At 38.3% G+C, this 50,996-nt stretch overlaps 1 protein-coding gene across 8 annotated transcripts; it reads right to left on the bottom strand.

Annotated features, from left to right (window-relative positions):
• Positions 1 to 9,962: 9,962 nt before the first annotated feature.
• On the bottom strand, positions 9,963 to 50,358 carry TTC33 (tetratricopeptide repeat domain 33). Of its 8 annotated transcripts, none has more exons than XM_030330721.1 (7): positions 50,011 to 50,232; positions 48,192 to 48,261; positions 45,323 to 45,544; positions 24,038 to 24,136; positions 18,113 to 18,194; positions 16,530 to 16,661; positions 9,963 to 11,970 (listed from the first exon to the last, which is right to left on the bottom strand). In XM_030330721.1, the coding sequence occupies exons 3-7, from the start codon at positions 45,541 to 45,543 to the stop codon at positions 11,617 to 11,619; spliced, it is 888 nt and encodes a 295-aa protein (XP_030186581.1). In that variant the 5' UTR covers position 45,544; positions 48,192 to 48,261; positions 50,011 to 50,232; the 3' UTR covers positions 9,963 to 11,616. The 8 variants fall into 8 exon arrangements, with proteins under 8 accessions (XP_030186581.1, XP_030186583.1, XP_030186585.1 ...); XM_030330723.1 differs by lacking the exon at positions 50,011 to 50,232 and adding an exon at positions 49,718 to 49,859; XM_030330725.1 differs by lacking the exons at positions 48,192 to 48,261; positions 50,011 to 50,232 and adding an exon at positions 50,239 to 50,358.
• Between the last annotated feature and the right edge of the window lie 638 nt (positions 50,359 to 50,996).

The raw sequence follows: 50,996 nt of genomic DNA, 5'->3' as shown, positions 1-50,996 counted from the left end.
AACTCCACCTCATAATCTTTAAGACAATCTAGCCAACCAGGTCACGTGTATTAGGAAAGACTATGAGATTCATACAGCTATTAAAATGGCACTTTGATGAGAAGACATGGAATACATAAGGACAAAAGTCCTTTCCCAAAGTACGCTCACCCTCTCCATGAGTTTCTTTCTTATTGGGGTCATACACACAAAGGTCCATGGGAAAACCAAGACATAGTACTATTTACTGTTAGCTATGCCTTTGGCCTTAAACCTTAAGACAGAAATAGCTGCATTATTTCTGTAATAATACAGAATTTCTGTAATAATGTAATAGTAAACTCCAACCATCCCCTACTTTCCCAAAGTTTGCATTACATCACTCCCCTTTTACAAAAGGTCTACGTTTCACCAACCAAAAAACTCTGAAGAAGATTTTTGCTTTTACCAAAAAAGGTGAAAAGCAAAAATAGCATTCAATGTTGGCTTTGGATCGAGCCATTCCAGAAGCAGCACAGCCCTGAGCAGCAACAGAGGCCCCGCCACGCTCCTGCCCCAGAACTACACTCAGCATCTCAGCATCAAGCTGCCAGAGCTTGAACTGTGTCTGTGAGTATCTGTGCTTTATCTGGATTTATTTTGTGCATTTTTTTTTTTTTTTTTTGGCAAAATGTGTCCTAAGGTATCAAAAAAGTCTAAGAGAGGTTTTTGGGGTTTGAGAAAGCTCAAATTTTTTTCCTTATAAATTAATGGTAGTTGCTACTTCACTTTACACCGTTTCAACCAATGAAAGGTCCAAAAGGAAAGCTCTACTTTTGGCTAGCAGTGAACCTGTACCAGTAATAGTTTCAGAAGAAAACAAACCATGAAATGTGCTTTCTTCCACTGCTCTCCCCACCACATGCCCTTCCTACCACCACCAGATCCGAGTCTGAGATGCTGCAAGTATAATCCCAAGATTGCTCTCCAGATACACAAGAACTGGAACCAGAGAAAAAGAGACTCCTAGCCAAGAATATGTCACCCTATTGTTTAGCATGGAGCTGTCCTGGGCCACACCTGGGGCTTTAGCTGCGGGCTGGAAGCACTTTGGGAAAAAAGAAAAGAGAAAGATAGTTGGGCCTCTTATCCTCACATTAATATCAGTGTCTCTACCGTTCATTCATTACCCTATCTTCACCTGTCCAGATCATCCACCGCGTTCCACACCATAGAACAGAAGAGTACACCAAACATTCAAGTCCTAAAAACTTTTAACCATGGCAAGCCCACCCGCTAAAATCTGAACAATTAGGTCAATATTTCTTTTTGGAAAGGGATGAAACAAGATTCAGTGCAAAGGAGAAGCAAAGAGAACTCCAAGAACAATAATGAAAGAGCTCAAGACAACAGCTCTGTAGCAGGCTAACAGGATGTGCAACCAGACTGAGGCAGGAAAGGGGGCTGTAGAATGTCTCTAAGGTTTAAAAAAATTTTTTGACAGATTATTTCACATTTGGCAATATTGAGAGTAGTATTATATTTCTATTAGACGTCAAGGGAAAAATTAGTAATACATACACGGAAAACTAAAGAATAGCAATAAAAAAGCAATTATTGACTTCATGAGAAACAAAGAGAAGTACAAAAAAGGTAAAATAATAATATACTAGGTGAGATCAACTATGTGTAATAATTACACAGTCCTATTAAATAATAAATATAGACTGAAGCCAAAATTATAGTCAATTTTATTGGGAATGGAGTCAGAAGTAGTAAATAAATATACTGGGGAAATGCAGGAGAGCTAAACCATATTCATCTATAGTAAGAAATCAAGTTCATGTCATAGATGTCTAAAAATGAACAAGCGGTGAAATCACAACTGAAGAGGCTGCTTTTAGGCAACATGCTTGAGCAATGGAAACCTGAGCAAGGCAAAAGGGCCCACAGGGACCACCGACCTGACAGAGGCTCATTAAGCCCCTAATTGATAAAAGGGCTACTTACAACCAGGCATAGTTCTTGAGATTACCAAAAAAGGGAAAATTCCATATGTCCCCCATACTTCCTCATTCCACCATGTAACTATGGCCCCTCACCACCACCACCACCATGTGGCAGTCTCTCCTTTGCTGTGCCGCCCACTACTCCCTTGTAGTGTATTCAACAAACTTCTCTTTTGTTCTGCCACAGGTGAATTATTCCCCCCCCCCATGCCAAAAGCCTCCACCCAGTCAGGATGCTCCACAACAATGATATACAGCAATCATATTTGTAAAAACTTTATAGTCTGAAAACACCAAGTATGCTTTTGAAATTCTCATACTGTTGGTGGGATATAAAATTGATATAACCATCTTGAAAAAATAAATTTGGCATTATCTTCTGAAGTTTAGATGTACACACTACCAACATAAATAATACTGTAGGAATTGAAATATGTCAAATATGTCTCAATGCATGACTTCATAATGATACCAAAACAAGATGAAATATCTCACTAGTCACCTTTGAAGGATGCTAAGGGAACCAACCTCTTATTTGAGAAGTGCTAAATAAATGGAAAGAACAAAGCCTCCACTAAAAGAAACTGTCTTTATTACATAAATTGTTTTCCTGGCCACAAAATAAGGGTAATTTTTTTTTAATTTTTTTTTAACGTTTATTTTTGAGAGAGGGAGAGACAGAGCATGAACGGGGGAGGGTCAGAGAGAGGGAGACACAGAATCTGAAGCAGGCTCCAGGCACTGAGCTGTCAGCACAGAGCCCGACACGGGGCTAGAACTCACGGACCGCAAGATCATGACCTGAGCCGAAGTCAGCCACTTAACCGACTGAGCCACCCAGGCGCCCCAATTGTTTTTTTTTTAAGAGTTTTTTTTTGTTGTTGTTGTTGTTTTTTAGCACAAAAAGACTAACAATATTTTGTAGATGCTAATAAAATAATAGATCTAGGCAATGATAGTCAATGGCTACTGATACTACAAAAAGAGACAGCCAGAAATATTTTATTTCTGGGCTAAGCACTGAAAGCCACCTAAGCTGTATTCTTGCTAAAGAGTTCAATGAACCTGATCAATTAATAAGAAAAGTAAATATAAAAGAACATTAATGACATTAGGTGGGATGCAATAAACAAAACATAAAATCTGAGAAATTCTAAAGGACATTCAGTTCCTTGAAAATAAATTGCAAGGAAAAATAGAAGGGAACCTATATTATAAAAGATTAAGAGGAGCATCTGGGTGGCTCAGTCGGTTAAGTGTCCAAGTCTTGATTTCAGCTCGGGTCATGATCTCACAGTTCATGGGATTGAGCCCCTCATTGAGCTCTGCACTACTTGGGACAGCCTACTTGGGATTCTCTCTCTCCTCACTCGTTGTCTCTGCCCCTCCCCTGCAAGTACTTTCTCTGTCTCAAAATAAATAAACATTAAAAAGAAAAAAAGATTAAGAGACATATCAACAGATGCAATGAATGGACTTTTCTTGGATCCTAATTTAATCAGACCATGCTATCACTCAATGTGACATAACTGACAAGACTACAGTGTGCTATTTTAAAACCGCACTTATAATTTAAAACCCTTCCTCATAGAAAACACTAAGCCTAGGTGACTTCACTTGTTAGTTCTATTAAACACTATTGAAAGAAATTCCAAATCTACAGAAACATTTTCAGACAAGAGTAGGTGGAAATACTAAACTTTTTAAAAATTGAGGTCAGCATTATCCTGATTAAAGAACTACAAAAAACTACAGACCAATATTCTTCATGAAGATAGATATAAAAATCCTTAATATTACCAAATTGAATGAAGAAAGATCTAAAATGGATAATCCAGCATGAATAAGTAGGGTTTATCCCAGAAATGCTGTTGATTTGCCATTTGAAAAATAAATACAATTCATCATATTAACAGGCTAAAAAGAAAAATTATAAGATCTTCTGATACATACAGAAAACACATTTAACAAAATTTATTTACCCAGGAACTTCATCAATTGAATAAAGCGCGCGCGCGCGCACACACACACACACACACACACACACACACACACACACATATATATAAAACAAAACTACAGGTGCCATTATACTTGATGGTGAAAGACCAAAAGATTATAACAAGGCAAGAATGTCCTTTCTCACAGCTTCTATTTAATACTATACTGGAGGTTCTAGCCATTGCAATGAGACAGATGGGAATAAAAGGCATATAGTTTGAAAAGGAAGAAGAAAAACTGTCCTTATTCACAAAAACATGATGATATAGGTACAATATTGTAAAAAATGTACAAAAAAGCTAATTCAACTAATAAATGAACTATCAAGGTGGTAGGCCACAAGGTCAACATACAAAAAATCGATTATATGTCTATATAATAGCATCAAATTAGAATATAAAAATTTAAAAACACTCCTTGTAATAGCATCAAAAATATGACATACTTAGGGATAAACAAGGTCAAGACCTATTCACAGAAAACCATAAAACACCATTAAGAGAAATTAAAGATCTAAAAGACAGTAATGCCACAATCATGAATTCAAAGATAGGATATTGTTAAGATGGTAATTCTTCCCAAATTGACTTGTAGATCCAATGCGATTCCAAACAAAATCCTAGCAGACTTATAGATAGACAAGTTGATTTTAAAATGTATTATGAAGACAAAAAGAAAATAAAACTTTAAAAAATTGAAAAAAATATATATGCAAATGGAAAGAAACTAGAACAGCTAAACAATTATGGGGGGGTGAGGAAGGACAAAATTGGAAAAATCACAATGGTTTTTAAGACTACAATTTTTAAGCCATAGTAATCAAGACAGTGTGGAATTGGTATAAGAATACACATATGAATCAGTGTAACAGAATACAGAACTCAGACCCACAAAGACATGATGAATGGATTTTCAAGATGCCAAGGTATTTCAAAGGGAAAGAACAGTTTTTCAACAGTGTTTGAGTAAGGGGACATCAAAAAATGAACCTCAACCTTAATTATAAAAGCTAAAACTATAAAACTTCTAGCAGAAAACACAGAACATCTTCCTGATCTTGGAGTAAGTACAGATTTCTCAGCACACAAAAAGCAAAACCATAAATATAAATATAAATATAGTGTGTGTATATATAAATTGGACTTCATCAAAAATTTAAAATTCTGCTCTTTGAAAAATATCATTAAGAAAACAAAAGGGCAGAGCACCTCGTGCCTCAGATGGGTTAAGTGTCCAACAGTTGATCTCAGCTCAGGTCATGATCTCACAGTTCATGAGACTGAGCCTTGCATGGAGCCCAGCTAACAGCTGAACCATCAGTGCAGAGCCTGCTTGGGATTCTCTCTCTCCCTCTCTCTCTGCCCCTCTCCCACTCACATTCTCTCTCAAAATAAACTTAAAAAAAAAAAAAAAAAGAAAAAAGAAAACCAAAGGCAAACCACAGATAGGGACAAATTATTCACAATACAAATATCTCATAGTTTTTATCCAGAATATAGAAGAAATCCTTACAAGTCAATAATTAGATAACCCAAAGGAAAAACTGGCAAAATACTTGAACAGGCCCTTCCCAGAAGAAGATACACAAATGTCAAATAAGCATATGAAGAAACATTTAACATTACCAAAGAAATGCATATTAAAACTACAATGAGGGGAGCCTGGGTGGCTCAGACTGTTCATTTCAGCTCAGGTCATGATGCCAGGGTTGTGGGATTGAACCCTGTGTTGGGCTCTGCGCTGAGTGTGGAGCTTGCTTAAGATTCTCTTTCCTTCTGCCCATCTCTGCCACTCATGCTCTCTCTCTAAAACAAAAAAATGTTTAAAAATGAGAAATACTATATATACATCCACTAGTTAAAAAACAATGACAATATCAAGCTTTGACAAGGATATAGAGCAACTGAAACCTTTAAATACACTGCTTGTCAGAATGCAAAATGGCACAGATACCATGGGAAAGTTTTAGTTTCCTGTAAAGTTACACATAACTTACCATAAGACGCAACAATCCTACCTTCAGGTATTTAACCAAGAGAAATGAAAACACATATCTACACACAGACCTGCAACATATGTACACAGCAGCTTTATTCATAAGAGACCACAACTTAGATGTTTATCAACAACCTAGATGTCCATCAACATATATGAATAGCTACAAATTGTGGTGTATCCATACAACAGAATAATACTCAGCAATAAAAATAAAACATATTGCCAATATACAAAATAGCATAGATGAATCCCAACATGGGTGGATTTCAAAAGTATGCTGAACAAAAAGTGTCAGACACAGAGTAAATATTGTATGGTTTATTTGAAATTCTACAAAAATCAAATCTAATTTACAGTCACAGGAAGTATAGTAGTTGAACAGTACTGGTTGTTGCAGTGGAGAAGAACTACTGCAAATGAGCATTAGAGAACTTTTTGGGTGATGTAAATATTCTATCTCTTGATGGTATTGGGGATTCTGTGGTTGTTCACATTTGTTAAAACTCTATAAACTGTAGGGGCACCTGAGTGGCTCAGGTGGTTCAGTGACTAACTCTTGATTTCAGTTCAGGTCATGAACTCATGGTTTGTGGGATCGAGCCCCACATCAGGTTCCACACCAGCAATGTGGAGCCTGCTTGGGATTTTCTCTCTCTCAAAAAATAAATATTAAAAAAAAACCAAAAAACTCTAACTGTAGACTTATAACATAGGGTGCATTTTATTATATGTATATTACACTTTTAAGAAAGTTGACAGGGTAGGCAGAGAATTTGATTTATTTTACATTCTTTCATTCTAATTAAAGTGAGTCAATGGGGCACCTGGATGGCTCAGTCATTTAAGTGTCCGACTTCGGCTCAGGTCACGATCTCACGGTTTGCGAGTTCAAGCCCCGTGCTAGGCTCTGTGCTGACAGCTCAGAATGCTTCAAATTCTGTGTGTGTGTGTGTGTCTCTCTCTGCCCTTCCCTGCTCGCACTCTCTCTCAAAAATAAACATTAAAATTTTTTTTAATTTTTAAAAAATATTTTATTTTTGAGAGAGAGAAAGAGTGTGAGTAGGGGAGGGGCAGAGAGAGAGGGAGACTCAGAATCTGAAGCAGGCTCCAGGCTCCGAGCTGTTGGCACAGAGCCTGACATGGGGCTCGAACTCATGAACTGTAAGATCATGACCTGAGCTAAAGTCAGACACTTAGACCCACTGAGTCACCCAGGTGCCACCCCCCACTTTTTTTTTTAAATCAAGTCAATATTGTGGTCTATGACAATTCCAAGCGATTAGATCTTTTAAATATTCTGAAAATGTTTACATATTACCTTGCAATTAACATTACCTTAAAATTAACATTCCAATAACATAGAATTACCATGATAAAAAAAAAATAAAATTAGAAAAAAATTCCCAATTTTAATTTATCTCACGCTTTGAAATGTAATTTTCATAGGGTGCCTGAGTGGCTCAGTTGGTTAAGTGTCCAACTCTTGGTTTTGGCTCAGTTCCATGAGATTAAGCCCCATGTCAGGCTCCTCGAAGATAGCACAGAACCTGCTTTGGATTCTCTCTCTCCCTCTCTCTGCCCCTCCTCTGATTGCTCTCCCTCTCTAAAAATAAATAAACTTAAAAAAAAAGACTAAAATGTATTTCTAAAAAAAATGAAATATAATTTTCACTAATTTTTGTTGGAGTTTGAGGAAATCATAAAATAATACCCTTTGTCCCCTCCTATCTTCTGAGCCACTTGAGAGACCAAGTCAGGCAAATGGAGATTCAGTATGTCAGATTAATTGCTGAAAGATCTAGGTTAAAGGATGTAATTTAGGTTTGTGCCGAAAATGGCCACCTAATAGCTAACCCAGAATTAGACAGACCTGCTCACCAAGGCATGGGCAATCCTACACAACCACAGAGCAGATAGCCTTCACTGCAAAGTTTACATGTCTGGCAAGAGAACACAACATAGGCTCCACAAACATGATAAATCCCAAAAAAGGGGTTTGCGTGTCCAGTTTTTTATCCCAAACGCTCTTTCCCAGGGAGGCGGGAGGGATAAGGGAAGGGAGCAATTGCTTGCTTAATGGATGTCCAAAGAAGCACCGTGAAAGGAGGCTACCTCTGCCCTCTGACTTCCCCACAAAGGGTAGATCAACATTTCTCCACCTTGGCACACACAGCAAGTTCACATACAACACTCACAAAGGCACAATTCATGGTACACCAGCCACAAGGCTATCCAGGGCTACCCCTTCCCTTCCATTCAAGGGGGCATATTTAATTGCAAGTGACTAAAGTGACATATTTCAGGGGTGCCTTGGTGGCTCAGTTGGTTAAGCGTCCGACTTCGGCTCAGGTCATGATCTCATGGTTCATGAGTTTGAGCCCCATGTCGGGCTCTGTGCCGACAGCTCAGAGCCTGGAACCTGCTTCAAATTCTATGTCTCCCTCTCTCTCTGCCCCTTCCCTGTTCACACTCTCTCTCTTTCTCAAAAATAAATAAACATTAAAAAAATTTTTTTAAGTGACATATTTCATTTTAATTTACTTTGATAATGAATAAATCACAAATTTCTGTATTTTATTACTGGTATTAAAAAAAAAAAAAACCCTTACTTTCTCCATCCTAAAATGTCATCAGTTACAAAGTACACACCACAGGCTCGATAAAAATCTCTCAGAAAAAAACACATCTAATATACCCATTGATTTAAAGATAATTATGGAACTATGGTTCTTGTGTCAACTCATAACTCACTTAGATACACATATGTCATGAAATCAGAGCTCAGAATGGCTGGTCCAGAGTCAAATTAGAAAGGTGTGTATATATGTGTGTGTGTGTGTGTGTGTGTGTGTGTGTGTGTGTGTGTGTATTTTCAGGCTTTGTGAAAAAGCCTCTATACACACACATACAAACTTTTCTTACTGCTGGGAACGGTAGTGACAAGCTTTTGATGTCATTACATAAAACATAATTTTCAAACTGAAGAGGCTATCCTGGTCAGTTATAAGCATGAAAACTCTTAGCTTTCTCAGACAAAGCTTCTTTAGTTAAGTCTTCATTATAGTTTTACCAAATAACATCAATTTAAAAGTCTTTATGCTAAGACTACTACCATAAAATTTTGCACCTAGGTCCCAATTACAGATCTGGGTTCTGTGATTTATACCTTGCATGATTTTTCAACGTGTATGTAGTATTTATTAGCACATTTAGGATAAATACTCTATAATCTAAAATCTTGTCATCTACAGAATAATATATGGATTCTCAAATTATCAGGCATGACCTGGATGTGTGGTGTTCTGACTAATGAGTATCTACGCCATACAATTTTCAAACAAGAATAATATAAATTATGTTCAATACAGTGTTTAGTGTTTTTTCAGAAGGTATATTAAACATCTTAAATTACATCACTGTAGCATCAACTATTTTTCCTTCAGACTCAAAAGTATTTGTTAGTGAATTTAACAGGTTTAGCAAATGTCTGTAGATCACTATTCACATCTTTACAAAATGATATATGCATTTTTCTCCTCATGCATAGAAGATACTAGCTGAGAATCTTTTGGAGCATGGATAAATGAGCTGCCTTCCCTCTCCATAATACAGAAAAAACACTAGGTTCTGTTAACAGAATTTAGTGGCTACATGCCTTCCATCCTGGGTCTTGCCTCTTTTGGGGCTGAGGCATAGATTTTATGCCAAGAACAATCCCACCTGTTATGCCAAGAACTGATAACCATCTGTCCTATAATACCAAAAGTAGTGACTTCTCACTTTCTGATAAAGATTACAAAGTTCTCCTACCTTCCTAAAATCAGAAGAAACTGAGGTTAAATATCTCCATACTAATTCAAGTTCTTCATAGAAATAGCTAACATTTACTGAGTACTTCCTATGCAAGATACAAGGTGCCTTACATATTTTATTTTCACATAAGAAAGAAATTAAATAAATCAAATTTTTCAAAAGCTAACAACACAGAGGCAAATCTTTAAAGTGCAGAAAAAACTATTTATTCACAAATTACACGATAAACAAAAACCCACTACTCAAAACCACATACCAAATGGTGAATGCTCACTTCTGTATATACTCAAGTATCTACCCTATGAGAATATCCTTTATTAAACAAAATAAAATGTAACTAACATTTGTGTTTTTCAATTATTCTAAAACTAACCTAACCACAGCTAACCTTCTGATGTAACTTTGAGGGAAAATATAACACTCTGAAAAAAAAAAAAAAAGAGGTAAGCATTCCACTAAAGGAAACATTTTTTAAATCATCTCAGAAAAATGTAGACCATTACTTACATGCTCCAACAGGTTAAGGTAAGATTCTTTAAAACAGCTTACTTTCATCTCTGACAAGGAAAAAATTAATTTTACAGCAAAAATAGCTTCCTGAGTGTCAGAAGTAACAGGACCCAGTAGTTCTATATAATTGTACTATAATATATGTAGTATAAAAATAACTCATATTAGCAATGACAGTATTGATTTGTGAATGCGATCGTGGCCTTTCAACGAAATATTTCTTTAAATATATTCTTCTCTACTCATGGGATTGTACTGTTAAGTCATGTTTCAGTTCCTATGTATGTCATGCCCAAGATATATACATTCACTGACACTCATAAACATCCCTACTTTTTTAGAAAGACATAATTTAGCTATTTAAAATTGTAATTTAATTGAGTAGTTCCAAAAAAGTTATCTAGAAAAAGAATTCCAAACCGTCAGCTGGAACGTTAAAAGCAAAAGGTAAGTTTTTTTCAGAGTTTTTAAGCTTTTAAAAATAAGGAGAAGAAAATACTACTTTTAACTGGGCCAGTGCAGCAGTACAATTTGATATGACACATCGATAAAAGCATTTTTCAAAAATGCACATCTCAAACATGACTCACTTGTGGTAAGGAATACTCTATCTACTTTTACAACTAAAACAATAAAACCATCATTGTGACATTGATCAGTATTTCACATATCTAATACTGAAGAAGGCAACTACCATTGTTGTAATAATTTTGAAGTCAAAATATAAGCACAAATCAGAATGAAGAGAAAGTCCAGAAAATGTTTAGAACGTACACAGTTTGCATGCATTTTCATGCAAACTTTCAAAGATTCCAAAAATAACCAAATGACAACTTTGAATCAAAATAAATGTCAAAAAATATTTGAGCTTTGGGAGACTTCCTCTAATGCAATCAGAAAAACAGAAGAGTGAATAGTAACAGGAGTATTAGGAGGGAAAGAAATCACCAACTTCCTTTATCGTGTAACAAAAGTCAACGAGTCAACATTTTAATAACACTGGCCATCAAGTTATTCACTATTAGAGAATTCACTTTTCAAGTTGTGTCTTTAAAACGCATTCACTTACATTTTTGGATTATTTTTTTAAGTTTATTAATCAAACCCCACTGTACTCACAATTCTAATCTTAAGAAGTTTAAATCGTAACTTAATCAAAGCACAGCCCAAACACTACACGATAATTCTACCATTTAGTTTTTATATGCCTCATCTGCAAAACTCATTTTACAAACAGGAGTTTTATTCTGTCTCTCCACAGTAGATGTCCCTAGGCCTCAAACTTTAAGAGCAATCAAAAAGCCAGATTCAAAGGGTTCCTGCTACTTTATCGGGCTTTGATAAAAACAGAGCCATCTGGTGGTGTAGCACCATCTTCCTTCTCAGTGACCGTCTCTACAGTCCCAGAGGCCGAAACAATAACCATTGTCTTATTTGCTGAAACTGTCTTCTGTTTCTCCGCAATTGCTGCACAAACAGCAACAATCTCATCACTTTCAAAGTCATAGTCGGGGATTGACTTTGGTGAGAAATGTGTCATTTCCGCTGACGCGTCACACTTCTTAATCTTCTGTGCTACCTTCTGCTGCTCCTGGAGTGTTCTTGCCCAAGAAAGGTCTTCTTTCCATATTTCAGGGTTCATTGGATAGATGTGAAGGGCTACCTGAAAACTTCGAATTGCCTAAGGGAGATAAAAAAAACATCAGAGTTTTTCCTTTGCTTTATTTTTTTTTTTTTAATTTTTTTTTTTCAACGTTTATTTATTTTTGGGACAGAGAGAGACAGAGCATGAGCGGGGGAGGGGCAGAGAGAGAGGGAGACACAGAATCGGAAACAGGCTCCAGGCTCCGAGCCATCAGCCCAGAGCCTGACGCAGGGCTCGAACTCACGGACCGCGAGATCGTGACCTGGCTGAAGTCGGACGCTTAACCGACTGCGCCACCCAGGCGCCCCTCCTTTGCTTTATTTTAAAAAATGAGTGGATTTAATAGAATCCACAATATCTCCATCTATATCTTTTTTTTACTATATATGTATATATATGATATAATATATAATATATATTAATATGTATATATATATGTATGTATGTATGTAAGATATATACATATATATATCTGTTTAAAAAACATATTAGAATGCAAGGATAGACATTTAGGCTGTACCCTTAACACTGCATGATGATTATGATGAAAAGAAAAGTTAAAGAAGTGTGAAAGAAAGTGACTGACACATCACTGCTGAGGAGTAAAAGTCCACTGAAGTACAATTAAGGATATGGTTTAAGACAGAGCAAATGCATTGTTCAGCTTCTGCAGACTAGCAAATATAAGAATCTAGGGATTTCTTGACTAAACCACGATCAGGAAGGTACCAAGAATGCCTACCTCTGAAGCCAAGAGCTTAGCTCCGCATAATGTTAACATGTATTGACTGTCACAAGAGACAAAGGATATTAAAGAATGATAAAAGGGTCAATTGGCCCAGAATATATAACAATTATAAATATATATGCATCCCAACATCAGAACACCTAAATATATAAAGTAAACACTGACAGAAGTGAAGGGAGAAATAGCAAATAAAGTAATAGCAGGAGACTGCAATACCCAAATCCCAGTAATGAATACAGACAGCAGCCAGAAGGAAGATCAATACGGGAACAGAGAGCCTGAACAACACTATAGATCAAAGGGACTGAACAGACATATACAAAACATTCCACCCAACAGCACCAGAATACGCACTGTTCTCAAGGACAAACAACATTTTCTAGGAAAGATCACATGATAAGTGGATAGCATCACATGTTAGGTCACAAAACAAGTCTTCTTTTTTTTTTTTTTTTTTTTTTTTAATTTTTTTTAACGTTTATTTATTTTTGAGACAGAGAGACAGAGCATGAACGGGGGAGGGTCAGAGAGAGAGGGAGACACAGAATCTGAAACAGGCTCCAGGCTCCGAGCTGTCAGCACAGAGCTTGACGCGGGGCTCGAACTCACGGACCGTGAGATCATGACCTGAGCCGAAATCGGCCGCTTAACCGACTGAGCCACCCAGGCGCCCCGCAAAACAAGTCTTCTTAACAAATTTAAGGTGACTAAGATCATACCAAGTATGTCATCTTTTCTTCTTTTTGAGAGAGTGAGTGAGTACAGGAGAGTGAGTGGGGGAGGGGCAGAGAGACAGAGGGAGAGAATCTTAAGCAGGCTTCACGCTCAGCTTGGAGCCTGACTTGGGGCTTGATCTTACGACCCTGAGATCATGACCTGAGCTGAAATCAAGAGTCAGACGCTTAACCAACTGAGCCACCCAGGAGCCCCGTTTTCTGACAACAACAGAATAAAACTAGAAATCAACAGAAGAAAAACTAGGAAATTCACAAACAAGTAGAAACTACACAACACAATCTTGAACAACCAATGGGTCAAAGAAATCAAAAGGGAATAACATCTTGAGACCAATGAGAATGAAAATATAACACATTAACATTTATGGGATAGAGCAAAAGTAGAACTAAAAGGGAATTTTATAGAGATAATTGTCTGCATTAAAAAAGAAGAAAGATGGGACACTTTGGTGGTTCAATTGGTTAAGCGTCTGACTTCGGCTCAGGTCATGGTCTCAAGGTTCGTGGGTTTAGGCCCTATATCAGGCTCTGTGCTGAGAGTTCAGAGTCTGCAGCTTGCTTCAGATTCTGTGTCTCCCTCTCTCTCTGCCCCTCCCCTGCTTTCTCTTTCTCTCTCTCTCTCAAAAATAAATAAATAAAAACATTAAAAAAATTTAAAAAAAGGTCTCGATGGGTAAGTTAAATTTACACTTCAATTGGAAAATGAAGAACAAACTAAGTCATAATCATTTTCCAACAGCCAACTTTTGTTTTGTTTTTAATTTTTTTAACATTTATTTATTATTGAGGGACAGAGAGAGACAGAGCATGAGCAGGGGAGGGGCAGAGAGAGAGGGAGACACAGAATCTGAAGCAGGTTCCGGGCTCTGAGCTGTCAGCACAGAGCCCGACGAGGGGCTCGAACTCACAGACCGGGAGACCTGAGCCAAAGTTGGACACTTAACCGACTGAGCCACCCAGGCATGTTTTGTTTTTTAGTTTCAAGTTATTTAAATTCCAGTTAGTTAACATATAGTGTAATATTAGTTTCAGGTGAAGAACTTAGTGACTGATAACTTCCAATACTCAACTCTATGTAAAAACCTAAATAATTACTATTGGGGCTATCCCCAACTATGGACTTTTAACTTACTGCCTGATCTATTTATGTAAGTATTTTCTTGTGTTTTTGTCCAAATATATACATATATAGGAAGAATGGTTAGATGTTACAGTTTTTAGCATGTTTTCAATATATTTCTCATAGTGACCCTTCCTCTATGACATTTTAAGTATGGTCATTTTTTTCTTACCATTCCAGTCTTTCAAAAGAATCTCTTAAATTGACATAAAAATTACACTCCGATTTTTCCAAGTAGAGCTCTAAAAAATTACATTAACTAAGGGAAAAAAAAATAACACTTTTAATCCCTCTAAGAATTTCACAATTTTAATCGGCAGAACCATATCAACAGGAAAAAAAATAAGAGTTGAACAACTGGTTCCCTTATTCAAAACAACTTAAAATATTAAGCAATTTTACTTTTACCGACTGGTGCAAAGTATCTCTACTGTGTCACCTGCAAGAGTTTCTTTCTCTATTGGGCAGTCTTTGCTAAACATTACATCCTAGAGATTTTTTTCCACATTACCATAGACACTTAACAAGCAAAAGTGATAATGCTTTGTAAGTTTTTAAATAAAGGAGAAACGGGGGGAAAGTATTGTGTAATAAGCTCCATTTGTTTTCCTGTTAACCTATAGAAAACAAAATACCATGAATTTCTTTTCTCCAACTCTGGTATGATTTAAGTCTTCAGGTAAAAAAAAAAAAAAAAAGGAAAATGGACTTCGGTTAAACTGGTTTCCATCAGTGCGAACCTCATTTTGGATTATCATATTTAAGTTACTTGAAACCAATTATTCTCTCATCAAAATTCCATATTTATGATTTCTGAGAATTTGACACTTTTTGGTATATAGAAATAATATTTACAAGAGTACCAGAAAAATCTAAGTTATCTATAACTTACTAAAGCCATTGTTAGTAAAGTTAAATTCAGGTTTTACCAGTAATTTCCTTAGCCTTTAAAGAAACCATTTTGAATTTTTTATTTGTTGTTTTACTTCTACCTGTAAAAGGCAAATAAAGCCTTGAAACAATCTTAGTTAATGACAAACAAAATCTGCCAGTACTAGATTAGATTTGCAAACACTCTTCAGGAAGTCAGCTGCCAGGTATATGTAGCCTTGCCAAAACAAAAACAAAAACAGGATAATTGTCTTAACCACCTCTCATCTATTTAGCCTGTGCTTCCTACCAGTTATGGTCCAGACAAGTTGAGAAATGCATTACGTACCAATTAATAACAAAACAACACAATAAGTCTTCCACTTTCATAAGCTTCTATCCTGCCCCGTTTTCCCCTCACTAAGCCTGACAACTTTTCCGTCTAAATATTTATCATCATTACTCTCCCATACTCTACTTTCTTCCTTCCCTTACATAATCTATTAGGGGTTTTGTCTCCATGTGCTACTGGCATCACTTTATAAGTGGAGACCTTAATGTTGCAAAAAACTAACCTAAGAGTTGCTTATTTTATATGTATTTCAGTAAGGTTTACCAAATGCCATTTTAAAAAAATTTTCATGATGTCTAATACCTGAAAAAATATTCTGACTCTAATATAATTGATGCTTAAAATGGAAAAGATGGGGGCGCCTGGGTGGCTCAGTTGGTTAGGCGTCGGACTTCAGCTCAGGTCACAATCTTGCGGTCCGTGAGTTCGAGCCCCGCGTTGGGCTCTGGGCTGATGGCTCAGAGCCTGGAGCCTGCTTTGGATTCTGTGTCTCCCTCTCTCTCTGCCCCTCCCCCGTTCATGCTCTGTCTCTCTCTGTCTCAAAAATAAATAAACGTTAAAAAATAAAAAATAAATAAATAAATAAAATAAAATGGAAAAGATGTTCAGTAATAACTTTTATCTGTGTTTATGGATTAATACCTTTAAGAGGTAATTTGCTATTTACTCTCTGCATAGACATGATAAATAGCTACTTACTTTTTGGTTCAGCTAATCAAAAACACAACAAAACAAAATTTCATCATTATTATAATCTGACTTCATTACCAGGACTATCTCTCCTAATCCAAGCTGAGCACGTCCCAAAGTTTGCCAAGACTCCCATGAATGTGGGTTTCTCTGCACGGCCATTTCAGCTGCATGTACTGCAGGGAACATTTCATGAAGAGACATTAGGACCTATAACCAAAAAGAAGAAATAAAACCTGTCAGCAATTTCCATAAACTAGCAAACTACTAATGAATAACCATATGCAAACAAATCTTTTCATTTAAAAAAAATATTTTTAGTCTGGTAAATATAGTACTTCAGTGGTTTTGACCCACTCCTCTGCCCATCAGGGTCAGGAACAAATATTCTTCTTCCTATTCCTAAAATAACTATGAAAATGTAAAACATCTCCTTTTCAGTCACTGAACCCTGTTGTCCATCTGGTCAAAATAAGGTGGTCACACTCTAGCCATGGTGGCTCAGAGCTATTTGAACTCTTAATTCCACTTCTGATTGTTTCTATTTACGATGTGGTTTTCAGGAGATCCCAGGTCTCATTGTTAAATGAGACAAATTTAAATTTGTTCAACCACCACCCTATAAACATCTTCCTGCTACAAAAATCATTTAAACATTCCACAGGCCTCCCCACAACTGGGTTCTCCAAACCATACAAAGCAGAAAAATAGGGAGTTCTAGAACCTTCCACTTCAATCTATGGGAAAAGGCTAGATTTTATCTATCATTTTGGGGACCATTCACATTTCATAAGATTTGTAACACAACTGTCATTATCAGGTTCCAAGTTAAACAATCTATTTCATACAGTTCACCACAAATACTGCCTTTAATATGTATCTAGTCAAGACTGAAAATTAAAGACTTAACCAAATGAAGGTCCTCGCAGCACTTCATCCAGTGGACATAATTTATTTGGGGTTTTCTTGGCTGATCTAAAATCAAAGTTGATAAAGAATGTGCCCTATGTTTGAAATCATTACCTGAAAGATACCTGTAAGATGTGTAGATCAAGGCTGAAGCGCGACTACTCCCTGCCAAAAACATGTTTGATGCTCTATTAGAGACTTTTTACGTCTTTTGGATAACTTAATCCAGTTGCTCAGAGATTTTCTTTACAGACTTTCCCACAAAATATTAGAAATATATTTTTAAAATTCAAATGTTATTTTTAAAAATAAATTGAGTCTATTCTGACCTTTTGCTAAGGACTAGGCCATTTTTAGAGACATATCATCCGGAGTCCAATCCACCCTCATTCTGAAGAAATGAAGTTATTGGTCAGTCCACTATAATTAATTTCCAAGGAAAGCAAACACATTTCATTTATTTAAGAAATCACCAGTGACTTCCTAAAAGACAGCCATCTGTTCATATCTTACCATAGGCTGAAATAAGTTAACTTCATTGTGAAAAGAAATGAATTTCTAATGTTGTGCAAGAGGCAGAGCAATAAACATGGTGACATGTTTTCTATAAAGGAAATATTGAAAAACATTTAAAAAGACATATTTGAGAAAGAAAATGGAAAGAAATGCTATTTTGGTTCATTTCTATTCACCAAACAAATATAAACATAGTACAATTTCATAATGGAAGTGAAATTCTTCATAACCATTACCTGTGATTTCATCTCGTACAGGGTAGCATCATCTGGGGTTAACTGCAGTGCTTCGTCCCATTTTTGAATCGCCTCTCGATACCTGTGGTCATGAAGTTACATTAGTATCTTATCTTCACTAAATCCTTGAGAGTACATGACCAGATGTTAAAATCAGGTACTAAGGAATAACTGTATATCAAGAAATAGCTCTATTCAAGAACTGATGACAAAAATAACAATGGTACAAAAGCAAGAAAATTAAGAGATAAAGGAAAGGGTGGCAAAAGAAAAAAAGACAAACATAAATTAAATAAAAGGTATCTTAGAAATCTTTTTCCAATTTTATTTTCTGGGCTGAGAAATCACCACCAAAATTTCCCTCTCTTTCATCAACCTCAACGTGCAAATGTTGTCATGCATGTTAGATGTATTGCAAAGGACGTTAATGAGGAATTTATAATCCAGTTGTAATCCTGGGCTTGGCTGAGCAATCTAGGCACAGAACAATTTAAGAAGTTGTCTGGTAATTGCGTAAGGATTCTTCAGATTTAAGCTTCCTTGTCCGTAAATTCCAGGAACTCGGGGACTAGTAACGCACGGCAAGTTTATAACAAAAGGGGTCAAATGAATGATAAACAGTACAGAGATGGTGGTTTCCACCACCACCTTTTCACCGACGTTCTCCTAGTCAGGTTTCTCCTGTGAGCTCCAAAGCTGTGTGGTCAACTCACATCTCCACAAAGATGTGCCACAGACACCTCAGGCTCCCTCTGCCCAAAGCTGGTCTTAGCACGCCACCTGCCAAATCTGTGGAAGCACCGCAGCACTTCCTTTTGTAAATAAAATGAAGGCACTACTGAGTCCTTCGTGTTATCCAAAGCAGTCATTCTCACGGCATCCTTCACAAGTGATTAACTCTTGTATCCTTGAATACTGTAGGAGGAGGAAGTTCTATTTACCAGAATATTTTCCATTATGAGCTGAAACTTTCTATCTTGTACCTTTCCCCCAGTGCTACTAATTCTGCTTTCTAGCACTAAACAGAAAATATATAACCCACTAGTTTTAATTCTTGGCTACATACAGAATGATCTAGGGAGATTCTGGAGGGGAAGAAATACACAACACGACACACACACACACACACACACACACACACACACACACACCACACAGCTGGCCCCTGCCTCAATCAACTAAAACATATATTCTCAGAATAGGACCCAGGCATCTATATTTTTTAAACCAGGTAATGCTAATAAACACCAAGGTTGTGAACCATGGAAAATATCTTTCATAGCGTAGTAAGCCCTATCCATGTGCTGCCTTCTCTTGAATGACTCATTATTACCTGTCTTCCAGACCCTTATTTCCTCTGTATGTGTTCTTCTCCACAATTTCCTACTGGATGTGTGAAGGTCCAAACCAAACATAACGACCAAAATATGGGCTAATATGCACTGATTATTATTTAAACAGAGGGCGGTGAAATAAAGAAATAAAGGCAAAATTTGGTAGAAAATACAAAGGTGAAGAACATAAAAAAGTACGTTCTGTTTTCACCTTGTTATAGAGTTCCTTTACTAGTAGTACAAACGGACAATGTCACATCCAGGGGTCTTACGCCAGCCTGACAAATGACAAATGGGCTACCGACACCTTAAAATAAGTTTGCCACTGGGGCGCCTGGGTGGCACAGTAGGTTAAGCGTCCGACTTCAGCCAGGTCACGATCTCACGGTCCGTGAGTTCGAGCCCTGCGTCGGGCTCTGGGCTGATGGCTCAGAGCCTGGAGCCTGCTTCCGATTCTGTGTCTCCCTCTCTCTCTGTCCCTCCCCCGTTCATGCTCTGTCTCTCTCTGTCCCAAAAATAAATAAACGTTGAAAAAAAAAATAAGTTTGCCACAGAGCCAACTCCATGGCCAGCAGCAGGGGTGAGGGTGGACATGATGGGAGTGTGCTTTACAAAGCTTGCCTTAGCTGCCATGATAGGTTGTAGCAGTGGCTACTGCTATTTTGTAGAAGCCGGCTATATGTAAGCTATATATAAGCTGAAGATTCATCCCACAGGGCACCTGGGTTGCTCAGTCAGTTAAGTGTTCAACTCCTGATACTGGCTCAGGTCACGACCTGTGGTGGTGAGATTGAGCCCCATGTTGGGCTCTGTGCTGAACATGGAGACTGCTTGGGATTCTCTCTCTTCCTCTCTGCCCCTCCCCCACTCAGCTTTCTTTCTCTCACTCAAAATAAATAAATAAACTTTAAAAAATTAAAACAGAAAAAGATTCACCCCGCAAAAGCTGGTAGTCTGTTTCCAAGCAAACCAAATGTGAACATGCAGAGAGGTTATCAAAACTACTGCCTGGACCATGGTTAGTATCTTCTTCAGGGGCTCTTGCTGAGCACTGAAGAAATACTGTTTGAAAACTGTTGAACTCTGGGTGAAAGACTACTGGAAGTTTAGGAACAGTGTGGCCATTATTCACCTCATTTTTATGACCTGCTGCCCCAATGGTCTATGTTTCTCTCTGCCTCTGCCTGCATCGCAATGTTGTGTCACAAATCAAACCTCTGAGAGCTCCGTTAATTGAGAATTATTTCTTTATTAAGGATTTTCCCAAATTCAAGCATGTATCTAGAGCCAGGGTCCCCAAAGTTGAAACAGGCAGTGTCACTGGCTGCTGTTTGTCAATGCTCTTCCTTCATCTCACTCTGAGATCCGTCTGGAGTGCCCATACGTCTCTGCTTCCCACATATTCGGACACTTCTGCACGGTGTCAGGCTATGCCCGTAAGCGTGGCCGGCACAGGTGTTAAATGGCTGCCACATGACTTTCCTATAAACTGTGCTCAGCAGGTGATGGACACGGGTTAGTTAAACAGCAGTGTCCCACTGCTGCCTCCTAGTTACCCTGAATGGGAATCTGAGACTCACAGATATTTTTAGATAATTCATACGTTAATGTTAGCTTAGAAACTGCCCACTGAACTTCAAAGTAAGGCATTTAATGTATCTTTTCAGGTACCATTAAAATTTCTTATTTATGAATTCTCCTCTTACTAAAACACCATCAACTATCAGAATTAATTAACTAGCTGCTTCTGTAGGGTTACCACCTATCAGATCACACTGCTTGGATTCATGTGCTAACCTCTCAAGGATGCCGTTCTTATAGTCCTTCCTTTCCCAGCCCCCCAGATAAAGTAGCCTCCTTTAAGCAAAACATACTTTTAAAAAAGAATGATGGCAGAGAAGAGATGCATGGGCCTCACCTGGTACTCAAGCTAGGAAAGAAGAAGATGAAAAGGGATCTACAAAGAAGAAATGAGAAAGTCTGAACTTCACTGGTGGACTCTTAAGGGGATAAAAACAACAGCTTGTGGATAAGAGAGAAAGGGAAGGAGGAGGAAGGCATGATCCCAGCGGACCTCTTCCTTCTTTGATCCGCACACGCACATCTAGTATGGTGGCCCAGGACTCCAAACCTATGCTGGCAACTAAAACATGTGGTTGGTTCACAAAAAGCATTTGATTTTTTTTTTTTTTAACACAAAATGTTCTTAAATCTGGCCTTCCTTATATTCTATACCTGAGTAAATGACGACAGTTTTGACATAATTGTTTTGACAGAAAAAACTGCTTCCCAAACACACGAGTAGAGAAGAACCAGAAAGGAAACTGCACACGCGTGTGCGCACACACACACGCGCACACACACACAGAAATTAAAGACACTCATAATTCCACCAAAAGATGACAACCATAGTTAACATTTTTATTGTATATTCTTCTAAGTGTTTTAATGTATATCATACATACGAAACATTATTTTGTCTTTAAATTATCAAATGCTTCTCTCTATAGCTTAATGCTTAGTAACTGATTACTACTATTTCAATGCAAAATTCATTCAAATAAATCCTCTACTGTTAGACATTACACTTAAAAAGCTGCTAAGAGTAAATCTTAAATGTTCTTACCACAAAAAAAAAAAAAAGGAATTATATGAGATAACAGATGTGTCAACTAATCTTTTACTATGGTAATTATTTTGCAATATATATGTTCATGAAATAATCACATTCTCCACTTGAAACTTACACAATGTTATACATCAATTATATCTCAATAAAACTGGAAAAAATTACCCTTTGGCCATTACAATGATCTTTTGGAAGGAAGTGGGCCAGGAATAATTATTGAAGAAAATTGTATTTTGGAGATCAAATATAATACACATGTTATGTTTGATGTAAAACTGACTGGAAATGAGATCACCTTAGAAGGAAGGTTAGTCTAACTTAAGATAGCATTCTCATTGATTTCCTTTAATTAACAAAAAAGCCAATGAGGGAAGAAATAAACACTATATTTCCTTGTCTGTACTACTCCCCTTCCAATTTTCTATTGATATGACCCGCCAGCTTTACAGGAAACATAACTTCAGTTCCCAGTTGGTTTGGTTCTTAAAACTAGCTATCTTTATGCTAATCAAAAATTCAAATGGCACTAATACTCTTGATTATGTACACCTAAAATACAAATCATATTTAAGCTGTTCAATCCTCAAAAACTAGCTTACCTGTTTAACAACTAGAATGATACTTTTAAAATATTTACTTTAGGTCTTACAGAAAAGGGGGAAAATCCTTACAATGAAACACAAATAAGCAGCCCTCTCGTGTCCTCTTCTCAATCTAGCCTTCAAAACGCATGCACATAAACGGATACACTTAGAAGCTCCACTTCAAATGAACAATGACTTTCAATTTGCACTGTGTAAACAATAAAAGAACATGTACATGAACACTATTCTCAAAACCTCTGTGAGGGACAAAGACAACTTTTTTCTCTCAAAAACTTACAAATAAAAATAACAAACCTCTAAACAAAGGCCAGTAAGGAAATGTTCTTTACAGTGGGAAAAATCAGCTCATGTGCACATGCCCCCTAAAACCCATCTGTTACTTACTTGGTTAACAATATACTCCAAGAAAAAAGGGGAGGGTTTGGGAGGGAGGAAAAATGCCTTTTTAAATGCACATCCTGTTTGACCCAGCAATTCCATTCCTATAAATCTTTCTTTCGAGCTGACCTGGATGTATGCACACTTCTATCTCTGAAAGGCCAGTCACTATATCATTCATAAAAATTAAAGATGAAAACATCCTTTCTCAAAAAAGAGATGGCAAGATACATTTTAATACATCATGCAATGAAATACAAATACCCCATCATATCCAAATCTTTCTGGTTTGGTTTCTGGTTTTAGATAGAGTCTAGTTTTAGACTCTGGTTTTAGAGTCTGGATGGTTAAGGGATAGTATATGGCCTTTTTTTTTTTTTTTTAAAGGCAGTTCTATAGAAAATAATCTCTAAGATATATTAAGTAAAAAAGGCAAGGGAGAGAATGGTGTATATATTTAGAATATCAACATTTATGATGTTTTAAAAGATATATACATACACATGCTTATAAATCTAAAGATTATCTTTGGCAAGATATCAAAGAACTGGTAACTGGTTTCCTGTGGGAAAGTGAACTAAGAGACCAGAGGACAGGAGTAAGGGCAAGATTTAGTCTTCATTGTATAGCCTTTGTTGCTATTGCATTTGCTTTTTTTTAAATCATGTACATATGTTACTGTCTTTTTCTTTTCATTAAAAATTATACAAATACATTACACAAACCATGGATTGGTTAAGTTCACACAGAGAGAGAGTAAATGAGAAAGAGAAAAGATACCAGGGCTCAAGTTTTCAAAATTCAGAGGTCAAGCAGACAAGGAAGGGCTAGCAAATATGACTGAGAAGTTGAGAAAGAAAGGAAGAAATTCAGGAGTGTGTGTGATTTCAAAGAAACCAAAGAGAAGCCTGTCACAGAGAGAGTGCTGGGTTGTACCTAAGAGAGATGCAGCAACATGTCAATCATTGGTGACACTGACCAAACAGCATTCCTGGAAGGGCAGGAGTGGACGCCAGACCGCTGAGCAAAGTGGGAGTAAGAAGTAGGAACAACGAATGCTGGCAACTCATTGGGAAGTCTGTGAATACCAAAAAGGGAAATGAAAAGATAACTAACTAGGAGTATAAAATCCAGAGAAGGTTGACATAGATCTCTAACACATGTCCAGACTGGACTTATCATCATCTCCCACTCCAGACTTACTCTATGCTTGCAACCATGGCTTAGAGAACAGCACCACCGAGTCACTGAGACAGAATCCTGGAGTCAGCCTTGACTACACTTGCCCTGCCCTAGGTTACATGAGTCGTCAATTCTCTAATTCATCCTTTAACTCACTGTCACTGCTCCTATTTAGTGTAAGTCCTCAGCCTTCCTTGCTGGGATTATCAAAAATTCAAGTAATGATTTTAAAAAATTTTTTTCAATGTTTATTTATTTGTGAGACAGAGCAAGAGCAAGGGAAGGACAGAGAGAGGGAGACACAGAATCCAAAGCAGGCCCAAACTCACAAGCTGTGAGATCATGACCTGAGCCCAAGTCAGTCGGACGCTTAACTGACTGAGCCACCCAGGCGCCCCAAGTAATGACTTTCGTTGGCCTCCTTTCGGCTGGAACACTGTTCGGCCTGTTCTTCAGCTAATTCCAATGTGTCTTTCCTGACTCTGCCCTGATGCCCTCTCCTCCCAAAAATCATCTCAAATACTCTTTAATGCTTCTATTTCCCCATTTAAATGCCCTTCTTTTAGATCATCCAAAGAACTCTCTAAATAGTCCTCTTTACTACATATCGAAACAGTTTCTGTGTATCACCCACAAAAGGTGTTTATTTAATATTTTCTTTGTGGCATCCATGCTTAACAAAAATCACCAAATACATTTTCAGTGAGTAAAAATATATATATATATATATAAGAAATTAATATGCTAGACTAATTTGGGTGAGGAGAGTAGAATATAAAACAACAAATGTCAAATGATGTTGAATATAATTTTATCTTTGCCAAATCAGAAAGACTTTTTAAAAAATTTTTTAGAAAGACTTCCAGACTTTACACAGCTTTAAATTTTAATTTAAAATTTAATTCAATTAGATTTTTGATAAAAAGAAAAGCTGCATACATTAAAATGTAATGTAACTCATTAGCTGTCTTCCAGATATAGTTGATTCTCATTCTTGTAGTTATGTTCTATAAAGCTGCTGTAAAGACTGAATTAGTGAATACTGAATCACGGCTCATAGGGGAATACAGGGTTAAGTTTCTGCAAGCCTATGGTCATATTTGTATCAACTGATTAATATATAGCCTTGTTTTATGTGCTCCTGTTTAAAGACATCTTATTTAATAAATATTGCTGATTCATTAACATTGATCTTACAGCCCACAGCACTGTAACTCATGCCTGGACGAAGCTTACTGGACAAAGCTTACTGAATGAACACATGTAGTTTCTCTGTAAGGCACATCACAGCCTTCTTGTCTTTAGGAACACTAGACAGCACTTCTGAACTATACTTCGGAGGCGTTTTAAACAGCAAAATCACCAACAAAGGGCACAAAAATGTGGAAAATATAACACTAGGCAGACCCCAAAAAGGGACACTTGTTTATACAGTGTGAGAGCTGAAACAAGAAGGCAGAGCACCTGCCGTGTTGGACTCAGCTGGGAATACACACAGGAGGCACTCAGATTCTTCTCAGCTCTGCCGATGTCCACTAACAACTGTGAAAGCACCATGAGCACTGACTTGGGGGTTACCAATATATTTGTGAGTGGGTAAACTCATAAATGAGGAAGCCATGAATGAGGTTTCACTGTATTTAAGAAGAAATGTTATAGCGTTTTTTCTATGTCAAATAAAATATAGCTACAAAGGAGTATCACTTTCACTAATATCATGACAGATTTCTAATTGATTTCTACCAATTTTACATCCTTATGTGGAAACATCAAAATAAATTTAAAAGCTATTTCCATACAGCTACATTTTTATCAAATCCCTAGTGAATATTAAGATTCCTCATTATTATATATTATCATTAAATAATTTTATTTCCTCCTTAAAACCTATGTCATCAAGAACTTTAAAATTTTCACCTTATTTTATATTGTGTTTCTAATAATATTTGCAGTAATTGTGCCCCATGGGCACCTGGGTGAGTCAGTCCAGTTAAGCATGACTTTGGCTCAGGTCATGATCTCATGGTTTGTGAGTTCAAGGCTCCCATGGGGGTGGGGGGGCAGGCAGAACAGACCCACTTTGGATACTCTGTCTCCCATTCTCTCTGGCCCTCCCCCACTCATCTCCCCTTCAAAAATAAATAAACATTTAAAAAATAATAATAATTGTACCCCAAAATGATAGAAATAACTTCTCTGGCTGAATTTATATTTTCATATTGGAAGTGGTTTTCTTTTGTTCAGGATATATTTGAAATTAAAAGTTTAGTTTGCTTCCTTGATTTTATAAACACTTTCATATAGACGTTATAATGATACAGAAAGTAGTTTTAGACAGGTTTAATTTGAGTGAAAGTTGTGTGATTTCCACTGTAGGTAAATCAGGTTCCAACTTTTAGACAATGATAAATTTTCTGAATTAAACAAAAAAAATTCCTCAAGTTATTTTGAGGTTTTTCTGTCTAGAATTTGGAGTAGCATTCTGAAGAAAGCAAGGACAAAATAATGTGTAGCTAATACAACGAACATTCTAATAAGGAACCTAATTTCCATAGCTCAGAAAGAAAGAAAAAAGAATCTGCAAGAGGCAATAAAAGAGAAAAAACATAATTATTGCATATCTTCTCAAGACATACATATTTAGTGAAAGGAGGGCTGGATTGGAAAGAAGTGCTGAGATAATGCTCAGAGTAGAGTTCCTGGGTGGTTTTATTAGGCAAGGGAAAGATATAAATATACTTTAAATTCCAAACTGCTCCAAGTTTTAGTCACTATCACTTATTAAAATTACGTGGACTCAGGATTAGGCTGAATCATAAAGCCCACTTTCAGTAATAATTTAAACTATTTACTTACATAAAAGAACAAACACATCTTAAAAGTTTTTAATTTTTTATTATAGACAAGAACAAACAATTCAGAGCAGATCAACTGCCTCTGGAAACAGTAGGAAGGAGCTCTGAAATTACATAAAGATGTATGCACACTGAATAAAGGTCATTTTCCAAAGCAAATTAAAACAATGATGCCAACTTCTACGTGGTACAGGATGTTCCCTAGTTGTTCCTGTATTGAAAGCAATTGCCCTGGTCTACTCGTTGCCATACTAGACAATGAGTTTTCTGAAACAAGTAAAAAGTCACAATTTTAACCTCCCAATTTCTACTTCAGATATAGAGATCATTTAAAATTATTTTATCACCTAGGGGTGCCTGGGTGGCTCAGTCCATTAAACATCTGGCTCTCAAATTTGGCTCAAGTCAGGATCTTGCAGTTCGTGAGATGTGAGCCCCAGGTCAGGCTCTGCACTGTTGGCGTGGAGCCTGCTTGCGATTCTCTCTCTCTTCCTCTCACTCTGCCCCTCTCTCTCCCTCTCTCTCTCTCTCAAAACAATTAAATAAATTTAAAAAATAAAATAAAATTATTTACCCCCAGATTATTCACTCATTGAGCATACACACAAATGTCATAAAGTAATATTCACTAGAGGGGCACTTGGGTGGCTCAGTCAGTTAAACATCTGACTTCAGCTCAGGTCATGATCTCACAGTTTGAGAGTTTGAGCCCCACATCAGGCTCTGCGCTGACAGCTCAGAACCTGGAGCCTGCTTCGGATTCTGTGTGTGTGTGTGTGTGTGTGTGTGTGTGTGTGTGTGTCTGTCCCTCCCCCTCTTGTGCTCTCTCTCTCTCTCTCTCTAAAAAAAGTAAATAAATAAACAAATAAATTTCACTAGAAATTAATTCCAGTATCATGGAATAATTTGGATCAAATTAAAACATGTAAATAAATGGGCAGGACTATAATAAGTGCCTTATTTTAATGATAAATATATGATAAAATCACGAAGTCTGCAAAAGGCAAAACAATAAATAGGACTCCCTTCCCCTAGCTAAACCAAATCACCCTGCCTTCCTGCTTCCTCAGACAGGCTCACTGTGACCCCCTGTTTACATTTACTTCTGTGTTTGTTTAAAAGCTCTATGCAGGGGCGCTTGGGTGGCTCAGTCAGTTAAGCATCCGACTTCGGCTCAGGTCACGATCTCACGGTTCGTGGGTTCGAGCCCCGCATCAGGCTCTGTGCTGACAGCTCAGAGCCTGGAGCCTGTTTCAGATTCTGTGTCTCCTTCTCTCTCTGCCCCTCCCCCACTCATGCTCTGTCTTCCTCTGTCTCAAAAATAAATAAACATTAAAAAAAGTTTTTTAAAAATAAATAAAAGCTCTATGCAGACCAAGGTAAATGCAGCTAACACAATAGGACCTAACATACATCAATAATTTCTAAAGGAATAAGGCAGACACAAGTGGTCTACAGTCTTTGTGGGGTAAAGGAGGACAATATGGCCTGAACCAGAAAACAGTTGCCACTGCCTAAGCCAAAGCTTAAAATTTTTTTTTTCAACGTTTATTTTTGGGACAGAGAGAGACAGAGCATGAACGGGGGAGGGGCAGAGAGAGAGGGAGACACAGAATCGGAAACAGGGTCCAGGCTCTGAGCCATCAGCCCAGAGCCCGACACGGGGCTCGAACTCACGGACCGTGAGATCGTGACCTGGCTGAAGTCAGACGCTTAACCGACTGCGCCACCCAGGCGCCCCACCAAAGTTTTAAATACCACAGCTAAAGACGTAGTCTTAAGACTCCTAGTGTATTTCAGTATATTTGGATAACCTAGCAATAAAAATAAAGAATGCTTTTGTCCTCAAAAAGATACACTATCTGAAAAAAGAGAATCCTAATCATCACTCCAGACTTTCTAGTCCATAAGATAAAAATCCTAAATAAAGAATTAATAAATTAAATCCAGCAACTTATTAAAAAGTATGAAGTCCACATGACCATGTAGAAAATACCTCAGAGAAGCATTAGAGAAACTTTCATATGTAACTGATAATGGAGGGAAAAAGGTACATGACACTCAACAATACTTAATACCCATTTTGACTATTTATAACTATGTCACCTAAAGAGAAAGTGTACTTCTTTATGGGTGATTTCAAGCCTAATCTCTAAATATTTCCAAATGTTATTATAGACACAACATGAAAAACTTTGGAAATTTGCTATGTTCTTCTGTCTCTGAAAAATTGACTTACTCCTTCATAATAATCCTCCTACTCATAATATTCTAAGAAATGTAGTAGTAGCAAATTCTGTAGGACTTGATACTAGTGAATATATTTCTTCCAGTATTAGCTTATCAGTCCAATCTGTTTTCTATGACGCCCCATCCCCACCTTTGCTCCCTGCTGGCTGCACATTCGCCCATTCCCTACCCACGTATCATGTTCCTGTTCATGTGGGCTGAGCAGTACACAAACATAAGCACATCTAGGATTTCATTCCTCCTCCTCTTCACTTATTCAAAGGCTCTCTCTCTCCAAGACCAAATTAAAATTCTGTTTATCATGAAGACCATGAGTACCACTTACATGATCGCAGAGTAACACTTTTATTCCCATAGTATTTGTTTTACAAAGTACTTTCTGTACAATCACTTAACAAACAACTATTCTCACGAAAAGTTCATTCACTTCGTGCTCATACGATTGGCATTGCTTGTTCTCATTTTACTGATGAGGAAACAAAGGTAGAGAGCAGCTACAGGACAAATGGTATTAACCCTGTAAAAGCCATGATCTGAAGCTAGTTCAATTACAAGACTAATACTTTTCCAACTACCCCATTGTCTTCCATTGAATTTTTCTCTAATTCTTCCATGCATTTTTATCTTCTCTTCACTAATGAGTTCAGGGACCAAAAGGTAGATTCACTTGTATCTACAACACCCAGAACATGGCCAGGCACACAGAAGGTGCTAATATCCCAGATTCTATCTACCTCATTTGTCTTACCTTCTCCAAAAGAAGTCTTGAAAGACAGCAAAGAAAAGCATGAAAGACATGAAAAGAGGAGACAAGAGCTAGTATGATGAAAATACCTCAGAAAAAAAAAATGGAAAGAAATACAAACAAATTTTACCTTACAACAAAAGCAGGAAATAGTTTAATTCTTACTTTGTTCCATCTTACCACTCCAGATACAGAAATCACAAGAAATCCCAAGACAAGGGAAATAGGAATATGGGTGGAAAGAACCAAGAGATTAAAATTCTAGGTAGAGGGGCACCTGGGTGGCTCATTCGATTTAAGTGTCCAACTTTGGCTCAAGTCATGATCTTGCAGTTCATGAGCTCAAGCCCCACATCAGGCTCTGTGTTGACAGATCAGAGCCCAGAGCCTGCTTCATATTCTGTTACCCTCTCTCTCTGCCCCTCCTCTGCTCACGCTGCGCGCCTCTCTCTCTCTCTCTCTCTCTCTCTCTCTCAAAAATAAATAAATATTAAGTTTTTGTTTTTAATTCTAGGTAGAGGACTTTAAAGCCCCGGGATGTGTGAGGTTTCAGGAGTCTTTGTGGCTTTTGAGGAAGCAGCTGGTCCAGAGACCAAGGTCAGCACAGCAAAGGTCCATGAGTATTTTAGGTTTTGTGGACCATACAGTCTCCTTCACAGCTGCTCAATTCTGCTGTAGCACAAAAATCAGCCACAGAACGTCATCATACACATCATCATCTTACACAAATGTGCATGTCTGCATCCAATAAAACTTTATAAAAACAGGCTGTGGTTTGCCAACCCCTGCACTACTTGGTCCAACCACTGTTTCTGTCACATTTATCAAATATCCTTTTTACTTTCAGCCCTATTTTCTGCCTAACTCAACCAGGAACATTTATCACCCCAAGGTAGGCATTTATATCAATTTATGGAGGCCTTTTTGGTTGTCACTGGAGGCCTAGTGACAAGGGTTCAGGGATGTTAACATCTGGCAAGGCAGAGGGCCACCCTGACCGACAAACACCAAACGCCTGTCGTGCCCAAAATGCCAACAGCACTACTGCTGAGAAACAGGGTGGCTTACCCCACCCCTGCCCTCCAACCCCAAAGCTGCTTACATTATCACAAAGTACAAAGTAAACTAAGAAGTTCGAAGTGACATTGACCATCACTAGTTCTGTTTCCTCTTTTCATTAGGCAGCATGTTGACACAGACACACATATAAACATATACATGTGCAAAAACAGGCACACAGATTTGAGGGGGGTAAATGTCCACTGCACCCCCCCAAACCGTGCTGCTTTTATTTTGAAGCCATTGGCATTGGCGGCAGCAGAGGCACAGCTAAGTGAAAAGTGCTTTCTGCCCACAAAACACGCAAAAGTTTAAAGGAACACGTGAGCTGTTTTCCACTGGCTAGAGAGAAGCAGCAACCGGTGGGCACTTACTTCACTATCATAAGCTTACTGAATTCCCTCTCCGCCCTCATTTTTCATTTCTCTCTTTGACAGACTTCCCCTGGCCTACAAATAAAGGGTGGCACCGCCCAGGTCCTCCATTTGGGGATCGCAGGAAGCCTGGCACGTAATAACATCGATGGTCTCTTATGGCTCCTACAGCATATCTCTTAATTCAACTTCAGTTTGGAACGCACCGAACAGACACAGCCCAGCTGCGGCTGTCGGATAGGAAGCATTAAAAGATAAAACCTTGGTTTAAAGTCACTATGGTTAATAAATGACCAGAGTCTGACTTGGCCAGTTTAAAGACAACCTTGACAGTGTGCTGGGGAACCAGCCAAGGCAGGAAGCAACTAGAATGGCTGCAGGGCCTGCGTAGGGGCAGGGTGAGACAATACCCTATGCTGAGGTAAGGAACAGCTGGTGAGCAAGCCAAATAAATTAGCACACTCATTTATCAGACAGAAATGTCAAAGTGTTTAACTACTTTGCTCCCAATTAGATTTCCAATTTATGACAGCTTCAGGTTTAATGAGCTCTATAGTCATCAGCTTATTCATTTAATAAACATTTATTAAACATCTACTCTGGCCCAGGTAGTATTCTGGGTACTGAGGCTGTAGCACTCAACAAGATATAAAATGACCCTACCATTTTTCTAGATCTTACATTCTAGAATGTTCACAGGCAGGAAGAAGGCAGGGAAAAACAACAAGCCTAAGTTAAAATATGGTAAGTGTGATTAAAAAAAAAAAAAAAAAACAAGCAGCGGGGGATGTGAAAGGGAGGTCACTGGATGGCTACTCTGAACATGTGGTCAGAAAAAGTCTCTCTAGGAAGGCATCTGAGCTGCGATCTGACTAACCAAAAGTGGTCAGCTAATTGAAGATCTGGAGAAAGTTCACTCCAGACAAAGGAAGAGCCCAAGCCAAGAGAGGGCCAAACACCCCAAGTTTTGAGGAAATGAAAGGAAACCGGCATGGCTATGGAGGAGGAGGAAGGGGAATGGGAGGTGTAGACCCAAAGCCCCGGCTCTAACTGTACGTGTGATGAGGAATCTGCAGAATTTTTGTGCAACAAACATACAGACTTGTTTTACATCTTGAAAAAATCAGTGAGGCCCAGAGAGAGTGGTCTGTAGGGGTGTAAGAAGGAGCACAGGGAGAGCAGTTAGGAGACTACTTGAATGATGCAGGTAAGAGATGACAGGGGATTAGATTAGGAGGACAGCCACGAAAACAGAGGAGAGGATAAAAAAGATTTAAAATATGTTTAAAAAATAAAGTCACTCTAACTTAGACTGGATATGAAGAGTAAAAAAAAAAGAAAGGAAATCCAGGATGATGTCTTAGCTTGAGTTCCCAGGGAAATAGAGCCCAGGGGCCTAAGCTTGTACTTTGTGGGGGTAGGATCCCAGGGAAGCAAGAGTGAGGGGAAAAAGAAGTGAGGCCGGAAGGAGGGAGAATAAATACAAGGCATCTGCTAGGCTGGCAACAGCTTAAAAAACAAACAGATGACTGCTAATCTTGTAGAACTTTTTCAGAAGCCTGTATAAAACCTGTGTGCCTTGGAAACTGTCCAGTGAGGGGAAGAAGGGAAAAGAATTTATCTGCAGGCTCCCTCCCATACCCTGTTTCCCATCCGTCAAATTCTACCCCACAGAGTCATAACCCGGTCCCGTCTGAGCATCTAGAGGTCCAAGCTGGCCAGTGTCAAGGTGTGATGGATGGTCTTTGATTGTCAGTTAGCACCATGAACGGGGGCTGTTGGTCTGTAACAACAGCAGCCGCCGCCCAGGCTTTATGGCCGTAAGAACAGCATGAAGGGCAGGGAGCTGGAGGTGACTGGGGTTGATTAGCTCTGTAATGGCACATGCACAGCAGAGTTGACCCCTGGCTTTTGGGCATAAGTAACTGGGTAAACAGTGATTCCTTTTACTGACATGGGGAAGACTAAAAAGACCAGATATTTGTGTGTGTGTGTGTGTGTGTGTTTAGCGGGGGGGGGGGGGGGGGGGGGGGAATCAAGACCTCTGCTTAGGACATGTTAAGTTTCAGATACTAATTAGATATCCAAGTGGGTATAAAGTAAGCACTGGAGATTTAAGAGTCTGGAATTCAGGTGGGAAGATAGCACTGCAGACATATTTGGCAGTCATCAGTATAGAGACGGCACACTGAAAGCAGGAGACTATATAAGTTTAAGAAGAGAAAAAATGGACATAGAAAAGAGAAGTACTTTCTAAATACTGTGGCCCACCAATATTTAGAAAATGAAGACAAGAAAACAGGAAGCAAAGAAGATTAAGAAGTGGGCGGTGAAACAAAAGAAAAACCATCAGTGTGGTGTTCTGTAGATGAGAGAGCAGTGTATTTAGGAAGACAGTGGTCTACTATGCTGAACGACGAGAGGCACAGTAATAAATGAGAACAGAGACATGATGACTGGATTTGACAACATGAAGGTCATATAACAAGAGTGGCTTCAGGGGACCAGTGGGAACAGAAACCTGACTGGAATGGACCCAGAGGATGATTCATCAAGAAACGGAGTTTGTGGCTCAGTGGGTTGAGCGACCGACTTCAGCTCAGGTCATGATCTCACAGCTCGTGAGTTCGAGCCCCGCATCGGGCTCCATGCTGACAGCTCGGAGACTGGAGCCTGCTTCCGATTCTGTGTCTCCCTCTCTCTCTGCCCCTAACCCACTCTCATTCTGTCTCTGTCTCTCTCAAAAATAAACATAAAAAAAAGAATGGAGTTTATGGTGAAAGGGGAGCAAAGAAATGGTAGGAGTCAAGAAAAGCTTTTTAAATGGTTGTTATCAGGGTATGTTTGTATACCAGTGAGAAGAAACCAAAGAGAGGAACAGATAACATTAAAATGAAGAATGAAGATCAGTCATTAGATTCATGCGGATGCCAGTAAAATGCTTATCATAAGGCCAGATGGCCCTCATGTTCGTTTTGGTAGGTATACTTTTCTAGACAAGAGACAAAATTCATGGTAAATTCTAATGATATCTCTGCTTCACACACATACACACTAATTCCCACAGAGAAAAATCGAACTTAGCTACATAATCAAATATCACCATCTAGTGGCTGAAACCTTAAAAGCCAACATTTCAAAGTTGGGACTCACCCTGCAACTCTTGAAAAGGTGCATATCCCAGTTAGTAACAATTCTAGAAAATGACATCTGAACAAAATAACTCATAAAAAGTCTTAATATTACATGAAATGTGCCAATCACATATAAAATCCTAAAATATAATATCTGAAATACATTTATTGAATGTTTCCTAGATGCTAGGTGCCATGTTAATCTCCTTTACATTAACTTGCCTTTTAATCCCCCAAATAGTCTATGAGAGAAGGCTCACCATTTTACATATGAGGAAATTAATACTTAAAGTTAATAATCTGCCAAAGGTTATATAGATAGAAATGATAAAGCTATGATCTGAAGGGAGGTAAAATGACTTCAAACTCCACACTCTTAAACCACTATACTCACAATACTGTCTCTGTTAAGCGTCAAAATTACTTACTGGTTAGATAGAAGAATACACCAGATTTTGGTTACAAAGAATCATAAACACTGTAAGGTAGAACTTCAGATCTTAAAACCCATTCTATTGCAAACTGAAGTCTTCCAAGAGTAGTTACAGTTAGTTACTAATGAAGTAAACTGACAGCAGGAGGTTCTGTAATGCTAAAGAACTGTGCTGCCTTTGAAGGAAGGGTGACATTAACATACTTGGATTGTGCTACATTTCACTGTTCAACAACCCTTTAAGTGCTAAATAAATGAGAAAATATCAAGCGTAAAAAAGACGAAGGAAGGACGGACCAGAGAAAGGGAATCACAAGGAAGCAAAAGTTTGTATCCTAGGAAGTAGAAATAGCTTCCTCTTGTCATTCAACCTCTAGGGGTTCCTCTAGAGGCACCCCTACTTCTCCACCACTCTAATGATTAGTACTCATGCCAAGTTTAAGCTCTTCCACATTTTGATGTACTTAATCCATGTCATCATTTTACAAAAAATCCAACCTAAAAATGGCGACTTGATTTTTTACAACCTTTAAGATGGTAACTTGAGGAGGAGAGATTCCAACACAAGAACTGGGAATACACACAACTGTGAAATTCCCCTCCCCGCTTCCAGATTAAGACTGGGGACTTCTGCCACTGCTTCCAGAGCACAGGAGGTAACTAAGAAGGCCAACAGGGTGATAAAATGGTGATAAAATGATCGAGACCCCCAAATACACAATATCCAGAGTCAGAGTCTTCTTGAAGTTGAAATCATTGTATCAATTAACTTGCAAAATAACAGCAAATACAGAACAAAAATATATCCTGAACATAGAGATAAATGAAACAAATAAAGAATTATTTTACATTTATCAAGCACTCAAGGCTGATTTTTTAAATCAAATTTACTGGAGTATAATTTAGATGACAAAACATGTACCCATTCTAAGCATACTCTTCGAGTTTTTACTAATGTGTATACTTATGTAAATACCACAACCATCATAACAAAGAATACAAAAGTTCCCTATGCCCTTTCACAGTCAACCCACCCCAATTTCTGGTTCCAGACAACCACTGATATTCTGTCACTATAGATTATATTTGTCTTTAGAAATGTACATAGATGGAATCAGAGAGTATGCCCTCTTCCTGACTTCTTTCTCTGAACATACTGATTTTTGGATGCATTAATCCTTCCTTTTCATCACTCAATAGGATTGTCACTATAGATTAGATGTGTCTTTAAAGAGATGTACACAGATGAAATTAGATAGTGTGCACTCTTTCCGATTTCGTTCTCTGAGCATAGTAATTCTGGATGCATCAATCATTCCTTTTCATTATTCCATAGGATACTACTGGATGGATACACAAAAAGTTGTTTATCCATTTACCTGTTGATGGACATTTTGACTGTTTCCATTTCATGAGCACTAGGAATAAAACTACTAGGAACATTGTTAGATAAGCCTTTGAGTGAATATATGTTTTCCTTTCTCCTGAATAAATATCTAGGAAGGAGCAGACTGCTGGATTGTATGGTAAGGTGTATGTTTAACTTCACAAAACAGCCAGACTGTTTTCCAAAGTAGTGAAACTATTTCACATTTTCATACGCAATATATGAAACTTTGAGTTGCTCCACATCCTTGCTTGATATTGCCAGTCTTTTCAATTTTACCATTCCAGTGGTTATGTACTAGTATGCTGTGATTTGAATGTGAAGTTTTCTGGTGACTAATCATGCTGAGCAGCTTTTCATGTGCTTACTGGCTATTCGTCTATCTTCTTTTGTAGAGCTTCAGGTCAAATTTTGTATCCACTCTTTAATTGGATAGTGTCTTACCAGTGAGTTGTGAGAGCGCCTTACATAGCCTAGGAAAACGTCTTATGTCAGATATATGTATTATAAATATTTTCTTGCAGTCTGTGGCCTGACTTTCCATTTCCTTAATTATGCCTTTTGATAACCAGAAGCTTTAACTTTGATCAATTCACTGCATAAATGCGAGTCATTTCTGTATTTTATATTCTTTATGATCTGCAGATGTCCATTCTTACACTAAAACTATACAGGTACAGCATTCAAGAATGTGGTGATGACAGTTCGTGAGAGTGAGACCTGTGCTATTAGCACAGAGCTGGCTTGGGATTCTCTCTCTCTGCCCCTCCCCCACTCTCTCTCTCTCAAAATAAATAAATACGCTTTAAAAAAAGCGAATCTTCTAAAAACAAAAATAAAATTAAAAACATGGTGACAAAATAAAGTAGCGTAAGTTCTCTAAGTCTTTTTTATTATGTAAAATTGTTTTGGCCAGTCTAGATTCTTCACATTTCCACATAAATTTTAGCATAAGCTTGTCAATTACTACAAAATCAAGATTGGTAGGGTTTTGATGGGAACTGCATCGAGTTTACAGCTCAATTTGGGGAGAACTAACATCTTTTTTTTTTTTTTAATGCTTATTTCTTTTTGAGAGAGACAGAGACAGAATGAGAGTGGGTTAGGGGCAGAGAGAGAGGGAGACACAGAATCTGAAACAGGCTCCAGGCTCTGAGCTGTCAGCACAGAACCCAACACGGGGCTCGACCTCACAAGCCGTGAGATCATGACCTGAGCCGAAGTCGGATGCTCAACCGGCAGAGCCACCCAGGCGCCCCGGGGAGAACTAACATCTTAACAGAACGTCATCTTCTGATTCATGAACTGGGTATATATATATGTGTGTGTGTGTATATGTGTATGTATAAATATATACATATATGTGTATATATGTGTATAAATATGTACATCTATATGTATGTGTGTGTAAATAGATGCATGTATGTGTGTATAAATATATACATGTGTGTATATGTGTATGGAATATACATATACAATACAAATATGTATAGATATACATGTATATATTTATCTCAGTTCCTTGAATTTTTCTTACCAATGTTCCATAGTTTACCATGTACAGTTCTTATACATATTTTGTTGAATTTTTTTCTAATAATTTTGTTTGGGGATGGTACTGTAAATGGTACTTTTTAAAAATTTCACTTTCCAATGTTTCATTTTATCTCCACCCTTGGCTTATGACCTTCTTCCTATTATTTTTCGTGGTTGCTCTAGAGTTTAGGTTCAAATAACACTATACTACTTCACATATACTATAAGAGCCTAGTAGCAATATAATTCCTTTAACCTCTGCCTGCTCAATTACTACTGTTGTCATGTATTTACTTCTGCACGTAATAAATCTCTAATATGTTGCCAGTTTATTTAATTTATTTTTTAAATTTTATTTATTTTTGTAAATTTACATCCAAATTAGTTAGCATATAGGGCAACACTGATTTCAGGAGTAGATTCCTTAGTGCCCCTTACCCATTTAGCCCATTCCCCCCTCCCACTACCCCTCCCGTGACCCTCAGTTTGTTCTCCATATTTATGAGTCTCTTCTGTTTTGTCCCCCTCCCTGTTTTTATATTCTTTTTGTTTCCCTTCCCTTATGTTCATCTGTTTTGTCTCTTAAAGTCCTCATATGGGTGGAGTCATATGATATTTGTCTTTCTCTGACTAATTTTGCTTAGCATAATACCCTCCGGTTCCATCCACGTAGTTGCAAATGGCAAGATTTCATTCTTTTTTTGATTGCCGAGTAATACTCCATTGTATATATATACCACATCTTCTTTATCCATTCATCCATCGATGGACATTTGGGATCTTTCCATACTTTGGCTATTGTTGATAGTGCTGCTATAAACATGGGGGTGCATGTGTCCCTTCGAAAGAGCACAGCTGTATCCCTTAGATAAATGCCTAGTAATGCAATCACTGGGTCGTAGGGTAGTTCTAGTTTTAGTTTTTTGAGGAACATGTTGCTAGTTTTTTAAAATCAATTATCCTTTAAAAGAATTCTAAAACTTAAAAAGTCTTCATACTTACCCATGTTTATTTATCATTTCTAGCACCCATTATTCTTCTGTTTAAAAAATTTTTTTAATGTTTATTTATTTTTGAGAGAGACAGAGACAGAATGTGAGTGGGAGAGGGGCAGAGAGAAAGGGAGACAGAATCTGGAGCAGGCTCCAGCTCTGAGCAAGCTGTCAACACAGAGTCTGACACAAGGCTTGAACTCACAAACCTCAAGATCATGACCTGAGCCGAAGTTGGACGCTTAACCAACTGAGCCACCCAGGTGCCCCCTTATTGTTCTGTTTAGATACAAATTTCATTTCATACCATTTTCTTCCCCCTGAAGAGTTTCTTTTAATATTTTTTGAAGCGTAGGCTTACTGGCAATGAGTTACTTCCGCTTTTGTTTGATAAAGTTATTTTGCCTTATTTTAATTTTTTAAGTTTATTTATTTTGAGAGAGAGGGAGAGAGCGCAAGGGAGGGGCCAAGAGAGAGGGAGAGAGAATCCCTGTTGTCAGGCTCCATGCTGTCAGTGCAGAGCCCTGCGCGGAGCTCAATCTCACAAACCGTGAGATCATGACCTGAGCTGAAATCATGAGCTGGACGCTTAACTGGCTGAGCTGCCCAGGCGCATTTGCCTTTATTTTTGAAAGATATTTTTTGTGGCATATATAATTCTAAGCCGATAATTTTATTTTCTTTCAGAACCTTAAAAATGTCATCCTATTACCTTAACTAGACCTTCACCTCCGCTGCTACACTTTGAAATCCACAGCCACATCTGCAGCAAGGATGTTTCCCATGGGCTGTTCCCCCCACTGACTGAGAATAGCAGGTGACAGTAAGATGGGCCCATTCGCTGGAGGCCATGGGACTTCCCTTATAGATGACCTGGACTTGGAAGAGTACCCAAGGTCTTGCCTAAGATGCTTCCACTCAAATATCCTTCTTTTTCTCTTTCACTACGGGTCAGACACCGTGGTCTGATGGCTCTCCCAAATAACCCAGCTCCCTTCCCATTTTCTTTCATTCAGATGTTTCCGCTAATAAAATCTTTGCATACTTAATCTGCTCTTGGCATCTGCTTGTCAAAGGACTCAACTAGCATAGCTGTTAATACCATTAAGTGTATTTTTATTTTGGATACTGTATCTTTCACCTCTAGATGTGCCATTTGTTTATCTTTCATTTCACTCCTGATGAGGTTCATGTTTCCTTTTAAGTATCTGAACAGTTATATTACCACTGTAAAGTCTTCATCTGCTATTTCCATCATCTATCTTATTTCTGAATCTGTTTCTGTCAGTTGATTTTTCTCCTGTTTACAAGTCAATTTTCTCCTCCTCAGCATGTCTAGTAATTTTTCACCAAATTCTAGCTATTTGTAAATGTTATGCAGCTGACTGGAAATTTTTGACTACTCTGGCAGGCATTTAAATAACTTCTATATGAGTTGAAACCTTTCAAAACCTGTTTTTGAGCTCTGCTAGGGAAGGTCTATCATACCCCTCCCTCCAGGGATAGTATAGTTGTTCTAGTATGGCGTATCTCCTTTGGGGACTTTAGTGAATGTCACCGGTGACCACCAAAGACTCTCCACTCTGTGGATGAAGCTTGAATGTCTCTCTGCCCTGTATGAACTCTGGAATGATTCAGCTTACAACTCCCCAGTCAGTTTGCTGGACTTGTGGAATATCCCCCATAGCTGAATGGCTTAACGTTCAACAAATACAGGGGACCTCGTACAGATTTCTAGAGCACTTCCTCTGAGGAGCCCCCTCTTCTCTGGTAGTCTGCTCCACAACTTCTAGCTGCCTTAGCCTCTCTAAAACCCCGTCTCCAGCTCCTGAATTCAGCAAGACACTAGGATCCATCTGGTTTCCCAGAGGATGATATAATAGGGAGAAGTGTGGGTTATGAGGAAAGAAATGAGACTCAGAAAAGAGCAATGATCCTCAAGTGCCATATTCTCATGCAAGAGGAGGGTAGGAAACTTCTAATCCCAAAGGCCCTTTGTGGCTGGGATATGAAATAAAAAATAAAATACTGTGTTCTAATTTGGAGTTTAAAAATGTACATTCCTATAGCTTGGGTGGCTTAGTCCTTAAGCATCTAACTTGATTTCAGTTCAGATTATGATCTCAAAGTTCGTGAAATTGAGCCCCACATCAGGCTCTACGCTGACAGGGATTGGATTCTCTCTCCCTCCTCTCTCTGCCCCTCTCCCTGCTCATGCACATGCTCCCTCTCTCAAAATAAATAAATATTTTTTACAAATGTATATTCCTATAGATATAATTAAACAAATGGTAGTTAACCCACAAAACACCTATTTGGCCACAATATAGCAAATAAAATGTAGTTTTATAAATATTTAACATATATTGACTGGGGGTCTGGTAGGTGCCACAAATTAATTGTTCTAAGTGCTGAAGATATTATAGAAAAGTCACACAAAGTCCCTACTGTCCTGGAACTCACATTCCTACAGAAGAGAAACAGATAACATATGAGCAAATAGCTAAATAAGTGTATAAGGTAACTTCAAAAAGGGAGAAATGCTAACAAAAAAGGTTCACGTGATTAAAGACCAAGGGGACCTGGGGGTACTACTTCCAACTGGATGCCCAGAGAGGGGCTCACAGAGATGAAAACATGTGCACAGAGATCAGAACGACAAGAAGACAGACATCAGAAAACAGAAGACAAGAACTTTTCAGACAGAGGTGTCAGGAGACAAAACTGTATCAGAACTGTGTTCAAAAACCCAAGGAAGGCTGGTGTGACTAAAATGTAGTAAAAATGAGAATGCTTAAAGATTAAGTTGATTCAAAGACAGGGACTGGGGGGGTTGTGGTTATTGTTGTTTAATTTAGCTTCACTGTCCCTCCTTATTTTTTTTATTCCTCATATTACTTAAATGACGTTTAACATTATCTCATGTATGCTTTTTATCTCAGATATTTTTAAAGTATTATTTTTATTTAGTTTTGGCATAGAGTAGCCAAACTGTTCAATTCCACTAGATTCTTTTTATTCTGTTTAGTTCTCTCCTAAGCTGTGTATGTATACTCCAAAACAAATGCTAACCAGCAAAAAACTTAATCATCTCACCGTGTTCTCCATTCAAAATAAAGCATCCAACCCAGCTGATTTTGGTGAAATGACTCAATGTTTTGACATGCAGGCAGAAAACAAGAGTTATTTTGTTTATCTACACAGTGGATAGCTCTCCTCCACCACAGGAAATTCACAGGGACTCCCATGGCAATAAGTGAATAGCTTTTCCCTTCTGCACTAGTGTGGTCTAGAGAAAAAGGCAAAAACAAAGTTAATGAACTTTTAACAGGCATTTACAGGAATTTCTAAAGATGTTTTATGGATGTTCTGCAAATGATTTCATAAATGTGGAAAATTTATAGTTGGTTTCTTCTGACTAAGACAGAATGGTCAATCTTGCAAAGTTCTACAAAAGAAAAAGTTTTTATGGCTAAAATACCACAAATGAGAATTCACAAAGTAACACTAGACTGTTAAGCTGTTAATTGTCCTTGACTGTTATTTATTTTCTATCTCATTTCCAATTTGAGGTGCTAACATACTATAGTTTAGGCACCTTTTGATATCTTATATTAAAATATAGTAATAAAAGACTACTCCAAGAATCTAAAATAAAAACAGACCTAGACACTAAAATGCTGCTTCCTCAACTCTGACTCATTCATGACAAAAATGATTAACAAGGGGGTGCCTGGGTGGCTCACTCGGTTAAGCATCCGACTTCGGCTCAGGTCACGATCTCGCAGTATGTGAGTTCGAGCCCCACAGCGGACTCTGTGCTGGCAGCTAGGAGCCTGGAGCCTGCTTCAGATTCTGTGTCTCCCTCTCTCTCTGCCCCTCCCCTGCTCATGCTCTGTCTCTCTCACTCTCAAAAATGAATAGATGTTAAAAAATATTTTTTAAAAAATGATTAACAAGGAATCTTATAACCACCCTGACAAAATTTAATTAAGAAAGAAGAAAAAAAGAACAAAGAAAAGAAAATTGCTTTTTGCTCAGTACTACTTCTTTTAATTTCTCAAATTCTTCTTTATCACATGGAAGATACCAAAGGCACACAGACCTGACTTTAGATCTCTGGATGATCTGAAGAATATTCTGTCCTAAACAAAGACCTATTCAGATACTACTGCTGACCATACATCTTCTCAAAATCATATCCATAGTGCAAATAAAACAATAGTCCTCATGCTGATTAATTCTCTTAATACGATGTATTTCCTTCACTAAGGATAAATGTTTCAAAATTTTATAAAAATACGACTTTCAGCAGATATTAAACACAGCAAACTGACACAGGCATGATGTCTTTCAAACAGCCGCATTGCTAACAACCTGCTGTCATTCATCTCCCAATATGATGCAATAGAAAGCACAAACATAACTCTTAAGTATTCTTGCCAAAAAGGTTACTCAGAATCTAAATCAAACCTCCACACTTCAGTTTACAAGAAACATGTGAGAAAGAGAAACAAGTTAAATGACATCCATAAAGGAACAATCAAATAGAAAATTGGTCTAGACTCTTCAAAAAGTCATTATCATGGGGGATACAGTAGAGGACCTACATAAACACTAAAGAGATATAATCGCCAAATGAAACGTATGAACTCTGATTGGATCCTGGTTTTTAAAAAATATTGTAAATGACGTTTCAGTGAAAATTAGAAAAAACTAAATATGGGCTGCATATTAGTTTATAGGAATGTTAACATTCATAGAGTTAACAGTTATTGTGTTTAATAAAAGAATTTCCTTATTCTTTCTTGAAGTAGTCTCCATGCCCAATGTGGGGCTTGAACTCATGACCAAGATCAAGATAAAGAGCAACATGCTCCACCAAGGGAGCCAGCCAGGAGCCCCAAGCATATCCTTATTCTTATAAGAAGCATGCTAAATTAGGAGAGAGGTGTCATTATGTTTACAACTTATTTTCAAATACATCACCAAAAAAACTGGAAACATACAACTATGTATGTCAGTGTGTGCATATTTACGTACAGAAAGATAACTAAATAAAGCAATTATTGGAAATTTTGAGTCTAGATAAGAGGAAATATGGGGGGGGGTTGAGCTTCTTTCGACTCTAATATAGAACTGAAATTTTAAAAAATAAAAATGTTGTGGGGCACCTGGGTGGCACAGTTGGTTAAGCGTCCAACTCTTGATCTCAGTTCAAGTCATGATCTCACAGTTCGTGAGTTCAAGTCCTGCATCAGGTTCTGTGCTGATGGCGAGGAACCTGCTTGGGATTCTGTCTCTCCTCTCTGTCCCTCCCCTGCCTGTGCATGCACACATGCTCTCTCTCATTCTAACTAACTAAATAAATAAATAAACTTCAAAAAAAAAAAAAAAAAAAGTCTTTTCCTGCCTCTAGGTTATAAAGCTACCCTTCTATATTTTCTTTCGTTAACTGTGTAGTTTTACATTTCACACTGAGATTTTCTATCTCTCTGGAGTCCATCTTTGTATGTGGTATTAGATACATTTTTTATATATATTTTGTTTTCCTATGTATTTTATTTTCCTACATATAGAACTGTGTTTTCCCATATATAAACTTCTAGCTTTTTCTACACAATCTACTAACCAATGGGTCCTCTCCCCACTGATTTGTGAAAGAATGATTTTTGGTCCCACTGAAAGACCTAAGCAGAGGCAGGGGAAAAGGAATAAGAGAATAGGAAAAAGAGGAAAGGGAAAAAAGGGAAAAAGAGGAAAGGGAAAAAAGGAAAAAAGAAAAGGGTAAAGGGTAAACAGAAAAGTATAAGAGCTTAGCTGAGGATAAGGCTGAGGATAAATGAAACTAATGTCAAATTCCTGTGCACCAACCATATTTACTGAAGTATATAAAAGCCAATGGCAAAGGATAACTGAACATCTATTTAAAAAAACAAAAAAGTACATGTCCTCAAAACCCTTCAAGAAACATCTAATATATCTGGTATATAATAACACAAAGAGAAAGATTCCAGAAATTAAACTATCTCCTATCAAGCAATAATTTGCATTACATTTCATTTAGCATATACCCTTATTTAGACAGAACAAAAATGATGGCAAAAGCAGACATTACAAGTATCTTGAAGACTCTTCTACAAACTTTCAGATTCCATGGGAATGCTGAAATATGTCTTTAAAACTTATTTATTTGATGAATTTAGCACCTAGATCAGATTTTTAAAACATAAATTTATAGAATTCATAACTCTTCATCTCATTACTGGCAGTCAGAAATGTAAACTGTTCTCTGTAAGAAAACTCCAAAAACATACCTTTTATTTTCAACCAAACTGGCTCCTTCATCCTTCAGCTGCTTACTTTTCTCAACACAGCCCTCGAGGAGACTTTCTTTCCTGCGTTTAACCGCATGAAGCCAGCTCCCTTCTTCATTCTCAACTACATCCTTCTCATCAGCAGCTTCGGCTTCAAACTGCTGTGAAGTGACCTTTGAGACCTTCTCCCCAATTCTTCTCTTCCATCCAAAGGAAGCCATTCTGGAAAATTACAAACAAACAACTTTAAAATTCAAATTTGGCCTTTAGAGAAGTATTACAAATGATAGGTGAAGACAGATAAGAGAATCAGACTGTCACCAGTTTTTTTGTTGTTGTTTTGGTTTGTTTTGTTTTGAGAGAGCACACATGCAGGGGACGGGGAAAGGGAGAAAGAGAATTCCAAGCAGGCAGGATTCGATCTCACACCTTGATCTCACAACTGACTGTGAGATCCTGACCTGAGCTGAAATCAAGAGTCAAACACTTGGGGAGCCTGGATGGCTCAGTCAGCTAAGCGTCCAACTTGGGCTCAGGTCAGGATTTCACCATTCATGAGTTCGAACCCATCATTGGGCTCTCTGCTATTAGTTCAGAGCCCACTCTGGATCCTCTATTGCCCTCTCTCTCTGCCCCTCTCCTGCTCACACTCGCTCTCAAAAAGAAAAATAAAACATTAAAAGAAAAAAAAGAGTCAGATGCTTAACTGTCACCACTTTTTAAACTCTTAATTAAATAATGGATCAAGGCAATAATCAACAAAGGGTGCTAACATCACAAAGGAACACAACTGGTCAGTAAGTATCTCCTGTTGGAAGTGGCATACTACCCATGAAGTATCCTTGCCAAAAATTAATCCTGAATCAGATCAAGTCTAACAAATTCTACCAGTTTATAGAAAATACGGAATGCAGATGAGCGTGCTAAATAACATGCCAGAGATGCAGACAGCAAATAACAAAAACTAAAAAATAAAACTGGTTTCTTCAGGAAATAAACTTCCAGGAAAGCAGAGAGAGAGAGAGAGAGAGAGAGAGACAGAGAGACAGAGAGACAGAGAGAGAGAGAGACAGAGAAAGATGGAGGTAAAAAGAGACTTCAAAGATTTAATAACCAAATATAATGCATGGGTTTTGTTTAGCTCTGGATTCAAGCAAGCCAATTGGGAGGAAACATTTAGGAAATAATAGGGAAAATCGGAACACTGATTTGATACTTGATGGTATTAAAAAATTACTGCTATTTTTTAAGGTCTGATAATAGTACTGTAATTATGTTTATAACAAAAAGATAAGCATTCTTGCTAAAACATAATTACAGTACTATTATCTTTTAGGAATGTATACTAAAATATTTCACATGGAATCCTATGATATCTAGAAATTGTTTCAAAGTGATCACCAGAGGCGGCAGGGTACAACACAGGAGAAATACAGATGAAAACATTGCTCTGAGTTGATAATAGATACAGTTAGGTGATATGCACATAGGATTCCTTGTACTTTCCTCTCTCATACACGTTTGAAATTTTTCACAATAAAAAGTTTTAAGAGTCAAACTTGGTATATAACTTAATTCACAGAACTATTGGGTAAATCTAAAAAAATAACAAATGTTAGGGGCACCTGGATGGCTCAGTCAGTTGAGCACCTGACTTTAGCTCAGGTCATGATCTCACAGTTCGTGGGTTCGAGCCCCACTCTGGGCCCTGTGCTGATAGCTCAGAACCTAGAGCCTGCTTCAGATTGTGTCTCCCTCTCTCTCTGCCTCTTCCCCTCTGGCCCTCTGGCCCTCTCTCTCTCAAAAATAAATAAAACACTAAAAAAAATTTTTAAATAACAAATGTTAAACTGTTTTGTATATCAGCAATGATACACAAATGTAAAGGATAAGAAAGGACAATTGATGGAACAAAATTAAAGAAAACCATAAAAGCATTCAACAAGTATTTATTTAGAGAAGGAATTTATGATGACATCCAAGAACTCTTACTAATTATATGGATGAGCTTAAAGATACTGAGAAACTCCTGGAAAGGCATATAAATTTCTGTTATGTCTGTGTGTTTTCTGGAGAAGAGTGTCTAAACTTTCATTCCATTCTCAAGGGACTCCATAACTCCAAAGAGATTATGATCAACTGAGTAATCAACCAGGGGGATAAAGAAAAGCAATGAAGCAGATGTTTTTATAAAATTATCAAATAATGGGCATTCGAGGAGTAAAGGAAGAAGAGAAACGAAATAATGAATAAGTTCTACCAGGTGTCAAGGTCTTCATCACTGAGGCACATGGCTGAAATGAAATATAAGTAATCAATAGAAGGGAGGGGACAAAAAAGTAAAGGTGACTATGAGATAATTCACATGGAAAGGCCTAAGATAATGGCAGAACTTGTAAGGATGAGAAGATTATAGGTCATGTGCCTAAGTTTCTAATGAATACAAGGAAGTCTCAATAAATTATTGTGATCAAGAAATGCACAAGCAGATATGGGTGAACCACATATTCTCCCCTGGAGCAGGGATTATTTAAAAAAAAAAACAACAAAAAACAACGCAGAGTAGTAATGTATTATAAGCTATACTAGGAAATCAGGATAATGGCAGACTCTCTACCCAGACCCGTTATAATAGAGAAGAATGAGTTTCCTATGTTTGAAGATGACTATAAGTAACTTAGGGGAAGAACCAAGAAATGGCTGAAAATGAAGTGTGGTTACTATGGAAAAGAAGGCCAGAGGCACAAAATGAAAACAATGTCAGAAAATAAATCATTAGGAAGGTCTCATAAGACATCAGGATATCAAGAAGAACTCTTGTATTTATGACTGTCCCTAAAAGTGACAAGAATGAGGATGACTACATTACCTGCCTTCAAGTTTCCAAATGAACTCTGTTCCTAAAGCAGCAGTGTGAGGAACCAGGTACTGTGGGAACCCTGTTAACAGAGGAAAGTCTGGTGTATTCACTAATGTCAAATTACATTAGAAATCATCAGTCAGGTCTATATATTATTGGAAGCAGGGTTTAAGGTGGCGAGGAAAGGAAAAAGGAACAGAGAGACCCAAATATATTTTTTAAAAATTAATGGGTAATCAGACTCCCATTACCATCCCCTATCTCCAACCTGAACCATTGTTCTAAATGTCAAAGACAGGTATAGGCTAAGTCCCCAGATGGTGGTTCTCAAGCATGTGTGAAAAGCCATGCACAACACCGCCTCAGGTGTTTCTGCCATTTTCCTCCACAAATGCTTTAAGCTCTTCTAGAGACCAGAGGCTGTGGAGATCAGGAGAGAATGAGGTTACAGGGTATAAAAGGCCTGATGACTGCTAGTAACTGACAAGTTTAGCCTTGAAGAGAGTGAAAAGAATACATTCCTCTCAGACAAGAGTTCATACTGAGTGAAAAGTACAGACAAGTTCAGGGGTAGAGGGAAAAGACAATGAAGGATTTCATACCCCAAGCTTCAAATTTCCCAGAGAAATAGGTGGCTAGTCATTGGCTCCAAGTAAAGGGAAAAGAAACAGATCTGAGTACTTGAGAAGAAAAGTTCTGAGTCACTAGAGAGAATGGGAAGATAGGAAAATCAACAATAAGGGATGAATAAAGATACCAAACAGTATCAAGGGCCACTGAGGTTAAAATCCACCGAATCTGTTACCAAGGGCCATTAGCACAGTTTTGTATTTTCTTCAACTGTCTGGAGACAAGGGTATAGTCAATCCACTCCAGGATAAGTGCTATTGGAGAGTAAACAAAAAAGGATACTATGACTTCAGTGGAGACTCTTGAGGCTTCCTGGAGGGGAGGCTGACAGGTTTTCAAAAATAAAAGTCGGGTTAGTCCTAGGACACATGCAAAACAGTTTCTATCCTGAAAAACTTAATACTCAGGTATTAAGGTATCTTAATTAGTACCAGTTTGCTGTTCCTCTAAGGATATCTGAACATGAAATTAAAGCTTCTTATAAATAAGGTTTTCCTGAATCTATAGTTAGATGCACAAGGCGCCAACATCTTAGCCTTCACGTTTTTTCACCCGGATAAGAAACCATATGGGTAAACCATACTCACAGAGGTTTCACGTTAAACTCATGAAACATAAATTCATTTTACATAGAATCATAGTTAATGAATGCCATGAAACTCTAAACAACAATGTTGTGTTCTAAATTCTTTTGCTGGTTCAATGATCTCTACAGTAGGCATTCAGTTACTGTTGTCGGCTGGACAGTTTATCCAACCACAAACCGAGAATGCCTGTCTTCACTGCATAGGAGGAGGCAGCACCTAAGGCGAGAAACCACTAGATGAACACCATTAGGAAATCAAAGCAGGATCCTTCGGGTATCGGGATGTATTCAGAGGCGAGAGATTCAAGAAGCAATTTACCCGAAAATGTCACCGCGCGAGAGAAACTTGTATTACTAAGTTCCTCTCGTTTCCAAAACAATAAAGATATGCGAAGCTCATAAAGGCTGTCCTGGACGTCCCCCGCGAGTCCACCAGGCCGCCAGCAGCTGCAGACACGCTCAACCAGAGGTGGGAAGCAAGCTCGGTTCCGCTCCTCCCACCGTTAAGGGAAGGTCAAAGCCTCACCCGCCGCCGTGGAAACGCGGAAGCTGCTCCTGCCTTGGTGTAAGGGAGGGCCCGACCCCTAGAAATGCTCGTCCCTAAAGACCAACCTTAGCGTCCCGGCTCTGCCGCACCTCCGTCGCGTCTCAACTCCGACTTCTGAAGGTCCTTTCTCCCCTAACCACAAGACCCACCAGCCTCGTTTTCCTCCTCTTCCTGGGCTTCCACCACGGTCAGCGTACCCTCAGTTACCTAATGACCACTCCCCTGGTCCCGTGTTTACATTGTGCTTGCCCTTTACCGACCGGAAGCGGAAACTAACATGCCCGGCCTCCTACCTGCCTGCCTTTGATGCCAGGTCTCTCAAGAAACTGGCCTGGCCGACCCGAGGCGTCGGAACCGCTCAGAGAAGCGGGTAGGAAAGAGGCGACTCTCAAAGCCCTTAAGGTCGGCCAGTCCCTTTCCCGGGACCACAAATCCCAGAAGTCGCTGCGGTAGCCTCCACCCCCATTACCCTCTGGGATCTGTAGTCCGGGCCACCCGGACCCGGAGCGCCCTCTAGCAGCAGTCGGGGGCGTCAGGCGCGCGGACGACGGCAGTGCCGGAGCGCGGGAAACTGCGGCTGCGCAGGTTGAGGTGCGCGCAGTCAAAATCAGGCCCCGTGAGACTGCGGGACTCGTTCAGTCGCGAGGTAAAACAAACGGGGGTCGGGGAGAAGGACTTGGGCGGGAATTCATAGCATTAAAATGGGATCCTGCCTTAAAGGAGTTTACAGTCCAGCTGAGAGGCCAGCCTAGACGCAAAGGACGAAGGGAAAACTCCATTGAAAAAGGGTTCAGGGAAGCAGATGAAGCAGATCAAGGAGGCTCTTCGTTCAACTGTAGGCTTCACGTCGGAAAACATAAGTAAATTTGGCCCAGAAGAATTAAAACCTAAACGTAGGTGTAGTTTATGTCTTGAAAATAATTAAGTGGGGAAACGTAACCCAGGGGACTGTTTAGGAAATTGAAAAGATTGTTAATTTATCGACGTGGCTATCTTGTGCAAGGGAAGACCAATTTTGTAGACCATGCTTTTTCAACCTCAGCGTTGTTTG

Source organism: Lynx canadensis, chromosome A1 (assembly GCF_007474595.2).
Source record: "Lynx canadensis isolate LIC74 chromosome A1, mLynCan4.pri.v2, whole genome shotgun sequence".
Taxonomy (NCBI): domain Eukaryota; kingdom Metazoa; phylum Chordata; class Mammalia; order Carnivora; family Felidae; genus Lynx; species Lynx canadensis.
The sequence above is the reverse complement of the archived record's forward strand: the minus strand, read 5'-3'. Positions and strand labels throughout refer to the sequence as shown.

Coding starts and splice junctions, on each gene's coding strand:
- TTC33 (XM_030330725.1), bottom strand. CDS start 45,543: ATGGCTTCCTTTGGATGGAAGAGAAGAATTGGGGAGAAGGTCTCAAAG. Junction 16,662..18,112: donor TGTACGAGATGAAATCACAG/GTAATGGTTATG, acceptor TTTTGGTTATAG/GTCCTAATGTCTCTTCATGA. Junction 11,971..16,529: donor GATTAGGAGAGATAGTCCTG/GTAATGAAGTCA, acceptor TATCTCCCTTAG/GCAATTCGAAGTTTTCAGGT.